The sequence below is a fragment of the Copidosoma floridanum genome, unplaced genomic scaffold (genome assembly GCF_036245765.1).
Source record: "Copidosoma floridanum isolate Cflo_tuat_1 unplaced genomic scaffold, Cflo_Japanese_pri ptg000008l, whole genome shotgun sequence".
Lineage (NCBI taxonomy): Eukaryota > Metazoa > Arthropoda > Insecta > Hymenoptera > Encyrtidae > Copidosoma > Copidosoma floridanum.
The window spans coordinates 14,952,454-15,024,542 of record NW_028321885.1 but is presented as its reverse complement, the minus strand read 5'-3'; the positions used below and the strand labels follow the sequence as shown (position 1 = coordinate 15,024,542).

Genomic DNA, 72,089 nt, shown 5'->3' with positions numbered 1-72,089 from the left:
AATAAAATTTTTTACTTGATAAAAATTGGAAAACGAATTTTCAAAATACTCAACACATCCATAAAATATTATCAATATATTGTTGCAATGAATTATCTTTTGCACGTAACGAATGGTAACTTACAGAGTGCAACTTTTTCAATGAACGTCTTACACAATTCTTGCACACGTGCCCCTCAGCACTTCTTGTGTACGTTTGATGCACTTGTGAGTGCGTTAAAGAAAAAAAATTATTATAAGTAACTTTCTGCAAGTTTTGTGCACTTCTTGTGCAAGCATCGTGCATGCATCGTGTGCATCGTACATGAATCTCTGTGTACTTCTTGTGAACGTTTGATGCACTTGCAAATGCATTAAAGTACAATAAATTAATACAAGCATCCAAACACATGTCTGACGTACTTCTTGCGCAAGCGTTGTGTCAACGTGCCTCTGTGCACTTCTTGTTCACGTCTGATGCTTTTGCGAGTGCACTAAAATTAAAAAATTAATTCAAGCAACTTTATGCAAGTCTTGTGCACTTCTTGTACAAGCATCTTGCACCCGAATCTTGCAGCAGATTAATGTAAATCTGTGGAAGCAGACCGAGCATCGTCTTATGCAATTTACTTATGCATGTTTGTGCTACCAGGGATAATCATAATCAATGAACATTAAGAAATTACATAATACTTCACGGTTTCTATTGTAATTTTTACTCGTAATACTGTGTGGGTTGTCCACAAAATTATTAATCACTTACTCTATTGATGCTGCTGATACTACAGCTCTAATCTATTACCGGTAATGTTCTGAAAATATTCCAACCTCGCAGCATATATGCTCGTCCATCGGTTTTCTTCAAAATACACAAATATTAAATGCGGATCACTCTGGCGTACTTCTACAGCATAATTGTACATGCACTAGGCTAGATTTTTGTATATTATTTCTTGCGGCCACATTGCTTGCAAATCGGGGAATGAAATGACGTTCTCCTGGTAATATCGGTATGGTTTTTTATACACTATGACTTCCATTCACACATTAATCACTGATGGTCGGGCAAACGGGTATTCCCGTGATCGCCGTTAATGCTGTTAGTGGAAAAACTCCCACACAGATGGTGGTATGTAGGCTTCTAGAATTACCGCCTGATCTTGACCATCACTCACAGTTGCACCTTCAAAGAGATCCGTTGAGTCAATTGGAAGCACTTTAGTAACTGACTTCTTTTTCTGTAAGTTCGTAAATCCATAAAATATTTTATACACAATGTTGCAGAATCTTCTTACCTTACACCCCCTCCACATGTGCAAAAACGCTAGGTATTGAAATAATCATACATACGTTTGAGATCAGAGGTAGGTTGCGCGAGTAATGAGATCGTTTTTTAACAAGCCACGCATCAACATAGATGTTTGCTACGCGTTGCACTCGTTCGTGAACCACACATTTGTACTATGTGTGGCAGCGCCTGGAGTAGTAATTTTCCGCCATTATCGATCAATATGTTTTTCAAAAAATTGTATTTTCTTGTCTTACATTGTCGAATAAAAACCGTGAAAGACATGTTTAAACGTGGTTTTTTTAATAATATAGTCGTTCGGTAAACTCTTGTAAAAGCTGTTCAAAAACTTTTCAATCGTAATCATCCATTGGCACAAAATATTGTGCGCTGTTACCGTAAGTATAACTTAAAATAATTAAAGTAAAACTTCTTATGGCACGTTGTGAACTTTTTCGAGCGACAAGAAATTTCTGAGCACCCCACCACTTCAGCCGCTCTCTCTCTCTCTCTCTCCACGTCCCCCTTCGCCACCATATGCTATACTTACAGGCATCCCTACTACTCCAACTCCAGCCACTCTCTTTCTCTCTCTCTCTCTCTGTCTCGTCCCCCTTGCCACCAGAGCAGTGCATATACGCGTAGAGTTGGACGCGGAACGGCTTTTCGCTCTCACTCGCTCCCCTTGCTACTACATGCTCGAGTTTTTACGTATACATATATATATAATTATATATATATATCTTGCTATATTATATAGTCGTAAGAGTTAGAGCGAGGTTTTGCTCCCCTCACCTCCCCCCGCTCCCCCCAGCTCCCTCCAAATAAGGTAGTTATTCTTTCATTTTCTTGCATTTCTCGAGTAATCCTACTTTTTTGATAGCTCCCCCCCACCTCCCTCTCCGCTCCCCCTCAGCTCCCTCCCAGCTCCCCCCATTTTCCCCACATATAATGTAAATATATTAGTAAAGCCTTGTATATTAACCGTTACAAGTGGTCTAATTTTCACATATAAGTTTATTTGACCATAACAACAAATTTTGTTACAATTATCTTACTTACGATGTTTATTTTGATTACATACTCTAGAATGTCTTTTTAGGTGCTCTGCTTTTAGGGATAAACGCACCATCTACCGTACACCCGTAAATTCACTTTATTTTGTCACCATGATTGTAAGACAGTTTGATACTAAATATTGACTCAGTAAATTTTAAATTGTTGTTTAGGATCTCAAGAGAGCACCGAAATTTTTTTGAGGTGTTAGAGCTTGTTAAAATAATTTTATAATAAAAATAAAAATTAAGTTAACCCTACACAACCTTTTCCACAATTTTGACAAACATTTTTTTGAACGTTTTTTTCATGACTTTTTAAATGTCTCTGTAAGTGATGATTTCTTTTTAAACTTTTTCTACATTTAATACTCTTAAAAATTTTTTCAATGTTTTGGCATTCCTTTGTGTGACGCAAATAGTTCTTCTTGTTTAATATTATAATGCTACACAGATCACATACAAAAAATTTTTTTTTGTGAATTTTTTCGTGCGATGATAGACACTCTTGATTTAAAAATTTTGAGTTACATTTATCACACTGATAAAATTTTGCATCCATGATGGTGTATCTGAAAACATGTAACAAAAAACGGATTGTTTATGATTACATAAATCTGGGTACTAGACGGTACTGAAATTTGCTTTTTTGATGAAAGATAAAATTTGCAAGAGAGTATAAAAATAGTAATGAACTAGAGAATAGTTTTTTTGTTACTCTAAAATTTCATTCCAAACAATATTCTTAATTTCAAATTTGTTTTCTGATTCAACTGGAATAAAAATTTTTTTTTGGTTTCAACATCTAGACAGTGCAACATATAATTGCCCATTAGAAAATAATGGTTTTCTAAAGTACAACCCTTAGGCATCAAAACTTTGACCTTAAGAATTATTGATAGCCATAGGAAGAGTTAAGATAAATGGCAATCGTTTTCTGTACAATATAAATGGTAGTGAAGAAGAATTGTTTATATTGAGTTTTATACTTAGACTAAAGACTTTATTTCCTTTTTTTTTACCTGAGATTATTCCAGCTTCGATGTTGTACGTAAATAATTTTGTAATTCATAATCTTGTACCATTGCCAAGTCCTTCAGATATGTTTAAGTTTCGTATTAACATAACAATGGCGTTGATTTTTAAATCTAATTCGTGTGAAAAAAGACTTTCTTTACTTGTATTTAAATATTCTGTAGATAAATTAGTATAAATATTATTGTCTAATTTATCTACTCTTTTCTGATTTGCTTTATCAATACTATAGTACGTTACTAATATTCCTACCATATTATTTTAAATTTTTTTTATTCAAAAATTTAGTGTATTTATTGTGAGATGTTAATATAGCTTTACTTATAAAAGAATCATTATTATTAAAAATTTAAGAACACATATTATTTGTTTTCAATGTCTGAGGAATTATAAAAGTTTTAATTTGCCTTCTCCTATATCCAGTAGCAAGGAAGATAATTTTTTATCAATTGAACGTATATTATTTTTTAAATAGAAAATATTAAATAAAGGCCAAAAATTGAAAAATTTTATGGTTTCTTGAACAATAGTAATTTTGCTTCCGTTTTTTACTACTGGGAGAATTTGACAAAAGTCTCCACCTAAAATTATTATTTGATTTCCAAAAGGTTTATTACCACTAGATAAATCTTTTTAAGTCCTATCAGCAATTTCTAACGCTTTTTTTGGTACCACAGAAGCTTTATCCAAAATAATTACTTTTACATCACGTCATTTTTGTTTATCTGGCTCAAACTGGAAGAATGCACTTTCTATAGTGCTTAATTCCAAAGGAAGTCTGAAAGTCCTGTAGGTGGTCACTTCCTTTGGAAGCATAATAGAAGCAATACCTGTCCAAGCCATTGTAAGAATTTTTTTTTAATTGATATGGAATAATAAATTATTGTTTTGTATAGAAAAGTTTTTCCAGATCCACCCGGACCATCGATGAAAAAAATTTTTTTTTTTAATTTTATTATTTCTTGAAAAATTCGACATTCATCATGATTGAGTTGTAAAAACATTTCATGGAATTTATGTTTACAAAATATTTTTTTATCATTGTCAGTATCAATTTTTTTTTTCATCGTTTTTGTTGGTTCTGGTAAACTGAAATCTTTACAAGAGATATTTTCAGAATAAAAAATTTCGTTTAAACGTGAAAGAGCTTTATTTTGATCATCTTTACAATTTTCAATGAAAAATTTTTTGTATTTGTTCTAAATAATATTACCCAAAAAATTTTCAGACATAATAAACCATGCGAAAAATTTTTGTAGTTGAAAAGGCAGCATAACGTTACATGCTTCTTCAAAAATTATATTGTTTTGAAAATTGTGTTCTACTAATCCCATAGTAATAGCTGATATTAGTGAGGAAAAATAAAAAGTGATGGTTAAAAATTCATGTTCATAATAATGATCAATATACATTTATTACATATATAAATTTTAAGTAACAATTTATATAATATGGGTATTTTTTCATACTTCGTAAATCTAATTTGCAATCACGGGGGTTGGTGCGCAGAGCGCGCAGGGGGCATATATAGTTATAAGAGCTTAGAAATATCTATTGACACATACAGGATAGACAGCTCATTTAAAGAAGGGAGCCACTAGAAGAAATAATAAAGCTCACCAACAAAAATTCAAGGGCTCATCTCTCTGTCTATATAAACTTTACCACTTTTATTTGAAATTAGCAGCTTGTTCTTTATATTTTTTTTAAAACAGACCAGTAATCATACTTCAGCGTAGAAAATTTATTTCCGAGTATTTTCGAAAAATGCCATAGTCTTCCGAATTCTGTAAAATATACTTCAACATATTTTTTTTATACTATCAATCAATTTTATCATTTTTGAAGGCCTTAAAATAGAATAATACAAACCTTATTTTGAAAAAATTACACTTATAACACAATAAAAGGGGGGGTTGGCGCGCGGAGCGTGCAGGGGGGCGGAGCTCCACTAGTAGATATATATATATATATATATATATATATGTGTGTGTGTGTGTGTGTGTGTGTGTGCGTGTGTGTGCGTGTGTGTGTGTGTATGTGTAATGAGGTATTATTCGTTATCAAATAACTTCGAATTCGTATTTTAGTTGTACTTTTCTGACATATGAGTCACAAATTGCGAAAAAATTATAGTATACCTTGAAAATTAATAGAGATGTCTACAAATTAATTTAAAGTGTTTTTATAATAATATAAACTCATAAAATAAAAAAAATCGTCATATCTCGATGGAGAAGCAAAATAGGCCAAAAATACCGATTTTTTACGGGTATCCTAAACGGAAAATAAAATATCGAGACGCACAAATAAAGGTGTCATTTGTTGGGATTACAAAACCTCCAACTTGTATTTTCGCTCTATCTTCATGAAATTAGAGTTATAAATTGTGAATAAATTACAGTATACTTTAAACATTATTAAAACAGATGTGCGCAAAGAAATTTAAAGTGTTCTTATGACAACATAATCTTATAAAATAAGGAAAATCGTTATACCTCGACGGAGAAGCAAAATGAGCCAAAAATACCAATTTCTTGTGGGTTTCCTAAAGGGGAAATAAAATATTGAGACGCGCAAATTAAGGTATCATTTGTTATGATAACATAACCTTAAATTCGTATTTATGGTCTATCTTTATAAATTGTAGGTCTATCTTAACTCGTCGCAATAACACAGATGATTGCTTTTCATATAATTTTCTGTATAAAATGAGTTCAATATTTGATACTTAATGTTTTACTTCTATTGTAGGTCCCACGACCCATTTTTTTTTGCTTTTGTTCACTTTTAGTCATTAAAAAATTAGTTTTACCTAGTAATAATGCAAATGCATGATGATACACTTGAGGACGAATAACTTTTCAATGTTGATACAATCACGAAATGTACACCGACCATTATGAGTGGTAAGCAGACTGTATTACTATGTTAATTGATCAGGTATAATTCTTACACTTTGACTTGCGGTGAAAAACTCACAACCATCGACTAGCGGTTTAAATCGACTGATACACGAACATATTAGTGTTAATGATGAAAAACATTCAGATACAGAAGAAGCAAGCGAAAAAGAAGATTGTAGTAGTATTAGTAGTAGTAATAGTAGTAGTAGTAGTTGTAGTAGTAGTAGTAGTAGTTGTAGTAGTAGTAGTAGTAGTAGTAGTAGTAGTAGTAGTTTTCTTTTTTTTTTGTGGAGGGAGGGCAAATACATTGAGGCACACCGCAGGAAAAGTGGTAGTGTAGAGCTTGGTGGATTTTTAATATTAGACCACTCATACCTACTAAAACCCCCCCCCCCATGCTGCGTGGTTTTTGATCCACCCCAGAACCGCGTTAGCATTACTTCAGGGTGGAGCCACCAGGGAGAGCATCGCGTCTCACAGCATTAACGAGCTAACTCGCCACCATTTGCTAGAGGTGCTGATGCTCTTGAGTCCTGAAAAAGACTCGGGGTCCCCTGTGCCGTCTTTAGGCAACTTTGGGCTCAGGGCCAGTGGCTTCTTTGGAGTCCTTTTCAAGAAATTATTTTTATCTATATATGATTAAATAATAAGTGAAAAAATATCAAGTAATTTTTCTTTAATGTTGCACTTTACGTAAACTAGAAATAATTAAATCATTCTAATGAATAAGAAAAATTTTAAAAGTATTAAAAGATTTGTCAGATACTCGTTGGCCTGCAAGAGCTGACGCTATCTCAGCTGTTTATACAGGATATAATAAAAATTTATTTAGCGTTAAGTACTATAGCATTAAATAAGTTACAAAGCAGTGATTTTATACACAATGCACTTTGCAAACATATGATGAAATTTAATAACATATTTTTAACCATCGTTTGGTACGATTTATTGAATCGAATAAATAGCACTAGTGTACACTTGCAAAAGAAGAGTATAAACTTGCATGTGACGCCTTCTCTATTAAAATTATCAGAATTATTTGTATTGACAGTGAGGGATAAGTTTGACAAATGAAGCGAAACGAGTTTCCAAAAGAAGTACTCGGATAACAAGATTTGAGGAACCAAGCAAAAAGCCACAGTTTAACGATGAAGAGAAAATCAGAATTAAAATATTTTTTCCAATAATACACTCGTTGTGCTCACATTTAAAAACGACATAAGCTGTACATGAGGAATTAAGTAAAACTTTTCAAATTTTTATTGATCTTGAGACATCAAATGACAGTCAAACAATAAATGCTTGTAAAACATTATGTGAAAAATACGATAAAGACTTAAACGAGCAAGACTTGACTTCTGAATGCATTCAGTTAAAACATTACCTTAGTGAAACGCAGAAAAATAAAAACTTATCTTTTTTGGACATGTACGTTATGTTATCTTTTTTTTTATTATTTAATATTGAGTGACACTGGTGGGGATTTTTGTCAGGATTAATTTATTAATGAATAAAGTTCAACTCCGTGTTTTTTTTATTTATTTAAATTTAGAATAAAATAAAATATAATTTATTATGAAAAAAAAAGAAGACACATAATTTAAAAACAAATATAAGTTGGAATTAAAGAAATACAATGAACTTAAATGCTGTAGGGCAAATCTCAACTCAACGAATAATAGCACGACTGTTCGACTTGTGACTTGCTCGCCACCGCGTTGCAGAGTGAAGCTATACTCTGTGTCGAGCGCTGCCGTTACGCTGAACCAATTTTGCGCTAGTGTGCAGGCGCTCTTGTACATACACATACATACACATAATAAACATACATACACGCATGTTATCTTTTTTTTTTTATATTCTTAACACTCGGCCACTCCGGATATTTTGTGTCCTCACAAACTTTTAATATTAATCAATACATAAATCAAAATTAACACATAAATCAAAATTAATACATAAATCAAAATCTTTGTTAACATTAAAATTATAATTTTTTCCTTAGAATCTAACGTAATCTTTTAAATAAGTTGGTTCTTCATAATTTCTTTTCGGTTGCTGTATTATCTCTTAAAGTTTCGCTGCTTGACGCATTGTTTTCACATTTGGCATTTTCGAATTGTACTTCAGTTAAAGTTTTATCATTTTCTGAATTGCTCTCTTCCGCACAAATAACAGTTTTATTTATCTTGTCATCGCTCACTTCATTATCGCTATCATCGAAATTTTCATCATTTTCGCGATTTACATCTAGATTTTTGTCGACGCTTTCGCTTACAGTGTTTAAATCTTGCCGCTCGCATTCAGACTCGTCAAATTCATCATCGGTATCGGAATTTACGCATTCAGAACCTGTCCAAATTTTTAATTGTGTTATATGAGCTGTTGTCTCGAAATTTTTATCGTTTGTCTCGTTAAGTTTTTTAACTCGGTAAGTATCGCTAGAACCTACTCCAATAATTACAAGCGGTCCACCGAATACAGATTGAAATTTTGTTGAATGCCCAGTAGCTACTGAATTTCGTTTTATGAACACAATGTCTCCTACTTTAAGTTTAATATCACGCCTACGATTTTTATCATACATTTCTTTGTACTGACTTTGCTCTTTTAAAATATTTTCGGTAATCTGTTTTTGAATTTCATTAGTTGATTCGTATGTTTCACACGTTTCTGTCAAACGTCTAACTTGGCCGTCCTTGAATTAAGGTAAGTACCCCAGTAAGGCTTCATAAGGCATTCTCCCGGTTGCCATACTAACAGTTGAATTTATATCACGCGCTATGTTTTTTATTTCTCGGTCCCACCTTTGCTCATCATCAAAAGCTATTATTTTCATCACCGGTATTAGAGTTTGATTGAGCCTTTCGATTAACCCGTTAGCTTGTGGATGTCTACTTGAGTTTAATGTTTGTAATATTCAGTGTTCTTCACAAAATTTTTGAAATTGTCGTGACGTATAACAAGTACCGCGGTCCGTGACTAGACGCCCGGGTGCGCCGTAAAAATTAACAAACTCTTTTATTTTCTTTACCGTTGTTTTCGCTGAGACATTTGTAACTGGAGTCAAATAAACAAATGTTGTAAGATTATCAATTAAGCCTAAAACATACTTGTTTCCACTGCGCGTTGTAGGGAACGGTCCTACAGGATCGACATGCACTAACGCGAATGGTCTTTTTCCCGGCGGAATCGGGTATAATTCGCCTTCACCAGGTCCAGCTTTGCGTTGAGCCAAAATACATTTTAAACAATTTCGTATGTGAACAGGCACATATCGCCTTAATCTCGGAAAATAATAATATTGCTCAATACTCTTGACGGTCTTTTCGACACCAAAATGACTTTTACAATCATGATACTTAATCACTAACGCATTACGCATCGCCTTTGGTACTACATAGAGTTCTCGTTCGTTTCCATTTACATATATCTTTTTATACAAAATTTCGTCTCGCAAAACAAAATTTTTTACTCTATTTTTCTCTTCACGTGTACGCTCTATTTCTTTTATTTGTAAAATTTTAACTTACACGGCAATTTTTTTATCTGATGTTTGGAAAATTAATACTTCGTCTTCTTTTGTTTTAATTTTTAAAATTTCGTTTTTATTTACGCTCACGGGAGCTCGTGAAAGTGCATCAGCATGCTGCATTAATACACCGTTTCTGTGTTTAATTTCAAGATCATACTCCGATATCTCACTCATCCATCGCGCAACTTGAAAATTTTTCGTTTTCCACGTATTTAAATGTACGAGACTTTAACAGTCAGTCTTAACAATAAAACGTAAACCGATTAAAAAGGGTCTTAAACGCCCAAGCGCCCATGCAATCGCTAATAGTTCGAGTCTGCTCGAATGATATTTACTTTCCGCTTCCGTATTACTTCTACTAATCGCATAAACAAGACTCAACGGCTCATCATCGTTCTCATCCTGCAGTAGCAAAGCACCTAAACCTACCAATGATGCATCAACATGTAATGTAGTTTTCGCCGCTCTTGCATTATACATTTTTAAAACAGGTTTCGATGTTAATTTCTCTTTTAATTTTCCAAACGCCTTTTCTTGCTCATTTTTCCATACAAATTCAACCTCTTTCTTTAACAAACTAGATATTGGACGAGCTATAATCGCAAAATTAGGTACAAATCTCCGAAAAAAGCTTGCTAAGCCTAAAAATTGACGTACACCTCGTTTATCTATTGGAGGAGGGTAATCCTAAATCGCACTGATTTTTTGCTCACCAGGTTGTACTTTACCGTCTCCAATAACAAACCCTAAATACTCAATTTCTTTCTTGCCAAATCGACACTTTTTTAAATTTAAGGTTAATCCCGCCTCACGTAATGATTCTAAAACAATTTCAATGTTTGATAATAATTCCTCCCAACCTTTAGCATAAATACAGATATCATCGAAAAAATTAAATGCAATACCTCTCTTACGAGCAACTCCCAAAACACGATCCATTAAACGCGCGAAATAACGCGGAGCATTTGCTAAGCCAAACATGGCTCTTTTGAACTGCCCAGTCCGTGTCTCTGTTATAAAAGCTGTTTTCTCTTTCGACTCTTCTGATAAGGGCATTTGCAAATAACCACACGCTAAATCAAGCTTCGCAAAAATTTTCGCATCATACAACTTTTCAATTAAATCATCGAAATTTGGTATTGGATAATGAACTACTTTTGTTGATTTATTTAATTTTCTGTAATCCACGACCATTCGGGGTGAATCATCGCTTTTTCGTACTATAAAAGCCGGACTCGCGTATGCAGACAGAGTATTAGTAATTATTCCAGCACTTTTGTATTCATCAATTTATTTTTCAAGATCCGCTCTGTCACTTGCATTTAAACGATATGGTTTACCACGAACTACAGCTTCTTTTTCTAAATCAATATCCATTACAACTTCTTTTGTTAATCCTACCTCGTATATATTTTTAGCTACGCATTCTCGATTTTTATTTAATAAACAAACAAGTTTTGCCTTTTCATTCGCGCTTACATTACTTTCAACAATTACCTTCTCTGCCAAAACTTCCTCATGACGTCACTCAATTTTATCTAACGGTTGTATTGACAACATAGACTCACCAAGTTGGTCTCCAATTTTAATTTTAGCACTTTTATCACCAATATTTTCAACAGGCATCTGTACGACTACAGAATCAATAGCTACATCAATAAGACTAACTTCACCTGGTTCTAGTTTTATTTTCTCAAGAGAACGCGCCTTTGTTGTTTTATTTACTTGTTTATCGTTTTGCTTTTCGTTCGCCTGTTTATTCTTTTGTTTATCGTTTGCCTGTTTATCATTTTGTTGTTCGTCTACATCAGCAAAAATTAATTCATTGCCACGACGCATGTAAGTTAAATCATCCGCCTCTGTAAAAGTACGACCTAAAATGACATCTGATTGCTGTACTGTGTCAGGTACAACTCGGAAAGTTTGTTTTCGTGGTTTCAAAGCATCATACAAAATAGTCTCACTAACTATACCACTCGACTGTATTTTTCCACCTCCGAACGCTTTAAGTGTAGACGGTGCATTAACAACCTTAAATCCTGCACGCTTTACAGCTGATTCTTTTATTGTACACACAGCTGAGCCCATGTCAATTTGTGCAACAAACGTATTTTTTCCGATTTTAATTTCATGAATAAATTTTTGTCGAGTCGTGCCCACTTTGTCGGAATCTACAATCGTCACCTCGGTAATAGTAACGCCCGACTTATCGACTGTGTCACTCGTTGTCTTTTTCGGACAGTTCATAGCTACGTGACCGGCTTGTTTACATATATAACAAATTATCTCGTTTTTCCTGAATCTACAATCTCGCGATAAATGACCGAAATTACCGCAATTAAAGCATTTTACAATGCCTTCCTTGTCTCCACGTACGAAATGCTTGCCTGTACTGTTGTTTCCAGGATCTCGCTGGCTTGTAGCTCCTCCGCCACTTGACTGCTTCGTAGAACTCGATGTTGTTGTTGTAACGTCGCTCTGACTCCCTTGCTTCCACGTAATGGCTGGTACGTTTCCCGCTCCAACGCCTGTTTTCGCCTGTTTTGCTGGATTACTTTAAAGTCATGAATCGTTGATTCTTTCTCGTCGTCCTTCCGATATTTGCTCTGCTCGGACTAAATCTTGCATCATTGTATCCGTAGATGTATATTCGCGGCTAACGACATATTGCGCCAAATTTTGTACCAAAGGCCGGCTGCAACCTCGTCACGTATCTCCGATATTTCAAAGTCTAGGCCTTGACATAACCACACTTTATCGAGTATATAATCTGGCAAGCTTTTATTTTTACCTTGCACACGTGCCATCATTATTTTTAACTTTTCACTGCGTGAACGTTTGCACATGAAAGCACCGGTAAATGCTTGTTTAAAAGCCTCAAAATTGTCAATTGTCTTTGTCATTAGCCACTCCATTGCACCTCCACGCAAACGTGACTTAGCAACTGTATACGCCATTTCATCATTCCAACCATATAGCTCCTTGGCACTTTTCATGTCTTTTAGCCATGCTCTGGTACGCTTTGGTCCCTCATTTCCAAAGAATTCTTTAATTACGTTCGGAACGCCTACGAGAGAGAGAAGCTGTCCCGAGTCGTTTTCTCCTCGACTGTTTGCAAATAAGCTGCGTCTGATTTTCAATCACCTTACAGAGTTTTACCATCGCCTCTGAAAAAACTTGAGCAGCATCTCCTTGTGAGCCTCCTCCAGCCTAATTAGGATCTTGTTGTTTTTGTTGCTGAGATAAAGACATTTTCAGTTTTTGTATCTCCATTTCATAAAGCTCCTTCTGTTTCTTCAGCTTCTCCTGTAACCTCTCCTCGTTTGACATCTTGAAAGCACCCTTTTTTTTTTTTTTAATTTCACAGTCACCTATAGCGTGTCACTACACTATTTATCCAACTTTTGAATTTTATGTTATTTTTTTTTTTTATTTAATATTGAGTGACACCGGTGGGGATTCTCGTCAGGATTAATTTATTAATGAATAAAGTTCAACACCGTGTTTCTTTTTTTATTTAAATTAAGAATAAAATAATAATATAATTTATTATAAAAAAAAGGAAAACATATAATTTAAAAACAAATATAAGTTGGAATTAAAGATATACAATGAACTTAAATGCTGTAGGGCAAATCTCAACTCAACGAATAATAGCACGACTGTTCGACTTGTGACTTGCTCGCCACCGCGTTGCAGAGTGAAGCTATACTCTGTGTCGAGCGCTGCCGTTACGCTGAACCAATTTGGCGCTAGTGTGCAGGCGCTCTTGTACATACACATACATACACATAATATTCATACTTACACGCATGTTATCTATTTTTTTTTTTTATATTCTTAACATGTATTTATTAATAAAAAAAAAAGTTTTAACTTCAGTGTTCCCTAACATAGAAATTCGTTTTAGAATTTTTTCAAGTTTGATGATAATGAATTGTATGAGCGAAAGATCTTTCTCTAAATTAAAATTTTTTTAAAATGACCATAGAAACTTGATGGCACAAGACAGACTAAATTATCTGACTATTACGAGTGTAGAGTCTGATTTACAAACAGACGTTGAATTAAACAAAATAATATCCGAATTTTAAGCAAAGAAATCTTGGAAAAAAGTTTTTTAAATCAATTGTATTATTTGGCAAATAATCAAAGTTCTTTTTTGAAAAAAAGTCCCCTTTTTTCCCTCTATATTACGTCCTTTTTTAAAGATTTTTCTTACTTACAAAGGGGTTAATTTTCTCATTTTAAAGCTTAAACAGTTGGTATTACTGTAATGGTAAACGTGATTAGCTCTATTATTGACTTAATTATAGTGCTAAATTAAAAACATCATTGTATCTTAATATTTTTCTACTTCTAAATATTTGACTGAGTTTTTTCTTAATTTAAAGAACAAAACACTATGAACTGATACAAATAAGGAACAATAAATAAAAATTAAAAAATCTCTTTTTTATAACAAATAATCCAAAGTCTTGAAGAAATCCTAGTTCCGAATAATCTCAGAACTTAATAATCTCAAATGTGCAACAAGTTGACAGTAGATATTTAATTTAAGCTATTATTTAACACCAACAAACACATTATTTCCACGTATACTGAGTTGGGATAAGAGATTTTTCTCACTTAAAAAAAATAATTGTTTTGTGTTGCTTGGGGGCCCTTGAACGTTAAGGGCCCTGGGGCCAGGGCCCCGTTGACCCCTGCCTAAAGACGGCACTGGGGGTCCCTGAGCACCAGAACCTTGTCTAGTGCTTCATATTAGGCCTTCTACTTGGCCAGCACCACTATAAGCTTAATGCTTTTCCTTGCTGATAGGTAAAAAGTACCCAGTGCAGCGTGGGACCACATTAGCCTGTCTTTCAACTCAAGGCCTTTCTGCCTTATTTTGATCCTGCTTGGGCCTCATCCCTGGCCTTTTTTAGGGCTCTTCTAAATAGAAGGCAGCTTCCGCTGCCTGTTTCGTGCTTGTTGTCCGTTGTTGGGCAAAGGAAGCACCGTGCTAGGCCTGGACACTCTTTCTTCCGGTGGTTTTAGCTTCCATACCGGAAGCAAAGCTTAGATCTGTTTTCTTCTCTACAGTTGCCTGAAACGTGTCCATATTCCAGGCATTTGTAACATCTTGTTACTTCAATTCTTCTTTGAATTCGGCAGCTTACAAAACCAACTCGTAACCTGCCTTTCTCTTCTACTTGTCTGGCAGTTGTTTTGTTCACCTTTATTAACGCCAGCTTCTGTCCCCTGTTATTTGGCTTTAAGAGAGCAACTTCTGGCTTCTGGCTCTGATGTTTAAAAGTTTTAGCAAAAGCCTCTTTGACCTCATCTTGCTCTACAATGGCATCCAGGTATCGGACCTCTAATGTCACTTTTCTGTTGCTAATTTTGACAGTACCCTGTCCGGCTACCGACTTTTCAATTTGCTGTGAGAATGCAGAAGCATTCTTCACACCTTTGGCCTTAATAAGTATATCTTCTTTTCTTATAGTGACAACACTTCAGACTGCCACATTAGCCTTATCAGGGTCAAAGTTCGCCTTTATCGTACTTAGCACCTTTGCAAGGGTCTGCCCTTTGGCCATCTTCACTACTACTACTGTTGTCGCATCCACTTTTTTCTTCTGGCTTGTTTATTCGTTTGGGAGAATTTTTACTTGTTTGCCACTGCCTGTTTTCTTTTTCTTTAAAAGCATGGTTTGCTGGCGTTTCTCAGGGCTGTCCGATGGGCTCCTGTTTCATTTACTTCGTTCTATTTGTTTTAGGGCAGTGTTCTAGGTTTTTTTCTGTACATGCCCTTGGAAATTATCTCGCCTTTGTTCCCTCCACTGCAGGGATCTAAATGACGACTTTCGAGCAATTGCATACCTTTCTTCTTTATACAGAAAGCCTTTTCTTAGCACCTCTGCCTCTTAAAGGTGTTCAAGCGCGGCTTTTAGCCTATTCTTAACAGCATTCGCTGTGTTGCCGTCCTTATCGTTAATTAATTGTAGCGTCTCTGTAATATCTGTCGTTGCTGATTCGACTTTATCAGCCAATTGCTTCCGCTTAACCCTGAGCTTAGCACCATCTTTTTCTAAAGAGGCAGGCTCCTCCCTTGTCTGGTTGCTAAATACTGACACGTTCCTGTCCTCAGTGTCGTTAGTGCCTATACTCGACAGGCTTCCTCTTTGTCCTTTGTCTGTTAGAAAGGGCCATGGAACATTTAGCAGTCCCTGTTGGCCATGAGACACGTCTTTGTGCCCCCCCCCCCAGAATCCGTGGGGCCTGCGTCAGTCACCCGGGCTTTCACCGGATCGGAACTGCCGGCAGATTCGCTCAGAGAGGTTACCGCCTGGGGTACTAGTTTTTCATCGACGTTTTTCATTTGGCGTCTTTTTAGTGTCGTACTGACCCGTGAAGGCCAGCACTACCTTTTTTTTTAGAAATAAGTATTTGGAAAGGGTTTAAACCAGGGCAGCAGCCCTCTCTGTTACTAGAGAAAACTGCTACTTGCTTGGGCCGGCTGGAAGTCGCCATTCTCCCTCAGTCCCACCCGTGGAGACTGCCTTGGCGTTGAGTAACAAGTGTAAGAATGGTGGTCGGGTGTAATGTATGTATGTATTTAATGTTACACAACGGTCAACCCAGCAAGACGAGGTGCAGGTGTACAGTCCCGAGACCGTGCAGACAACCCAACAAAACGGGCTGGCGTAAAGCACTAAAGTGTCGCTATATAGGCTCCTCAGTGGTAGTAAGCCTAAATTAGTCGGCCCACTACGTCTTTTTTGTTAATAAAGCATACAGCCATATCAGATGTGGTAACCCAGACTTACCTGGGCCTCATCATCTGGCTTTACCCACCGCCAGGCCTCCAATGCAAGCCCGGAAAAGGACCCACCACACGCAACCCAGAACAATCCGTAAATGTCCCTGTGTTTGTTTTTAGTGAGAGTGTGTGATGCATGTATCTGAGAAGAATGTTTTTAACCGCCACTTACTTCTATACATGATGGGTGCTAGTTTTTGTTGGCCCGCATCAAGCAATAGAGTGCCACTCACGGAAGCAGCAAAAAGCAAAGAACAAGGAGCACAAGCACAGCCGGCCAATGCATTCACACCGATTGAGACATGGGGCACTAGTCCCCCGTCCACACCGTCACAGATACACACGTGAACGCCACACACACCTTCCGATCCACGCCCCCAACCACTACCACGGAGAGCCACTCCAGCTGCCCATCGTCACCTCATATTTTAAGTGGATGCCCCTATTCGCCACCCGGGAAAGCGCCCGGTATGGAGAAACTAGCGAAAACCCCACCCATGAGTAGTAGTAGTAGTAGTAGTAGTAGTAGTAGTAGTAGTAGTAGTAGTAGTTGTAGTAGTAGTAGTAGTAGTAGTAGTAGTAGTAGTAGTAGTAGTAGTAGTAGTAGTAGTAGTTGTCGTAGTAGTAGTAGTAGTAGTAGTTGTAGTAGTAGTAGTAGAAGTAGTAGTAGTAGTAGTAGTAGTAGTAGTAGTAGTAGTAGTAGTAGTAGTAGTAGTAGTTTTTTTTTTTTTTTTTTTTTTTTGTGGAGGGAGGGGAAATGCATTGAGGCACACCGCAGGGACAGCGGTAGTGTGGGACTCGGTGGATTTTTTTTTATTAGACCACCCATACCCACTAAAACCCCCCCTCATGCCGCGTGGCTTTTGATCCACCCCGGAACCGCGTTGGCATTACTTCGGGGTGGAGCCACCAGGGAGACCATCGCGTCTCACAGCATTAACGAGCTAACTCGCCACCATTTGCTAGAGGTGCTGATGCTCTCGAGTCCTGAAAAGGACTCGGGGTCCCTGAGGACCAGCACCCTGTCTAGCGCTTCATAGTAGGCCGCCTACTCAGCCAGCACCACTATAAGCTTAATGCTTTCCCTTGCTGATAGGTAAAAAGTACCCAGCGCAGCGTGGGTCCACATAAGCCTGTCTTTCCACTGAAGGCCTTTCTGCCTTATTTTGACTCTGCTTGGGCCTTATCCGTGGCCTCTTTCAGGGCTCTTCTGAATAAAGGGCAGCTTCCGCTGCCTGCTTCGTGCTTGTAGTCCGTTGTTGGGCAAAGGAAGCACCGTGCTGGACCTAGGCACTCTTTCTTCCGGTGGTTTGAGCTTTCACACCGGAAGCAAAGCTTGGATCTGTTTTCTTCCCTACAGTTGCCCGAGACGTGTCCATATCTTAGGCATTTAAAACATCTTGTTACTTCGATTTTTCTTCGAATTCGGCAGCTTACAAAGCCAACTCGTAACCTGCCTTTCTCTTCTACTTGTCTGGCAGTTGCTTTGTCCACCTTCATTAACGCCAGCTTCTGTCCCCTGTTATTTGGCTTTAAGAGAGCAACTTCTGGCTTCTGGCTCTGATGTTTAAAAGTTTAAGCAAAAGCCTCTTTGACCTCATCTTGCTCTACAATGGCATCCAGGTCTCGGACCTCTAATGTCACTTTTCTGTTGCTCATTTTCACGGTACCCTGTCCGGCTACCGACTTTTCAATTTGCTGTGAGAATGCAGTAGCATTTTCTACACCTTTGGCTTTAATAAGTATGTCTCCTTTTTTTGTAGTGACAACACTTTGGACTGCCACTTTAGCCTTATCGGAGTCAAAGTTCGCCTTCATAGTCTTCAGCACCGTTGCAAAGGTCTGCCCTTCAGCCATTTTTACTACTATTGTTGTTGTGGGGTCCACTTTTTTCTTCTGGCTTGTTTTGTCATTCAGGGGAATTTCCTCTTGTTTGCCACTACCTGTCTTCTTTTTCTTTAAAGACATAGTATGCTGGTGTTTTTTAGGGCTGTCCGATGGGCTCCTGTTTCTCTTACTTCGTTCTATTTCCTTTAAGGCAGTGTTCAGGGTTCATTTCTGTACATGCCGACGGAAATTATCTCGCCTTTTTTCCCTCCACTGCAGGGATTCAAATGACGACTTCCAAGCGTTCATGTACAAATCTTCTTCAGTAAGACAGCGTTCTCTTAGCACCTCTGCCTCTTGAAGATGCTTAAGCGCCGCTTTGAGCCCATTTTTAACAGCGTTCGCTGTGTTGCCGTACTTATCATTAATCAGTTTTAGCGTCTCTGTAATGTCATTCGTTGCTGATTGGACTTTATCAGCAAATTGCTGTCGCTTTTTTCCGAGCCTAGTGGCACTTTCTTCTAAAGAGGCAAGCTCTTCCTGGGTCTGGTTGCTAAATACCGACACCTTGCTAACCTCGGTGTCGTTAGTGCCTATACTCGACAGGCTTCCTCGTCGTCCTTTGTCTGAAAAGAAAGGCCATGGAACATTTAGCAGTCCCTGTTGGCCATGAGACACGTCTTTGTGGCCCCCCCCAGAATCCGTGGGGCCTGCGTCAGTCACCCGGGCTTTCACCGGATCGGAACTGACGGCGGATTCCCTCAGAGAGGTTACCACCTGGGGTACATGTTTTACATCGACGTTTTTCATTTTGGCATCTTTTTAGTTTCGTACTGACCCGCGAAGGCCAGCACTACCCTTTTTTTCCTAGAAATAAGCATTTGGAAAGGGTTAAAACCAGGGCAGCAGCCCTCTTTGTTACCAGAGAGAGATGCTACTTGCTCGGGCCGGCCGGGAGTCGCCACTCTCCCTCAGTCCCACCCGCGGAGACTGCCCTGGCGTTGAGTAACAAGTGTAAGAAGGGTGTTCGTGTGTAATGTATGTATTTGTTGGTACACAACGGTCATCCCAGCGAGACGAGCGGCAGGCGTACAGTCCCGAGACCACGCAGACAACCCAACAAAACGGGCTGGCGTAAGGCACTAAGGTGCCGCCATATAGCCTCCTCAGTGGTAATAAGCCTAGATTAGTCGGCCCACCACGTCTTTTTTGTTCATGAGGCGTACAGCCATATCAGATGTGGTTACCCAGACTTACCCGGGCCTCATCATCCGGCTTCACCCGTGGCCGGGCCCCCAACGCAAGCCCGGAAAAGGACCCGCCACACGCAACCCAGAACAATCCGTAAGTGTCCCTGTGTTTGTTTAGTAAGAGTGTGTGATGCATGTATCTGAGAAGAATGTTTTAACCGCCGCTTACTTCTATACACGACGGGTGCTAGTTTTGTTGGCCCGCATCAAGCAATGGAGTGCCATTCACGGAAGCAGCAAAAAGCGAAGAACAAGGAGCACAAGCAGAGCCAGCCCATACATCCACACCGATGGAGGCATGGGGCACTAGTCCCCCGTCCACACCACCGCAGATACACATGCCAGCGCCACACACGCCCCCCGATCCACGCCCCCAACCACCACCATAGAGAGCCACCCCAGCTGCCCATCGTCACCTCTTATTTCAAGAGGATGCCCCTATCCACCACCCGGGGAAGCGCCCGGTATGGAGAAACTAGCGAAAACCCCACCCGGGAGTAGTAGTAGTAGTAGTAGTAGTAGTAGTAGTAGTAGTAGTAGTAGTAGTAGTAGTAGTAGTAGTAGTAGTAGTAGTAGTAGTAGTAGTAGTAGTAGTAGTGACAGTGGCAAGGATGATGGTAAATATTATGAGAAGCGTCTTTTTGTCTAGTTATTTTTAAATTTTCAAAATGTTTCTTAAGAATTACCGTTGCAGAATGCGAAGGGGATCGTCCATATTTTATCTTAAAAAACATTAAAACTAGACGATATCGACGATTTAATTATGAAGGACGAGAAACTCAAGGTAGATTGGTGAAACCACCCCCAAATGTTAATTATAAATCTACCCGTAAATCATAAATGTTACATTTAACCGTTAAAATAAAACAGCACAAAACCTAATTTTTAATATTATTCTACGATTTTTAAAGCCAACAGACGGCATCCATCGTGAGTGATGAGGAAAAAAAAAAAAAAAAAATCCACGAAGTAAAGCTGTGTATTGTTCAACAAGTGTGTAATGCTTGTAGCAACATACAAGATATTTCGATAAGCTGCGATCATTGCGGCATTTGAGAGTATATTTTTCAACTCAACCAATCAAACAGTTGGTAGATCTTGCTTTGGACCATCAAAAATATTTTGACAATCTTATTTGCATAGCTCACAATGCACAAGGATTTGATGCTCAATTTATATTTAAGTATATAGTGAAAAAACACGACGAACGCGTCGTACCATCCGTTATTATGAACGGATCAAAAATAATATTGATGGAATTTGTGAAAATAAAATTTACCGATAGTCTTAATTACTTTCATATGCTTTTAAGCGGCTCACCTAAGTCGTACGGTCTGTCGGAAAGTGAAAGAGGTATTTTTTCACATTTTCTTAACAATCGCAAAAATCAATCGTACATAGGTCCTGTACCGCCACTCGACGTATATTCACCTGATAGCATGCATACGGAAGATCAAGATTAGTTTTTAAAATAGTACAGTGAACAAGTAGAAAATAATTACACATTGGACTTTAAAAATAAAATTATAAAATACTGTGGGGAAGACGTGAAAATTTAAAGATTAGCTTGCTCAGCTTTTCGAAAAACCTTTGAAAAATTCGAGGTGGTTCCTTTTGGGGAATGCACAACGATCGCTTCGACCAGCATGCGTATGTACGGAAAAAAATTTTTAAAAAAAATCAAATTGGTGTTATACCACAAAAAAGTTACAAAATGGCTAACACTCAATCTAAAATAGCTTTAAAATGACTGTATAAGATGGAAAAACACGTTCTCCAGCGATTTATCGACACTGCCAAGAGAGACGCTTACCAGAAGGTATCCTTGTCGATGGATACTGTACTCCTCTAGATGGTATGCATGATTATCGTGGAATCATTTTACAATTCCAAGGTTGCTTTTGGCATGACTGCCCACGGTGTTACCGTATTAACTGAGATACCATTTTGATGATCGGAAATACAATGGATTATAGATATGAGAAAACTTGCACGATTAACGAAAAGATAAGAATGTCGAATTACGAGTTGATAGAAAAATGGTAATGCGACTTTAACCTAGGAATTTGTAAAAACGAAGATTTTCCAAATTTTATTCAAGAAAATAAAAATTATTGGAGTAGAAAACCATTGAATCTACGTGATGCATTTTTTGGTGGTCGAACAGGAAACACTGTAAAAATGCACGATTGTCAGAATGGAGAAAATATTAAATACGCTGACGTATGCTCTTTGTATCTACATATTCGCAAACGAGATATATTCCCCGTTGGTCATCCAACGTTATTCTCTAATGAACGGGAGTGTAAAAAATAGTAGGTGACAATAATGATATTTCCGAAGTAAATGGATTAATTATGTGTGATGTTGTACCACCTGTAAGCTCATATCATCCTGTATTACTGGTGAAAATGCACGATAAGCTTATTTTTTCTTTGTGCAGTACATGTGGTGATAATATGCTTTAAGAGCACTGTACCCACAACGATGAAAGAGACCAAATTCTAAGAGGTACGTGGACAACTGAAGAAGTGAAGGTGGCTGTTCGCGTGGGTTATATCTTAAAAAATGTTTATAAATAATAATAATTAAAGTGACTAGTAAGTGCCACGGATTGTGTGGGAACTGTCATTCGTCTTATTATTATATTTATCCTAAGTAGTTAAAGTGACCAGTACGCGGGACGGGTAGTGTAAAGATCAGCGCTCACCTTATCATTTTATTTATAATAAATTAAATCAGCCACTAGGAAGCGCCCTAAGTTGTTTGTAGATTGGCGTTCATGTCATTATTTTATTGAGTATAAATAACTAATGCAACGTATAAGTGCCTTTTAATGACTTGTAATTGTTGCTTGCCTTATTATTTCATTGATTGTAAAATATGTAAGTGACTAGTAAGCGCCAAGGGTTGTCTGAGGATTAGCAGTTTTTTTATATTTATAACAAATAATAAGAGTGACAAGTAAGCACTGTGCTTTGTGTGGGGATTGAAGCTTGTCCTAATTTTATATTTATCATAAAAAATAAAAATAAAAAGTAAGCACCCTGGTCATCAGAAAAAATGAAAGAACTACAATTTGAGTGGATGTAAGTGCTTGCCTTATAATATTGTTGATTGTACATTAGGTTAGCGATAAGCAAGCGCCCTGGGTTGTTTAAGAATTATTGCTTATGTAATTATTTTATTTATTATAAATATCTTAAGTGCCCAAAAAGCACCCTGGGTTGAGTGAAAATTGGCAAAACGCCTAGTAATAGTCACTTGCATTATAAGTTTATTTATTTTAAATTAAATAATATATCAGTAAGCGTCTGGATTGCGTGGAAATAGGACTTTGTCTTATTGTTATACTTATTATGATTAATGAAGTGACTAGTGAGCGCTAAGAATTGTGTGGGAATTGGCGATTGCCTTTACACTGTATTCATTGTTCATCAAGTAAAACACCAGTGAGTGCCTTGGGTTGTTTAGAGATAGGCGATCATGTTATAATTTTATTTATTCTAAATAATTAAAGTGAGTAAACATCATCTTAAGTTGCCTGGTGATTGTTGCATACCTTAATATTTTTTTTTTTTTGTAAAATAAGTAAGTGACCAGTATGAACCTCAAGTTTTGTTGGGATTAGGGCTGGTCTTATTATTATTTTCATCATGAATAGTTCAAGCGAACATGGGTGGTGTATGGATTGGTGCTTGTCTTATTATAATATTTAGTAAAAATAATTTAAGAGCCTAGTAAGCAACAGGGGGTGTGTGATAATTGGTGATAGCCTTATCACTTTATTAATTGTAAAATAAGTAAGACACCAATAAGCTTCCTGGGTTGTGTGCAGATTAGCACTTATGTTATTATAATATTTGACATAAGTTATCAAAGCAACTAGTAAGTGCCCCGGAATGTTCGGAGATTGGAGCTTGTCTAATTATTATATTTATCATAAATGATTAAAGCGATCAATAAGCTGTTTGATATGCCTGGTGATTCTTGCTTGCCTTATTATTTTGTTTATTTAAAAATGAGAAAGCGATAAGTAAGCGCTCTGGATTGTGTGGAGATTGCTGCTTGTCTTATCAGCATATTTATTATAAATAAATATCGCAAACAGTAAGTGAAACGGGTTGTGAAGACCCGGAAGCATTTATGCTTGTGTGGGTATTGGCTCTGGCCTGATTTTATTTATTTATTATATATAAAGAAAGCAACTTATAAGCATCATGGGTTGTGTGGTGATTGGTGCTTGCCAGATTATTATACTTATTATAAATTAAGTAAGTGACAATTAAGCATCCAGGATTGTGTGAAGTTTGTCGCTTGTCCTATTATCATATTCACTATTAATTAATAAAGTAATCAGTAAGTCTCATAGGTTGTTAGGAAATTGTGCTTGGCGTTTCCTGGTGAAGTCACTTGCCTAAGTATCTTACTTACTGTGAATTAAGTATCTGATTAGTTACCACCTTGGTTTGTGTGGGGATTGGCGCTTGTCTTATTATAATATTCAGCATAATTAATCAAAGCGACAAGTAAGTGCTACAAGTTGTTAAGTAATTAGCGCTTGCCTTATCATTTCATTTATTATCAATTAAATAAGCCACTAGTAATAGCCCTGGGTGGTTCAAAGATTGGCACCGATATTATCATTTTATTTATTAATAATAATTAAGTTGACCCTTAAGAGCTCCAAGTTGCTTGGTGATTAATGCTTACCTTATGTTTTTATTTATTGTGAATCAAGTAAGTGTCAAGTAAGCGCCCAGGATGGTTTAAGAATTGGCGCTCATGCTATTAATATATTCATTATAAATAATTAAAGCTGCCAGTAAGCAACATGGATTGTTCGGGGATTGTCACTTGCTCTATTATTTTAATTATTGTGAATTAAGTTAGTATGCGCCCCAGGTTGTTTAGGGATTGGCGCTCATGTTATTATTTTATTCATTTAAAATAATTAGAGTGACAAGTATATGCTCCAAGTATCCTAGTGTTTGTCGCTTGCCTTATTATTTTATTATTTTTAAATAAGTGAGCGACCTATAAGCATCCGAGTTGTGTGGGAATGAGCTTTTCTTTTATTGTTATGTTAATCATAAATGTTTTAAGTGACCAGTAAGCGCGACGGTTGGTGTGGAAATTAACGCTTATCTTGTCACTTTCTTTATAAATAATCATTTAAGCAAAACATAAGTGAGATGGGTTGTGTGAAAATTAGCGCTCACTTTATTGTTATATCTAGTATAAGTAGTTAGAGTGACGGCAAGCGCCATGGGTTAAAATAACCCATATCGCTTACTGGCCGCTTTAATTATTAATGATAAACATAATAATAAGACAAGTTTGAATTACCACACAATACGTGGTACTTACTGGTCGTCTATTAATCACAATGTTTAAAAAAAAAGACAGTTACTTATTTCCACACAATGCAGGGCGCATACTTGTCACTTTTTTAATTTACAATGAATAAAATAACAAAGCAAGCAATAATCACCAGGCAAGTAAAAGCGCTTACTGATCATTCACTTAATTGATGATCAATAAAATGATTCAGCAAGCAACAATTCCTACAAAACCGTGTCAATTATTCGACGTTTTGATTATTTATGATAAATATTTTACCAAGACTAGGGCCAACATCTACTTAACTCAGGGCCCTTACTTGTCAGTAACTTTTTTCACAAAAAATAAAATGATAAGGCAAGCGACAATATTATCAGGCAACTCGGAGCCAATACTGGTCTCTTACTTCTTTTACGATGAATAAAATAATAAGGCAAGTGACAATTACGAGATAATTTAAACCACTGAGTGTTCGCTCACTTAGTTTACAATGCATAGAATAATAAGGTTAATAACAATTACGAATAATAAAAAAAGTATTTAACCAAGCAAGAATCACCAGGCAACTTAGAGCGCTTACTATTCGCTTACTTAGTTTAAGATAAATTAAACACAAAGGCAAGTGACAATGACCAGGCAACTTATGACACTTACTTGTCGCTTACTTATTTTACAGCAGATGAAATACCAAGACAAGTGACAACTACAATGCAACTTGGGGTGCTTACTAGTTGCTTACTCAATCTTCAATAAATACAGTATAAATACAAGCGACAATCTGAATGCAACTCAGGGCACTTACTGGTCGCTTTTTTTGTTTCACAATAAATAAAATAATAAGGCAAGCAACAATCACCAGGAAACTTGGAGCGCTCAATAGTTGTTTATTTCATTTACGATGAAAAAAATAATAAGGCAAGTGCATTCACCAGGCAACTTCAGCGCTTACTGGATGCTTTAATTTTTTCTAATAGTTATAATAACAAGACGAGCGCTAATCGCTACACAACCCAGGGCACTTGCTGGTCGCTTACTTATTTAACAATAAATAAAATAACAAGGCAAGTACCAATCACCAGAAAACTCAGGACACCAACTGGTCACTTTGATTATTGATAATGAATATAATTATGAGGCAAGCGCCAATCTTTACACGACCCGGGTAACCTACCTATCGCTTTTTTTATTTACAGAAAATAAAATAATGAGGAAAGTGACAATTACCAGGTAACTTTGACGCTTGCTGGTTGCTTATTTAATTGACAATAGGAAATATAATAAGGCAAGTAACTATCACTAAGCAACGCGAGGCGCTTACTAGTTGTTAACCTAATTTACAATAAATCAAATGATAAGTCAACAGCAAATCCTTACACAACCTGTGCTGCTTACTGGTCGCTTGAATTATTAATAATAAATATAATAATAATAGTAAGACAACCATCGACCTTTACTTATTTTAAGGGGCTCACACTTTGCTTACTTAATTTACAAAAAATAAAATAACAAGGCAAGCTACATCTACTAGGCATTTTATGGTGCTTTCTGGTCGCTTCTCTTATTTGCAGTAACCACAATAATAAGGCCAGCACTAATAATCGCTCAACTCGTTTTACTTACTCGTCGCTTCCAATAATTATAATAAATAAGATAAAAACACAAACGCCAATCCTCTTACCACCCAGGGCGCTAACATGTCGTGTTTTTAATCTTCAATAAATAAGATAATAAGGATAGCAACAATCACCTGGCAACTCGAGGGGCGTACTGGTTGCTTACTTATTTTACAATAAAAAAAAAATTAAGCAAGTGACAATTACCAGGTAACTAGTAGCGCCAATCCCCACAACACCTGCGTAGCTTACTAAACGCTTACTTAATTTGTAATTTATACAATAATTGGGCAAACAACAATTACAAGGCAGCTCAGAGCGCTTACTTTAATAATAATGAATAGAATAATAAAACAAGCGCCAAATTGCAAACAACCCTTACCACTTAGTGGCCGCTTTATTTATTAATGATGAACATAATAATAAGACGAGTGCCAATCCCTACACAACTTATAGCAGTTACTGTTTACCTTAAGTGATTATAATGTATATAAAAATAAGACAATAACTGATGCCCACTAAACCCAGGGGGCATACTTTTTACTTATTTAATTTTTAACAAATAAAATAATAAGGCAAGCAATAATCACTAGGCAAGTTAAAGCAATATCTGATCATTTACCAAATTTATAAAAAATAAAATATGACGGCAAGTAACAATGCCTATACAACCCATGCCGTTTATTTGACGCCATTACTATTTATGATAACTATAATACTAGGATTAGGGCCAGAATACACTTAACCCAGGGCCCTTACTTGTCAGTTTCATAATTCACAATTAATAAAACGATAAGGCACGTGACAATCGCCAGGCAACTCGAAGCCCTTACTGGTCGCTTACTTCTTTTATGATGAATAAAATAATAAGGCAAGTGTTCATCACAAGGTTATTTTAAGCGCTTACTGGTCACTCATCTAATTTACAATATGTAACATAATAATTGTTCGGGTTTTCTTACCAACCGAGCGGGGACCCGCGCCCTGCCATGCAACGTCGGTCGCTGCGCTCTCTCCCGGCTTTCCACCTCGTGCGTCACCGCGCTCGGCCGGTGGCACTCACTCGTGTATGAGGGCTCAGCGAGAAGAGTCATACGCCACGCCAGAGAGAAAGAAGAAGAAGACGACGACTACCCGCCAAAGGGACTATCCTTTGTGCCTTATCTTTTATTTAAAGTGTTGAAAAGCTTTTGTAATCCCCTGCGACTAAATAAAGCAGTCAAAACAAACATTTTGGTCCTTCGAGCTGGATCCCGAGTAGAAGAGCAGCCAACGCCGCAGCTAGGGTGGTCACAGTCTGCGATTCGACTAACACAGCGTCATGTAAGTACAGTTTTAAAAAAAGTTGTGCAATGGAGGTCGTCGTGGTCGACACAGTTCCCACGATTTGACACAGGTGTTGGCCGCGACGAAGTCGTGCCGCCATTAACGCTTGCCTTGCTGGCACTCGCGTTATCAACAGCGTGCACACGGTGGCTGCCACGGTCGCCACAGAGCCCGCGGTTCAGCAGCTGTGCTCAGCCACGGCAGAGATAAGACCGTACGGCTGTCGATGCGACGCTTTGTTCGACGCCATTCGAACGTCAGAAAGCGAGGCTTTCGCGGCCGCCATTAATAGTCGCGATTAAGCGCTCGCGGTGTCCTCATCGGCCGCGGCCGCCATGTTGACCTCGTGTTGCGCGCGTCCACCTCGCGCGGCGGAGCTGTTGCGCTTCGCTGGCTTGGGGGGTCGACGCCGAGGGACAGGCTTCGAAGCTTGTGTAGCTTGCGTGCGCGTTGGCACGCGCGTGGTCTACACACGTCCCTTCTGGCATCCTCGCCCTTTCGTGTTCTCTCTCACACTCTTTGTCTGTTTTTTCTTTCTGGGCGTTCGAAGGCGGTTAAGATGTGGGGCGGTTTGACCTCTGGTTGGCTTGCTCGTTTTTCGGGTGTTCCTCAGGGTACTCTATGTGGACCGCTATTATTTTCTTTATATATCAATGATTTGCCCTCAGCTTATACATCTTGCTCGTGCCACCTCTATGCTGACGACTTTGTACTAAAATTCTCCGGCCCAGTTAGCCAGATCCGTCGTATTGTTGTGGTCTGGAACGATGATCTGGATCATGTTTTGGGTTGGGGTCATGACAATTGTCTTTCTCCTAACTGGCGCAAATCTTTTGCCACATGGTTTGCCTCTAGAAGAAATTTGTCCACCATTCTCAGTGAGGCTGACCATGCCCCTACCCTTGATGGCCAGCTGCTCCAGATCAGCGATACAATTAAGCTGCTTGGTGTCACTCTTGACTCTACCCTTTCTTGGGGCCCTTTTGCAACTAAAACCTCTCGAAAGAGTTATGCTGCCCTCGCTCGTCTTCGGAGATGCCGCGACGCCTTGCCCCGTTCAATTCGCCTGAATATAGTGAATGCCCTCGTGTTCCCCTATTTTGATTTCTGTTCTGGCATTGCATTGGACCTATCAGGTGTTTTGGTTACTAAGTTGTTTCGTTGCAGAAATGCTGCTTCAAGATTTGTCACCGATGTTGGTCGTTCCGAACACATCACCCCTGTATACAGAGCACTTCGTATACTGCCTTTTACTGAGCAACGAGTATACCTCTCGTTGTGCCTCTTGGTCTCGATCTTGCGGAATGGTCTACCTGAGTACCTTGCTAATCAACTCCAGTTTAGGCCTCTTGGAGATTGTGGCTCCCTTCGTCACTTCCAATTTGATTTGGTGATCCCATATGCTAGCACCTCTTACTATCAAAATTCGTTCCGCGTAGCTGGTCCGCGACTATAGAATACTCTTCCGCATGATCTACGCCGATGCTATGATCGGCCCTGTTTCAGGGTGCTCCTTTACAGTTACTTTTTTGATAAGACGTTTGGTCACCTTTAGTTTGCAAGTGTTCTGCTCATAGCTCATTACTATTTACTAAATTGTTATGTTTTTATATTTGATTTTTTAATTTTTTTTTTGTTTTTGTTTCCTTCTCTCATATATATATATATATATATATATATATATATATTTATATTTTCTTTTCTTAAAGTTTATTTCTTTATTTTTGTTATACCTTTTTTTTTATGATTTATTAATGCGAATTTTGTTAGGCTAATGCCATTGTATTAGCTCAGTCATTTTGTTTCTTTTATTATATATACATTATGCCTCGGCGTTGTAGGACCTTGAGTCCATTGTCGATGAAATAAATTCAACTCAACTCAACTCTTTCCCTTTTACTCTCCTTCTATCTGTTTTGTCTGCCGTCGATGCGCCGCGCGTCGACAGCTGTGTCGCGTCTGGCGATGACATGGCCCCGCCGCTCGTGGCCCGGAGGCAAGACATGCTTCGTGCAAACGTCAAGCTGGTGATCGTTTTTTCAGGTCGAACGACGACTGGACGAGCCTGCTCGGCTCCCAGAGCGCCCTCGCCGGCGTCATCAGCCGGTTTGCATAAGACGTCGAGAAGATCAACCCCCCGAACTGGAGCCTAGGTCTCGTGGAAGTAAGGCTCGAGCTGCTGGACGGCTACTAAAACACTCTCCAGGCCAATCACGTTAGTCTCCTGAAGTCACCGCCGCCCGAGAAGCTGAAGTTGATTGACCAGATGTACTCGACGGCAGAGTCGGACTATATCGCCTCTCGATCACGCCTCTACAACGCAAGAAACACCCTCACATCTCTCCCTGGCCCGGGCGGCGCCGACCTGGACCGTCATAACTTGAGACATGAAGCCCGCTTGCCCAAGATCAGCATCCCTTTCTTCTCGGGGAAGTAAGAGGATTGGAAAAGTTTTCGGGACCTCTTCCGCGCGCTCGTCTACGATGATAAACAGCTCACCGATGTGGAGAGGCTGTTTTATTTGAAATCCTTGGTGGACGGAGACGCCAAGGCCGCTCTCGACACCGTTCAGACCATCAGTGCCAATTACCCAACGGCTTGGGCCTTACTCGAAGCGCGTTTCAAGCACCGCCGTCTTCTTATCCATGATCATATCACGGTGCACCGTTACATTAAGTCTCTGAAGGAAAAGTCAGCTCGAGGGCTTCAGGGTCTCCTCGAAACCCTGGGAAAACATCAAGATCAGCTGGAAGCTCTGGGTCGCCCTGTGTCTCAGTGGGACGACTGGATTTTCTCCTGCGCGATGACTTGCATGGATCCGACGACCCAAAGCGCGTGGGAGGACGAGATCGAGTGACTGGAGAGCGCTGGCACGGACACCACGGCGGAAGTTGCCACTTTTGCTGCCTTGACGACTTTCCTTCGCCGACAGTGCCGCGCGCTCAGCTCCGTCGAGGCCTCTCGTCCTGCTCGTTCAGCCAACACGGCCAGCATGCGCTCTCCGGCCGCCCTGTTTCCTGGATAAAACTTTAGAGCCCTTGCCACCAGTGGCTCGCTGCCGCTATGCCCGTCATGCAGAGAGTCGCACTACCTGGGTCACTGCGCGCAATTTCAAGGCCTTGACGCGCAGGCCCGGCGATGCATGGTCTATCAAGGGCAGTTATGTTTTAACTGCCTGAGATCAGGTCACGCAGTAAAGTTCTGCCCTTCACGGTCCGTCTGCCAGCAGTGCAGGGAGCCCCACCACAGTCTGCTGCACAAGAGCAACCATCGGCGCAAGCCTGAATCGGATCAGCGTCCCTCTTCGCCCAAGAAGCCGAAAGTCGACCCCGCGGGCCTGTCCGCCACCGACTCACAGCGTCAGGGGCCTCCATCGTCCTGACTGGCCGTACTTCCGACCGCTCTTGTCCAGCGAACCGGTCCTACCGGCCGACGAGTCGCTGGTCTAGCTCTCCTTGATGCGTGCTCTGAGGTTACACTTATCTTCATCCGGTTGGCCCAGCAGCTCGGCGCAGCGCTAGAAGTCAACAAGGCGAGCATTCATGGGGTTGAGGAAGGGTTAACCATCCCTTCGTGAACCCGAGCGCATCTACGCCTTGAAACTAGAGAGCATGCACCGCCAATCCACCTGACAGCGCTCTGCTTGCCGCGGCTTAAGCTCACCAATCCGTCTGCCCCCTTGCACCCAGCCGTGATGAGACAGTGGCTTGATCTTGAGCCTCTGGCCGATCTAGCGTTTGGCACACCTTGCCGTGTAGACATTCTGCTCGGAGTCGACGTTTACCACCGCCTCATTGAACCAGGTTACGTTCAGCGTGACGAGCTCGTCGGACAGCGCACGGCTCTTGGCTGGACTCTCGTCGGCCGTGCCCCTGGCCTGGGCTCGAACGCCCTCATCGCAGGCACAACTCTGCACACGAACACTCAGTCACCCTGGGATCAAGAGCTGGCTGCGCAGTTCCAGCGATTCTGGGAGATCGAGGAGGTGCCACATGTCAGCCACCGAGCGCCTGAGGATGTGGAATGCGAGCGAATCTTCGCTGATTATCATCGCGCTGACGACGGGCGTTACATTGTGCAACTTCCGATAAAACATGACGCTGTGCGCCTCCTTGGTGACAGTCTGCAGGGCGCCACCGCGGGCTTGCGCTCGTTGCATCGTCGGCTGCAGCGGACTTTCGAGATGGCTTCTGAGTACGCCCGGTTCATGGCAGAGTACATTGCCCTCGGTCATATGAACCCCCTAACTGATGACCAACTCACTGCATCGCACCGTCAAGTGCACTAAATCCAACATCACGGCATTTGGCAGCACGGTGACCAAGGTCGCAAACTGCGCGTTGTTTTCAACGCGTCGAGCCCGACTTTCAGTGGCTATAGCATAAACGACGTGCTCTATGCTGGTCCTCGGCTCCAGACGGCTGTCTGCAGTGTGCTTCTGCGTTGGCGTCGTCACCGGATTGCGTTCTGTACTGACGTTCGCATGATGTTCCGCCAGATCCTGATTGACGAACGCGATGATGACCTGCAGCGCATTCTGTGGAGCTCCGACCCCAAGCAGCCACCTACGCACTACCAACTGCTCACTGTTACCTGCGGTGCCTCGTGCTCCCCGTATCTGTCACTACGGGTCGTACAGCAGCTGTGCGAGGATGACGGCCGCCGCTGGCCCGAGGCCGTCCCAGTGGTGATGAACGATCGCTACGTTGATGGCATCCTTTCCGGCGCTGATGACATCGGCTCGGCCAAGCGTCTGCGCGACCAGCTGATCGAACTTCTTCAAGCGGGCGGTTTCCCTCTGCGAAAGTGGGTTGCCAGCACGCCCAAGCTTCTCAAAGACCTTCTTGAAGACGTCCGCCTCCGTCCTACTTGGGATCAGCTCAGTGTTGAAGGCCTTGTCAGCGAACTGGGCGTAGGCTGGGACCCGCCCTCGGATTTCTTCCATTTGACGCCGCCCGTTGTCGAATCTCAAACGACAAAGAGATTCATGCTCGCCGCGCTCGCAGGCTTGTTTGATCCGTGTGGCTGGCTTGCCCCGATCGTGTTGAACGCCAAGCTTTTACTGCAAGACCTGTGGCGCGCGCGCTTGGACTGGGACGAGAACGTACCGTCCTCCATGATTCGCCGCTCGACCGCTTTCACCGCCGAGCTGCAGGCCATTCCCGGGTTTTCTCTGCCTCGTTGGATTGGTATGTCTCCGTTGTCGAATGTCCAGCTGCATGTGTTTTCTGACGCCAGTCGCCGTGCTATGGCTGCTGCTGTATATTCGCGGCTGCGGTCTTCAGATGGGCCCGCTCTCTGCCACATACTTCTCGCTCGTACTAAGCTTGCACCCATCCGCGCGCTCAAGCCGATGACCGAGCTCACCGCTCGCATGACCATCCCACGTCTAGAATTGCGAGCGGCCCTCATCGCCGCCAAGCTTCTTCGCTCAGCAGCCAGCGAGTTGGGAGTCGCGATCGAGCACTGCCACGCTTGGTGCGACTCTCAAATTGTGCTCCACTGGATACGCTCCGATCAGCTGGCCAACAACGTGCTCGTCGACAACTATGTCGCTCAGATCCAGGAGGTCCTGCCACCCAGTGCCTGGCGATACGTGCCGTCGCAATCGAATCTGGCCGACTTAGCCACCAGAAGTGCCGACATGAGTGGTCTCCGACAGCAGCCCCTGTGGTAGAGAGGCCCCACGTGGCTGGCTCAGGACGACAAGTCTTGGCCCCAGGAGACACTGCCTCCGCCCACGCCCACGCTCTCACTCTGCTGCGCCTTTCGCGCGCCTGAATCGGACCTGCTGCAGCTCTTCTCGAGCTTGCGTGCTGTACTGGGCCTCCTCGTGCGCGTTCGTCGATGGGTGCGACACCGCTTGCAGCGCATGCCCACCCGTTCTGTGCTTTCGCCGTTGACGCCGTCTGAGATTCAGGACGCTTTTCTGGCCTCGGTTTAGTCAATCGATGACGTTTGAGGATGAGTTGGCACTCCTGTGGAAGCGTAAACGTCTTCCGAAACGGAGCCCTTTGACCTCTCTTGCTGCCTTTCTCGATGTCGACGGTGTTGTGCGTGTTGGCGGGCGGCTCGATTACTCATTGGTGTCTTACGAAGAGAAGCACCCTCTTCTCCTTAGCGGAACATCGCCGCTCGCTCGACTCGTGGTCTCTTGGGCTCACGCACGCGCCCTCCATGGTGGATATCGCGTTACCAGCGCATACCTCTCCAGGCGTGCCTGGATTCTCGGCGGGCCACGCAGAATCAAGGCTCACATTAGAGGATGCGTCATCCTTGCCCGGTTACAGGCCCGCTATTCAAGCCAGTTGATGGCTCCGCTGCCCGCGTCTCGCGTCACGCTGTCTCGCGCTTTTGGTCACACTGGAGTCGATTACGCCGGGCCCTTCTCCGTGCTTTCATCGAAGGGATGGGGGATCTGGACCACAAAGGGCTACATTGCTGTCTTCGTGTGCATGACCACCAAAGCCGTGCATCTGGAGCTTGTCGGCAACCTTTCTGCGGCCACCTTCTTGGGTGCTCTCACCTGTTTCTCCGGTCGTCGAGGCCGACCATCCGAGCTTTGGAGCGACAACGCCACCTGCTTCCGTCGAGCTGATTTGGAGCTCTGCGAGGCGTTGCAGGGCGCAGAATTTAACTGGGATCTATTCGCCGGGACACTTGCCTCTTAGGGGGTTTCCTGGCAGTTCATTCTTCTTGGTGCGCCACATTTTGGAGGACTCTGGGAGGCCGCAGTCAAGTCGACCAAGAGTCATCTACGCCGTGTGCTCGGCTCTCGTCATCTAACATATGATGAGTTCTCTACGGTTCTCGTTGGAATTGAGGCCGTGTTGAATAGCCGCTTGTTGACGTCCTTCTCTGGCGATCCCTCTGACCTCAAAGTGCTCACGCCTGGACATTTCCTCATCAGGGCTCCCGTCAATTCCATCATAGCTAACCCCGCTGCAGAGAATTCGGACCTGCTCACGCACTGGGAGCTCGTCAAGGCCGTTTGCTTCCATTTCTGGACGCGCTGGGGCCGTGAGTATCTAAATACTCTCCATCAGAGGCCGAAATGGAGCGCTGTTCGTCGGAACTTCTCGGTGGGGGACCTGGTGGTTCTTCTTGACCCTACGCTGCTACAGTCCAGCGGACGCTGGCCTCTGGGCCGTATCACCCGCATACACCCTGGATCCGATGGACTCCTCCGTGCTGCTGCCGTCATTACGGCCACCGGCGAATACGTGCGGCTCATTGTCAAGCTTGCGCAGCTCCCTGTGGCACCTGCGGACTCTAGCCTCCCTGCGACGGACTATCAAGGGACTCCCCCCGCTTCGGCGGGCGGTGACTAGGGTTTCGCTCTTGGATCGAGGCGGGCGGGATGTTCGGGTTTTCTTACCAACCGAGCGGGGACCCGTGCCCTGCCATGCAACGTCGGTCGCTGCGCTCTCTCCCGGCTTCCCACCTCATGCGTCACCGCGCTCGGCCGGTGGAACTCACTCGTGTACGAGGGCTCAGCGAGAAGAGTCGCATGCCACGCCAGAGGGAAAGAAGAAGAAGACGACGACTACACACCGAAGGGACTATCCCTTGTGCCTTATTTTTTATTTAAAGTGTTGAAAAGCTTTTGTTATCCCCTGCGAATAAATGAAGCAGTAAAAACAAACAATAATGCAAGTAAAAATCATGAGGTAACTTAGGGCGCTAACTTGTCGCTTACCTAATTAACAATAGAAAAAATGTCAAGGCAAGTGGCAATTACCAGGTAGCTCGGGGCACTTACTATTTGCGTACTTATTTTACAGAGAATTTAATACTAATGCAAGTGACAATTACCATGCAACTCATAAGACTTACTAGTCGCTCACTCATTTTACAATAAATAAAATACCAAGGCAAGCGAAAATCACTAGGAAACTTGGGGCGTTTACTAGGCGTTTACTTATTTTACAGTGAATGAAATACCAAGGCCAGCAAAAATCGCTTGGCAACTTAGAGTACTTAGTGGTCACTAACTTAATTTAAAGTAAATGAAATAATAAGCATGCGTTCATAACTAGGTACCAGTAACACAGAACAGTTACTGGTAACTTACCTAGTATACATTAAATAAAATAAAATAACAAGCACTAATCTGTTAATATACCACAGCTCTGAACTGTCACTTACCTGATTTATAATAAATAAAATACTAAGACAAGAGAAGATCACCCTGCAACTAAGGGCGCTCTTAGCACACTTACATATTTTACAATAAATAAAATAATAGGGCAAGCGAATATTAACAGGCAACTTAGAGTGCTTCCTAATAATTTATTTATTTTAGAATAAATAGAATTAAAAGGCGATTACAAATCCCCCTCACAATCCGTGTAGCTTACTGGTTGCTTTTATTATCTATGATAAATATAATTAGAGGACAAGTGCCAGTTTTCACGCAATCCAAACATGTTGCTTGTTTGATTAACAATAAATAAAATACTAAAGCAAGCGAAAAATACTAAGCAACTAGGGGCCGTTACTAGTCACTTAAAAAATTTACAAACAATATAATAAATAGGCAAGCCCTAATTTTCTAACAATCCATATTTTTTAATGGTCGCATTTATTGTTTTACATAAATCATATAATAAGACAAGCGCCAATCTCCACACAACCCGTGACGCTTACTGGTCGCCTTAATTGTTTATGATAAATATACTAAGAAGACATGCGCTACTCCCAACACAACTCCGAGCGTCAAAATGTTGCTTACGTAACTTACAATAGAAAAAATCGTACGACAAGCGACAATTACTAAGTAACTCAGATGCATACCGGTTGCTTACTTATTTTACTATGAATAAAATAATAAGGCAAGCGACAATCACAAGGCAATTTGGGGTGCTTACTGGTCGCTTGCTTCATTGACAATAAATAAAATAATAAGACAAGCCCAAATACCTTTAGAACCCGTTTTGCTTACTGGTCACTTTAATTATTTATAATAAGTATAGTAATACGATAAGCGTAGATCACTACACAACCCAGTGTGTTTACATGTTGGTTGATTAAATAACAATACATAAAATGAAAGAGCAAACGACCATCACTTAGCAACTAGGGGCGTTAACCAGTCGCGTTAATTATTTATGATGAATATAATAGTAATAAAACGAGCTTAAATCCCCTTGCAACACAGGGTGCTTAGTTATTGCTTTTTTAATTTACAATAAATAAAATAATCAAGCAAGTCCACATCCCCTTACAATACGTATTGCTCACTGCTTGTTTTAATTATTAATGACAAATATACTAATAAGCCAAGCGCCAATTACTACACGACCCTGGGTGATCACGTATTGCTTACTTAACTTACAATAAATAAAATGAAAAGGCAAGCAACAATCACAAGGTTACTTGGGGCCCTAACTTGTAACTTACTTTATTTCCAATAAGTAGAATAATAAAGCAAGCACAAATTAAAAGACAACCCGTGTCACTTACTGGTGGCCTTAATCATTTATTATTAATATAGCAATAAAAATAAGACAAGTGACAATCTCTACGTTACCTGGGGAGCTTACTTATCGTTTACTTAATTTACAATAAATAAAATATTGAGGCAAGTAAAAAACACCAGGCAACTTGGGGCGCCTAATGATCGGTTTATTAATTTACACTAAGTAAAATGATGAGGCAAGTGTCACTTTTCTCTTAACCTGTGTTACAATAAGACAATCACCAACTCCTACACAACACAGGTCACTTACTATTTGGTTACTTAATCTAATAATTAGAATCATAAGGCATATGGCAATTAACAAGCAACTTAAAAAGCTCACTGGTCACCTTAATTATTTATAATGAATATTATGGCTAGACAAATGCCATACCCCATACAACAGAGAGTGTTTACTTGTCGCTTACTTAATTTACAACCAATAAATAATATAATAAGGCAAACGTGAATCACCAGGCTACCCAGAGCTTCTACTAGTTACTCACTTAATTTCCAATAAATAAAATTATAATGCAAGCGCCAATCTCTACACATGCCATGTCGCTTATAAGTGACTTTGATTATTTATACGAACTATAATAGTAGGATTTGTGCTTATTTTCACAAAACACAGGGCGTTTACTTGTAACTTTCTTTACTAACAATGAATTAAATAAAAAGGCAAGTGAAAATCACCAGGCAACTCAGAGCACTTACTCGTCGCTTTTTTATTTTACAATGAATAAAATAATAAGGCAAGCAAAAATCACCAGGCAATTTAGAGCGCTTACTGATCACTTACTTTTCTTACGTAAAATTAAGTCATAACGCGAGTGACACTCACGAGGCAACTTTGGGCACTTAATGGTTAGTTACTTGATTTAAATACTTTTGTAGTGTAATTTAAAATAATGCAAGCAACAATCACCCAGCAGTTAGAAGTGCTTATTGGTCACTTACGTCATTTTCAATAGATTAAATAATACAGCATGTGCCAATCTTCACACGACCTTTGTCGCTTATTAGTCACTTCATAAATTTATAATGAATATGATAGTAAAACTATCGCGAAATTTCATTCTACCCATGGCCCTTACTTGTCAGTTACTCGATTGGCAATAAATAAAATAGTCAGGCACGCGACTGTCACTGGAAAACTCGAAGTCCTTGCTGGTCGCTTACTTATTTTACGAGAAATAGAATAACAAGGCAGATGATAATCCCGAGGTAACTTAAAGCGCTTATTGGTCACTTACTTCTTTTACAGTAAATAAAATAATGAGTAAAACAACAATTACAAGGCAACTTGAGGCGCTTACTGGTCACTTACCTAATTTACAATAAATTGAACAATAAGACAAGCGCAAATCTTCACACAAACTGAGACACTTACTTGTCGCTTACTTAATTTACAATGAATAGAATAATAAGGCGATCAACAATTACTAGGCATTTCAGGGTGCTTTTTAATCGCTTTCTTTATTTGCAATAGCTAAAATAATAAGGCAAGCCCTTATCTCTAGTTAATCCACGTCACTTACTCGTCAATTTAAATATTTATGATGATTAAAATAATAAGACCAGCGCCCATCTCCACACAACCCAATGCGCTTACATGTTGCTTTCTTAATTTACAATAATCAAAATAATCAGACTTGCAATTGTTATCAGGAAACTTGGAGAATTACTAATAACTTTGATATTTTACAATGAAAAATTTAATAAAGCAAGCAACAATCAAGAGGCAACTTAGAGCGCTAACTTGTCGCTTACTTGAATAACAAAAAAAGGCAAGCAAGAATTATTAGGCAACTCAAAGCGCTTACTATTCGCTTACATATTTTACAATAAATATAACAATCAAGCAAGCAATGATTACCAGGCAACTTGTAGCACTAATTAGTCGCTTACTTATTTAACAATATAAGAAATACTAAGGCAAACGACAATTACTAGGCAACTCGAAGTGCTGACTAGTCATTTACTTAATTTACAATCAATACATACAAAGACAAGCGCTCATACCCTCACATTTGAGGGTACTTACCAGTCGCTTAATTCATTTACAATAAACAAAATAATAGGGCAAGCGTCAATACCATCACAACTCGTATTGCTGACTGGCCACTTACTGTATTAATGAATAATAGAATAATCAGGCAAGCAACAATCTCAAGGCAACTCGGGGTGCTTACTGTTTGCTTACTCTCAATTAGTAAGAAAATCACTTATTTTCACATTACCTAGGGTGCAAACTTGTCTTATATAATAAACGATAAGTAGAATAATAAGGCAAGCAATCAATACTAGGCAACTGAAAGCCCTTACTGATCATTTTCCTAATTGATGATGAATAAAATAATACGGCAAGTAACAATTACTACAAAAACCATGTCGATTATTTAACGTTTCGATTGTTTATTATAATTGTATTACTAAGAATAAGGCTGGAATCTACTTAACCTAGGGCCCTTACATGTCACTTACTTAATTTACCGAAAATAAAATAATAAGGCTCACAATAATTACCAGACTATTCGGGGCGAGTACTGGTTGCTTACTTCTTTTACATTGAAAAATATGATAAAGCAGGTGACAATCAAGAAGCAACTCGAAGCGCTTACATGTCACTAAAAAAAATAATAAGGCAAGTGACAATTATTTGGTAAAGTTGGGCACCTAATGGTTTTTTTTTTATTTGCTACAATTAAAATAATAACGAATGCGCCAGTACCCACACAACATGTGTCGCTTACTGGATACTCAATTCATAATTCATACAATAATCACGCAAGCAACAATTACAAGGCAACTCAGCGCGCATACTACTCACTTACTCTAATAATAATAAACAAAATTATAAGATAAGCACCAATTGTCAGCTTTACATCCAGTGGCTACTTGCTACTTGCTTTCGTCATTAATGATAAATACAATAATAAGACAAGCGCTGATCTCCACACAATTTGTAACGCTTATCAGTTGCTTTAATTATTTACTATGAATAAGATAGTAAAAAAGCGCCAATTTTCTTGCAAATAGTGGTAATTACTGGTCACTTTTACTATTTATAGTAAGTATAATAATTAGGCAAGTGCCAATCTCTACAAAACCTGGGGCTCTTTCTTATCTCTCACTTAATTTACAATAAATAAAATAAAAAGGCAAGTGACAATCACCACACAACCCAGGGCATTTACTGATCGCTTTAAATATTTAAACTTATTATTATAATCAGGAAAAAGCCATTTTGCAATACATAAAGAAAAAAGACCTGAGCCAATTCCCACACAACCTGTAGCACTTACTGGTCACTTGAATTATTTTTGATAAATAAAATAATATGACAAGCACTCATCCCCAGACGACTTGTGGCGCTCACGGGTTGCTGTCATTATTTATGATAAATAATATATTAAGGCAAGCACCAATTCAAACACAACCCGTATTTCTCACAGGTTGCTTTAATTATTTATGATAATTGTAATAATAAAAAAAGCGCTCATCTCTACACAACCCAAGGCTCTTATTTGTAGCTTCCTAACTCTACAACTTATAAAATAATAAGGCAAGAAACAGTCACTAGGCAATTCGAAGCGCTCACTCGTCACTCACCTGATTTTTCGTAAATGGAAGAAAAAAAAAGAGCCTATTTCTGCACAACCAGTGTAACTTACTGGTCACTTTTAATATTTATGACACATATAATTCTGAGACAAGCACCAATTTCTACACAACCTGGGGCCCGGACTTGTTGTTAACGTAATTTACTTAAAAAAAAAAAAAAAATAAGGAAAGTGACAATCACCAGGCAACTTGGGGTGGTTACTATTTGCTTACTTAATCAACAATACAAAAAAATAAGGCAAGCGACAGTCACCAGGCAAGTCGAAGCGCTTACTGGCCTTTTCCTAAGCTCACAATAAATAAAATTATAAGGCGAGCGACAATAACTAGGCAACTAAGGGCACTTTCTAATCGCATACTTTATCAACAACAAATAAAATAATAAGGCAAGCACCAATCACAACAAAACTTATGTTACTTATTGGTCGCTTTAATTATCCATGGTAAATACAATGCTAAGACAAGTGCCACTTCCTACACAACCTAAGGCATATACTTGTCACTTACTTAAGTAATAATTTATAAAATAATAATGCAAGCGACAGTAACCAGGCAACTCGAGGCGCTAACTTGACGCTTTAATTATTTATTACTAATGCAATAATAAGGCAAGCACCCATTTCCACACAACTCGTGTGGCTTACTGATTGTTAAAGCTATTTATGATGAATGTAATTATTTCCACACACACCAAATATCACTTACTGATCAGGGCCGGATTATGCCTTTTGCCGCCCTACGCCAATATCATTGTGCCACCCTCTCGAGGAGAGCGTTTTTCTATATATATATATATATATATATAATCAAATAATTTGTGACTCCCTTTAATCTCTGAAAAAATTAAATTAACAATTATCTGTCGTTCTGCACAGCGTGGTTAAGGCATGTTTTTTAAAGAATTGAACAGAAAAAGTTTATTTAATTTTAATATTTGTAAACGAACGCAAGTAAACACACTTTTGTAGCAGCGGCCTAAGTTTTGGGTAAGTTCAGACCACCGTGGAACGGACACATTTGCTAAATCTTCGACCCTGAACAAACTTTATGAGTCGGAAATCTGTGCATTCGCTTGTCAGCTGAATTAGGTACGTACGAACAAGAAAACAACAAAACAAAAAACAGCTTTACATTCCAAGTTTGGTTATTGTATGTACTTATAGTGATTTTGCATTGATCTGCGTCATGCAATAGAAGAATAACCTGATATTTTTTTGAGTAAGTATTTTTCCATACCCCCATTAGTAATATTTCAGCGAGATCATCGTGTTTTTGTCTGGTTTGGCTAAATATAAAATATGAGCTCTAAATATTACTGAGTTGTAATTTGTACTTTAGGTTAAAATGAGTTCTCGTGAAAGATTAAGTGGAGCTAAGTATAAACAAATTGCTAAAGAGAAGTCGAAACGTTTTGAAGAAGAAGTTTTAGCTAAAATCCCAAAGCTCGATAGTTTCTTTTTAACAAACGAGTCTACATCAGAGACTGAACCTACAAGTGAACGTAAGTATTTTCGAGTGTTTTCAGAACTTGAATAAGAATAAACGTGATTAAATCAAATCTTGATCCATTCTCTTCTTTTTTCGAAAGAATAACATACGAATGTGTACATAACCTATATCTCAAATTATAATGAAAGCGTGTAAGTACATCAAACCATACACCGGGCACCGGTGCATCAAGCCAATCATAATACCTATCCTAAATAGTCTATTATACTCTAAAAAGTAAGATGCACTTTGTATCTGACATATGATCGTCCATGTAATACAATGTGAATAAGCAAAAAGCTTGCATTTATATTTATCTACACATGTATAATGAGCTGATAGTACTTCATTTTTGTTCAAATAGTCGCTTTTCATATTTGCTAAATTTACTTTGCTGTTTATCCATTGATTATATCTTATTATTATATCGGGGAATAATACCTTAAGAGAATTTTTATCGTTTTAATTACAGAAGAAAGTAACTTGACTCTGCAGGCGGAGAATCTCCAAGTTACTTCTGCAATCAACGATTCTACAAAAATTGATGAAGAACTGTCTTCTTTGCGTGATCAGCCATCCGTCACTTCAGAAGTGAATGAAAACAATGAAAGTCAGATTTTGACAGCCAGTGCGAATGATGAAGTGATGCCGAAAAATTTAAAGTCCGTTAATCACGTAAGTGATGATCCTGCGGAGTGGATCATTAATGAAGTAACAATTAATACTTTTTTACAAAGAGGATTTAAACAAAACGTTGATTGTTTTGATTCGTCTGCAACAAAACGTGTTATTTATGGTCGATCGCGATACTTTTCTAAATCTATTTTCACGCGTACTTTTGCAAATGGACAAACTCAGCCTCACCAGTGGCTCATTTATTCAAAAAGTGAAAATGCAATTTTCTGTGGCCCCTGCAAACTCTTCGGCGAATCACAAAATTTGACTGTTGGTTACACAGATTGGAGTAACGTCTATCAGCGAGTTAAGGAGCAATTTTGGTTCGATTAGAAATGGAAATTATATGATGATGTTAGAAGTCATTGCCGAGTTTGATCCTTTTCTTTCTAATCATATGAAAACTTATGGCAATGCAGGAAAAGGTTCAATATCATATTTGTCATCAACAATATGCGATGAATTCATACAACTGATGCCTGAGAATCTTTTGAAAAAAATCATTTGTGAGGTTAAAGTCGCAAAATATTTTTCTATCAGTGTTGATTCCACATCTGATATCTCACACGTCGACCAACTTTGTTTAATTTTGCGATATGTTGACACTGCAGGCGTCCCGAGAGAGAGATTTCTCAAATTTATCCCAAATTGTGGACATAAATCTGAGAACTTGACTACTACCGTACTCTCTACATTAGAAGAACTTGGCTTAAATATTCAAAATTGTAGAGGCCAGTCTTATGACAATGCAAGCAACATGTCTGGAGTCTATTCAGGGTTGCAAGCACGTATTAAGCAAGTAAATCCGCTTGTTGAGTTTATTCCCTGTTCAGCTCATTCTCTTAATCTTGTAGGGACTAATGCCGTAGAATCATGCCAATTAGCTGTAAATTTCTTTAATAGTTTACAGAGTTTGTATAACTTTTTTTCTGCTTCGACTCATAGATGGCAGATTTTAATGAATAGTTTACAATCAAATTGTACCGTAAAAAATCTTGCGAAAACTCGATGGTCAGTACGTTTCAATGCTTGTTATAGTCTTTGTGAGTCTTGGCCCGAAATTTTATCTGAATTAAATAAATTCACTAAAAACACAAAAGAAAAACCAAAAGCAAGGGCAGAAGCCTTAGGAGTACATAATGCTTTAAACTCTTTAGAAAGTTGTTTCTTCACCTTATTATGGATGGATATTTTGAATCGGTTCAACTCAGTCAACAAAACACTGCAGTCTTCTCAAGCGGAATTAACAACAGTTGTAAACTTGTATTAGTCACTTATCGAATTTATCACGAATATGCGGTCTTCTGAAGTTTTTGAGCGTTATGAAATTGCAGCTATTGAAAAATGTAAAATCGAAAAATACAAGTACGAAGGTACTACAAAACGTCCTCGTAAAAGTCATTTCGATGAACAAAATACGGAGGATTATGTTTTTTCTGCAAGTGAATATATGCGCGTAAATATATTTTATGTCATTTTAGATAGCTTGGTAACAAATTTAAAGAAAAGAAAAGAATCTTACGATTGTTTAAACAACAGATTTTGATTTCTAATGAATTTACACAATTTAACAGAAGCTGAAATATCGCAAAAAACCAGAGAATTAGTTAGCTTTTATCCTGATAACTTAGACCATAGTTTGAATATTGAGTGCCAGAATTTTGGAGCGTATTTAAAATCAATCAAAATTATTAAACCATGCGCATTAGATTTAAGTAAATTAATTTACGACAGTAAGTTTCTAGAAATATATCCTCACGTTTATATTGCACTGTCCATATTTTTGTGTTTAATGGTTACGAACTGTAGCGGTGAAAGATCATTTTCAGTCTTGCCTAAAATTAAAAACTACTTACGTTCTACTCAAAGTGAAGAAAGACTTAGCGCATTAGCAATACTTTGCATCGAAGCAGATTTTCAGAAGGGGTTAGATATAGAATCGTTGATTGATGATTTTGCACAAAAAAAAGCACGGAAAGTTCTCCTATAAAAATGTTTTTGATAAAAATAATAAAAAAAAGAACTGTACCTATGTTATTTTTTAAGTACAAATAAAAAGTTGAATACGTACTTTAATGAATCGTTACTATTTTGACGAATAATTTATTAGAAGTTTTAATTTTTCTAGGAACATTTTTTTCAAATTTTTAGAAGAAAAAAATATGCTTTAAAACCTTTTTTTTTAAATCGTGCCGCCCCTGCCACAGTGCCGCCCCTATGCCATGGCGTTGCTGGCGTAGGCGGTAATACGCCCCTGTTACTGGTCACTTCAACTTATCACACAAAATATAATAATGAGCCTAGTGCCAAACCCACACAACTCAGGGTGCTTACCTGTCACTTATTAAGTCTACAATAAGTAAAATAATAAGACAAGCGACAATCATCAGGCAACTTGGGGCGCTTATGGGTGGCTTACTTAATTCACAATAAATAATAAAATAAGGCTGGAACCGATCTCCATACAACCCAGGTCACTTACTTGTCACTTCCTTAATTTAAAACAAAGCAAATAAAAAGGCAATCAACAATCTTCAGGCAACTCGAGAAGCTTACCAGTCGCTTTCATTAATTATCATAAATATAATAATAAGACAAGTGCCAACTCTCACACAATTCAGGGCACTTACTGGTCACTCACTTAACTGATGATAAATTAAATAATCAGGCATTTAACAGTTACCAGGAAATTAAAGGCCCTAACTTACAGCGCTTACTAAGATTACAAATAATAAAATAACAAGGCAAGCGACACTTACAAAACAACTTAGAACGCTTACTCGTCGCTTTCTTAGCTTACAATAACTAAAATAATAAGGCAATCACTGTTAGGTGACGACTTTCGTAAATTAACAAATTTTTATTTTTATTATATTTTATCCTGTTATATTTCATTCCCAATGACAAAATTTTAAGACTCTTTACAGAGTCATACTCAACGAGAGTCGTCGCCTAACAAAGCTGACTGTGAACTTCGTGGCTCTTGGAAGTGTCAAGTGACAACCAAAGCGAGCCATAAAGCCTAAACACATGAAATTAGCAAGTACCAGCCCCATAGCAAGTAAGACAAAGAAGTTTAACTAAAACTTCGTGCAAGGTGCATTTCTTTGCGCGGCGTTTTAGTTAGTAGCCCGCTGCTGCTCATCAAGTGCAGACGTAATAATTAATTTTATAAGATTAACCAGACGTTCCGTCTATTTTTTTCTTTTCTGTTTTATTTTATATTTATTCTAGTAATATAAAATAAAGTGATATGAAACTTATTGGAAAAGGAATTTAAATTATTATAAAATAATAAATAACAAATAAATAAATATAAAAATAAATAATTATAAATCGACGAAAAGAGGAAGTGCAGGCCATCAGAATCAATAATTAGCGGATAGAAAGGTAAGTTAATCTGGATATTATATTCAACACTCTACTTCTTTCTTCCTTTTAATTTTTCTTAAACAAACAAATAGTTGGACTATCTGCTGTCCCGCAGCCTGTGAAGGAGCGTGAGACTGTAGTCCACAGTTTTCAGTTTATGATTTGAAGCTGAAAACAAACTTAAATGACATTAAATGTTATTTAACAATCACTAATCTCCACACAACCTGTGTAGCTTACTGGTTGCTTCATTTATACAAAATAAACATAATGATAAGACAAGCGTCACTCCCTACACAACCCAGGGCATTAACTTGTCGGTTACTTGATTCTCAATTAATAAGCAAATAAGGCATGCGACAGTAACTAGGCAACTCGGGGCACTTGCTTGCGCTTTAATTATTTATTATACATATAATAATAAGGCAAGCACTGACTTTCACACCACTCGTGTCACTTACTGGTCGATTTAGTTATTTGTAATAATTATGACAATAAGCCAAATGCCAATCCAGACACAACATGTGTCGCTTGTTTGTCACTTACTTATTTTATAATAAATTAAATCATTAGGCGAGCGACAGTCATCAGGCAATTTAAGGTGCTTAGTGGTTGCTTGATTTATATATGATATATCCAACAATAAGATAAGTGCAATTATCTATACCACGCAGGGCGTTAACTTGTCGCCTACTTAATGTACAATAAATAAATGTATAAGGAATGCGACAGTAACAAGGCAATTTAGGGCTGTAACTTGTCGTTTTAATTATTCACTATAAATATATAAGTAAGGCTAGCACAAATTTTAACACAACTGGTGTCACCCACTTGTCGCTTTAATTATTTATGATAAATATAACAATATTACAAGCACAAATTTCCACAGAGCTCGTAGTTTACTAGTTGTTTAAGCTATCTATGATAAATAGAGAAAATACAATAAGCGCCAATTTCCGCCAAACCCATGTTGCTTACTGATTGCTTTAACTATTCATAAACAATAAAATAATAAGCCAAGCACGAATTTTTACACAACCCAGGGCACGCACTTGTCAATTACTTAATTTACAATAAATGAAACAATAAGGCAAGTGACAATTACCAGGCAACTGTGAGCGCTTATTAGTCACTTTAATTATTTATGTTAAAAACAATAAGACAAGCGTTAATCCCTACATAACCAAGGAAGCTCACTGGTCGCTTAAACAAATTATTAAGGCAATCAACAACTAGCTGGCAACTCAGGGTGCTTACTAGTCTCTTATTTAATTAACAATAAATAAAATAAAAAGACTATCGCCAGTCACCACACAACTTAGGGAACTTACTGGTTGCTACAATTGTTTAAAATTATTCTTATAATTAGAAGAGCGTAATTTCCTACATGACCCAGGGCGCTTACTGGTCACTGACTTATGTTGCAATTAATAAAAAAATAGTCCATGAGGCAATCTCCACACAACCCGTAGCGCTTACTGTTTGCTACAATTATCTATGATAAATAGAATAATACCACAAGCGCTTATGCCCAGACAACTCATGGGGCTTACAGGTTGCTTTATTTATTTATAATGAATATTATACAAGGATATTTGCCAATTCTGACACAACTGTGTCGCTTTCTAGTCGCTTTAATTATTTATGATTAATAGAACAAAACGACAAGCGCTAATACCCAGACACTTCGTGACGCTTACGCATGGTTTTAACTATTTATGATAAATATAATAATAAGATAAGTGCAAAATTTCACACAACCCGTATTTCTTACAAGTCGCTTTGATTATTGATGACAAACAAAATAATAAGAAACGCGCTTATCTCTACACAACCCAAGGCACTTTCTTGTCGCATTTTAAATTTATAATAAATAAAATAGTAAGGCAAGAGACAATCACCAGGAAATTCGAAGCGTTTACTTGTCACTTACTGAATTAACAATAAATTAAATAATCAGAAAAGAGCTCATTCCCACGCAATCCATTAGGCTTGCTGGTCATTTACTTAATTTACGATACATTTAATTAAAAGGTTATTGCCAATCCTCACACAACCTAGGGCAGTTACTGGTTGCTTTATTTATCTATAATAAATATAATATTATGACAAGCGCTAGTCCCAAGACAACTGAAGTTGCTTAGAGGTTGCTTCAATTATTTATAATAAATATAATGATAATACAAGCACTTATTTACACTGCCCAGGGTGCTTACTTGTCACTCGCTTAATCTACATTAAATAAAATAATTAAAATAACGTCCAATGGTGGGACTGTCAAATTTTGTATTTATTAAAAAATAAAACGACGTTTCAGCCGTTTTGATAATGTCACGGCCCCCATCAGGTACAAAACTCTATAAGTAATAATATGATTCTTTACAATACAAATTTTGGTAAATACAATAGACGCAAATTAAGTAAAGTGTATAATTGACCTCTGACTCTTACCAAGGGGATGTAAAATCGTGACGTAGTCAGAGTATCGTTACTTTTATACCCTGCACATACACAAATGACATAGTATACGCATATAATACAATCTAATGGAAATCGCAATCAGTTCCTTGTGAGACGCACGTAAAGAGATTATGTTTTTCTAATACCATAAATGTGAGGGGCCCTCAAATCATGTACATCAAGTAAGCCCCCTGTCTTAATTGATTTAGCAAGAGACTTGTAACAATTTTTTTATTTTTTTATTTTTTGTTGTTTATTATTTTTGCTATTATCATAATATATATTTAACATTTTGGAAAACAGGCACTTTTAATAATTTTGTTTTGTGTCCAAAATTTTCATTTTATCAAAATTGAAGTTGTGTGTAAATTCAATGCTTTGTTGTCATAGTACAGATGTATCCTTTTTTTTTCTATGTCTCTTTAATGTTCTGCAACTCTTAATTTTACAGCTCTCGATGTTCGACCAACATAACAGCAGTTGCAATTTGCACATGGTATGTGGTAAACAACATTATTTTTATCGAAAGGCTCGGTTACATTTTTTCTAAGCGAAAAGATCGAATATAATTTATTGTTTAAACTGTATACAAGACCAATGTACAGCTTCTTACAAAAATATTTAATAAGACCGTGCAAGCTTGGAATACACGGTGATCATAAGATTAGTCTATAATTATTATTGTTTTTATTGCAAAAGTCAATTATGTTCATGTTTTTTAAGGTATTTAATATTTTGTTTAAAAGTTTATCAATAAATCTCTGACGATAGTTGTTAGCTAGTAAAAATTTATTGATTAATTTTAAATTGTTGTTCTAAAATTGAGTGTCTGCTAATTTAATAGAAAAGTCTACTAATGTGTAAAGGCTACCCCATAGACACATATAAATAGACTGCGCATTCAAACAGGTACTCTGAAGTCATCATCACAGTAGTGGGGGAGAGTGGCTCAGAGATTCTGTCTCTTTTCATCGAGGAGAAGTGGGAATGTAAGTGGGGAGCAGGGGAGTGAGCTCGTGAGCTGTATGTATGAATCATATATGTATATTCATATATGTATACGCAATAGTAGTATAGTACTGTATATTAAGTAAATACTCCTGATCAAATCATTTATCGTTAAATGAATTAATAAAAACTCTTCAAGTCGAACATGGTTGGGTATTGCTGTGTATGCAAGTTATCCAAAGGAGACATACAAAATGTATCATTTCACAGGTAATGAACTCTTGATGATTATTTTTTTGCACTGGAGTGATAGAGGTTACGTCAAATGTAAACAGAAATATGTATGAATATTGTTTCTGTCAAAAGCATCCCGAAATCAGAAGCAGTTAGAGAAAAATGGTTGGGCAATTAATAAGGATATAACAAAGTCAAGCACTGTATGCAGTAGGCATTTTAAAATAAATGATTACGATTATGAAATAAAAAACGATACAGTAAGAAAAACGTTGTCACGGGGGGTAATACCCTCATTACTCCTGAATTCTGAAACATCTATGAGATAAAATAATAACAATTAATTAATTACTCAGTGATAATGTTTATTTGAAATACGACTTTTTTTTCTCGTAGTAACGGAAGCACCGACAATCCTATGAAAGTTATGAATTCTGACTGCCATGAAAATGCTATTGAAAATCCTGTTAGCGATCGTATCGTCCAGCGAGAAAATGAGACGTCAAGTGTAGTGTAATGCAAAATTAGATTTATGTTCAAGTATTTATCATCACATGATTATTACTTTGTTTACTAACACATATTGTTTTTAATTTCAGTGGTAAGGATTTGCTAAGAAATTCAGGTGGTGGAGAAGAACTGCAGTTGTCTTATCTTGCAATAGATAATTCTAATAATATAGATACTAATTTTTCAGTTTCTGATACAAATCTTGAACGTTCTAACGATAAAGACCTTAAAAAACCATCGAGGAAGCGTAGTTTTAAAGGGTACAATCTGTTTCTATAGGATGATTATAATCTTTTACTCTGTAATACTTATTTATTAACTTATTGCAGGTCAAGTATAGAATCCCAAGATAGCAATGGTCCAAAAAAATTGCGATACATAGGTGATTTATTCCGGGACGATTTCACATCTGATCGTGCACATGAAATTGTAAAAAAGTATTATAATGACACAAAAACAAAATTAAAGTCAAAAACACAGAGCGTTGTTCGGCTAAATAAAAAATTGAGTGGTTTTAAGAGTATGTTACAACACTTAAAAGAGGCTGGTTTGATAACCGAAGAAGGTTTTAGTGCTCTGATAGTAAGGCTGTGATACATATATTTTTTTTTTTCGACGCTTTTAATGATTTTACATGCAAAAATGAATTTTTTTTTTGTTTGATTTATACTCAACCGTTTTAAAATTATACTTTAATTAACTAATGGAGTTAAAATAAATCTATTTTTTATACACAATTTTTACTAACATGCAATAATAGTACTACAATAATGATAAATTAATTATTATTCATTAATTTATTGAACTTTGTAATGCATGCATACCACATCAATAAGAAAATTCTATTTGTATGTTTATTATGGTATTCATACTTTCATCCTTATTTGTGTAACATTTTATTTAACCTTTTTGTTCAATGTTTTTCTCTGTGCAGACGCATTCATAACAAATTTTGAATGATATTTTCAAGAATGTTGTGTCTTCCGAGAAAATTCAGAAATATTCACCAGCTTTGAAAGAATTTGCATGCTCCTTGTTATTTTTTTTAACGCTAGCATATAAGTATGTAAGAACAATTTTTAAACTCATTGCCAAGCCCACAAACAATTAGAAGGTGGTTTTCCAAGCTTGATCTGAGTCCTGGGGTGAATCAACCTGTGTTGACATCTGTCAAATCGATGATAGAGAAAGAGAGAATCGCTGGGATAGAATTACAATTTGGTCTACAGTTGGATGAGATGTCTATAAAAAAGCAAGTCGAACTCCGCAATAATGAATGGTATGGAGTCGTAGACTATGGTATATCGGAAAAGAAATCTTCAGTAGAAAAGGCATCTTATGCTTTAGTGGCAATGCTCGTTACTTTAAATGGGCATTTTAAAACACCAGTGGCCTACTATTTCGTAAATGGTTTGTCTGGCTCAGCCAGGGCCAACATGTTACAAGAGCTGTTATTAACTTTGCATGAAAGTGGTATCAGTGACGTTCGTTCATTGACTTTTGATGGAGCATCGACAAATTTATCTATGATGTCACATCTTGGTGCCAATTGTATAAGCCTTGACGAAACATTCTTTTTTTTTTTCACCCTGCCACTAATGAGCCAATTGTTGTGATTCCAGATGCATGCCATATGCTTAAACTAGTGAGAAATACAATGTCTGACTATCACTTAGTAGATAGTAGTAATCGTTACATAAAGTGGCAGTTTTTGAGCGACTTGGTTGGTGTACAAGAACGTGAAGGGACGCATCTTGGAACTAAAATTAGAAGAAGACATGTACAGTTTAGTAATGAGAAAATGAAAGTCCAGTTTGCAGCTCAAACTTTAAGTACGCGGGTGGCAGATGCTTTGACTTATATGGAAAACAAATTTCCAGAAACATATTCTGGTGCGCAAGCGACGGCGATGTACTGTCAAAATATGAATGATGCTTTCGATATTTTGAATTCTAGACGAAAATTTGGCAAAAATAGTAACCAACATGCTATTTCAGAATCGACGATTAAGGCTGTGGAGGAAAGAGTTAATGTATTTATTACTTACATCAAGTCCCTCAAAATTTTGTACAAAAAAAAATTGATCCCAATTTTTAAAAGTAAGAGAAAAAAAGGGTTTTGGGGTCTCATTGTTGCTTTGAGAGGCACTATTTCCCTTTCTAAATATTATTTTAGCAATGATCTGTTATCGTACTTATTAATGTACAAACTATCACAGGACCATTTAGAAACATTTTTCTCCTGTATTAGAAAAATGGGTGGATTTAATAACAATTCAACGTGCTTTCAGTTCCAGTGCGCTTATAAAAAAATTATCAGTCACGTTAACTGCATTAAAATTGAGGGCAATTGCATTATTCAGGATGAAACAAAAGTTCTTCAAGTAAAGAGTGATAAGGAAAAAAATAAGAACTCTGCTATCATGACAATTTCTTTTAATCACGACGACATAGGCAGTAATGGTTGGTGTTGGAATAAATACCAAAATGATGTTGTAACGTACATTGCTGGCTGTGTCGTGAAAAGTATTAAAAAATATGTTGACTGTAATATGTGCAAGGAAAGTTTAGAAAAGACGAAAAATGATTGTTATTTAATTCAAGTTAAAAATAAGTCGTCTTCTCTTTCATCAGATAAAACGGCCAAGTCAGGATAAATATTTCCCAGTGAATATGTAGTATGCGTGTGTAAGACTGCTGAAAAAATTATTAGGAGCCAACCGAATATATTTTCAGAGAAAAAAATTATTGATTTTCTAATGCTAAAAGCAAGACAAGTACAACTACCGTTAAACCTTTTTAAACATTTAGATGGTTTCGTTCAGAAAAACATACTGGATAATCATACTACAAAATTGATCAATCAAATTCCAAAGCACTACTTTAAGATCTGGCTACATCACGAAGCGCAAAATCTGCAAAATAATGTTGAAAGAATTAGACACTATCACAACAAATTAATTCTATTTAAAAATCAGTAAACTATCATTTATTATACGTTAACATACGGATAACTTGTGTTTTGAATAAAATTTATTGCGTTGTTTTATTAGGTAAGATATAATTTTATTGCATATAAGTATTCAATATTAAAAATATACGTATAAAATTCACTTGAACATATTCTACCATAATATTGTATAGATTGATTGAGAAGGCGCCTACTTGTACGCTACACGATACACATTACATGTATATATGTATATGATTTACAGGTATCAATGTGTACATCCCCACTCCTATTCCGATTTATCCTAGTCAGAGAGAAATGGTATAATGTTAGAGAGAGACAGAATCTCCGAGCCACTCTCCCCCACCACTGTGATGATGACTTCAGAGTACCTGCTTGAATGCGCAGTTTATTTATATATGTCTATGGGCTACCCATCTTATGGTGTATTGGATGGTAGGAAAGGTAATTTTAGTATTGGCCTGAATGTGTAGGTTTTTGGTACCAATTAGTTAGCACTGTGTTATTTTGTTGAATGATAATTTTTAAATCTAAGAAATTAATGCTGTTGTTGTTGTATTTCTCAACAGTAAATTGTCATTTTGGACAATAGCTATTAAAAATATTTTTAGTAAAGTTAATATATTTAGTAGGTACACATACGAAAATATTATCCACATACTGCACATACAGTGGAATATTAAAACATAACTTCTCTAAGCATGAAATTTCAAGAAACGCATTACAAGATCACACAGTACTGCACTACAGAGACTGCCCATTAGAGAGCCAAAAACTTATTTACAAAATTTGGTGTTGAAAGAGAAAAAAGTTAAATTCAAAATTAAATAAATATCTGTGTGAAATTCATTGAGAAAAACATTGATTTTACCATTCAAGAATTCTCGAAAATGTTTTATTGCATTGATAATTAAGGCTCTACTAGTGTAAGTAAATAAACTAACTACATTTTGACTAATAAGAGTGTAACGAGGTGAAATGATAATATCTTTTAATGTATGTTTTAACTTATAACTATTTTTTACGTGTGATTTTGCAGGCAGAATATTCCTAATCAAGAAATTAAAAAAGAATGTTGAAAAAATATAAATAGGTAGTGTAGTAAACACAATTCAGTGTCAAGACAATGATATAAATAGGAAAGTCTTTTTTGTGTATTTTTATTAGTCCGTAGGATTTCGATAAGTTTTTTTCATAAATATCTTTATCAAAATTATTTCATTCTTAAAAAATATATGATGTATATAGTATACTGTTGTATACAGTTTAAACAATAAATTGAATTTAATCTTTTCGCTTGGAAATGATGTAACCGAGCTACTCGATAGAAATAATGTCGTTTACCACACAGGATGTGCGAATTGCAACTGCTGTTATGTCGGTCGAACATCGAGAGCTGTAAAATTAAAAATGGCCGAACAGAAAAGAGACATAAAGAAAAAAAAAATGTACATCTATACTATGACAACATAGCATTAAATTCACACACAACTTCAATTTTGATAAAATTAAAATTTTGGACACAAAACAAAACTATTAAAAGTGCCTGTTTTCTGAAACGTTAAATAAATATAATAATTTAATATAACAATACGATAATTATCATAATACTAAAAATAACAATATTAATAATAATAAACAACTAGACACATAAAGATTAAAAAGTTGTTACAAGTCTCTCGTTGAGTTAATTAAGGAAGAAGGCTAACACGATGTACATAATTTAAGGGCCGCTTTTATTTATGGTAATAGGTAAACATAATCTGTTTATGTATGTCTCGCAAGGAACTGCTCACGATTCTTATTTGATTGTATTATGTGCGTATACTGTGTCATTTGTGTATGTTTGTCTTACTTAATTTACGATGTATGAAAAAATCAGGCAAGCGCCAATTTCCAAACAACCCGGGGCGCTTACTTGTGGTTTACTCTATTTACAATAAATAAAATAATAAGGCAAGTGCTGATTTCTACAAAACCCGTGTCGCTTACTACTTGTTTTAATTATTTATTATAAATATAAAAACAAAACAAGTGCTAAGCCTTACATAACTTAGGGTGCTTACTGGTCGGTTACTCATTTTGCTATTAGTTGAATGTAAAGGAAAGTGTCAACCACCTGTCAACTCGGAGCGCTTGTTGGTGGCTAACGTAATTAGAAATTATTAAAATAATATGGCAATCAAGAATCACCAAGCGACTTATAGTGCTTACTTGTCGCTTACTTTATTTTGAATAAATGACGTAATAAGTCAAGTACCCATTCCCGCACAACCTGTGGCGCTTACAAGTCACTTTTAACACTCATGATAATAATAATAGCAAGACAAGTACTAATTTTTACATAACCCATGGTACTCACTAGTCACTTCAATTATTAATAATAAAGATGATTTTAAGACAAGCGCCAATCCTCACACACCCTCAGGCAGTTACACGTCGCTAATTAAATTTTTAATGAATAAAATAATCAGGCAAGCGCATATGCCCACACAACTCGTGTCACTTACTGGTCGCATTAATTTTTTACAGTATATATAATAATCATAACATAAGCACAAATTCCTAAACAACCCGGGACCCTTACTCTTTGCTTACGCAATTTATAGTAGATAGGATAATGAGGCGAGTGCTTATCATCACGTAACCCATGGTGCTTACTAATCGCTTTAACTAATTATGATAAATATAATAATAAGCTAAGCGACAATCGCTACGCAGTACGAGGGTATTACTGATTACATTTATTAATTATGAAAAATAAAATAAAAGCATAATTACCAATCTCCTAACAAGCTGGGACGCCTACTACTGACGTTTATAGTTAACAATACTTTTAATGATAATGAAAATACCAACCTCCACACAACCCAGGGTGCTCACTGGTCGCTTACTTGCTTAACAATAAATAAAATAATGAGGCAAGTGATAATTACCAGGCACCTCGGGTCACTTACTAGTTGCTTTTATTATTTATAATAAATAAAGTTATATCATTAGCGCTGACACTTGAACAACATGGGACACTTTCTGGTATCATACTTTATTTACAATCAATAAAATGATAAGGCAAGGTCCAATCTTTACAAAACCAAGTAATGTGATAATGGGCCATTTTGGCAGATTTACATCCAGTGAATAAAAATGCGAAACGAGTGTCAAATTATAATTAATACGAAAACAGTTATAGTTTCGAGGGGATCACCTTTCCAGTGCAGCCTAAGCAAGTTACAAAATTTGAAAAACAGAATAATGTGTCTATTAACGTTTATTTTTTGGAGAAAAGTAAAAATTGTTATAAAACTTTACCCCTTCACTTGACAGCAGAAAAAAAGGATAAACATATTAATTTGCTGCTTGTACGAAATTATTATATTGACACGTATAGTGACGGAAAATCAAAGAAACAAAAAAACATTGACGGAGAACGTGATAATTTTGTTAATGCTAAGGCAATAGATGAAGATGAAGTAGAAGAAGACAGAGAAGGTTTTTATAATGCTAAGGCAATGGACGAAGAGAAGGTGGAAAAAGATAGAAAAGAATATTTAGAAGGAATCCAAGATGGTGATAATAGTGCTGATAATGATATAAAATACCACTACGTATATTTTAAAGACTAATCTCGGTTGGTGAGAAGTTCTTTAACAAAACATCAACATAAAATATACATTTGCAACCGCTGTCTTCATTACTTTACAACAGAAGAAATGTTAAAAACACATACGGTGGAGTGCGTTAAAGTAAATAAGTGTAAAATAAGCTTGCTGAGGTCTGATAATAAAATTTGAAAATTTGAAAATCACACAAATATAAATCGTGTACCATTTATAGTATACGCAGACTTTGAGTGTTTATTAAAACCTGTGCATAATAGTGAGCGAGCAATACAACACCATGAAACATTAAGTGTTAGATATTATGTATTTAAAGTGCAGTTTTGATAACGCGGAATCATGATACATTTTCTACAGAAAAAAAACTGAAAGCAGTGAGAATTCAGCTACCTGGTTTGTGAAAGAAATGCAATATCTTGCCTTGGATTTACATATAATGTACAACAATTAAGTGCCAATAAAATCATTAACTAAAGAAGAGGACTTTGATTTTTTCAATGCTGATATATGTCACATATGTGAGAAGTCTATTAAAAATGATGAAAAAGTTTACGATTATTGCCATTTTACTGGAAAGTAAGTATTATATTTATGAGTTTGTAATTGAGAAAATTTTTTCCTTTAAACTAAAATTCGCTTTTTTTTACTCAGATATCGAGGCCCAGCTCACAATGTATGTAATCTCAAGTATCAGGACTTGCAAGCAGTACCAATAGTTTTCCGTAATCTCAGCAATTATGATGCCCACTTATTTATACAAGAACTTGTAACTTGCTTTCCTGGAAGAGTACAAGTTATCCCTCAAACTAAAGAAAAATACATTTCTTTTACGAAGTACGTTAAAGGGACACGCATAAGCTTACGCTTCATTGACTCGTATAGATTTTTGCCGTCGTCGCTTGATAAGTTGGGATCTTACTTAGAGCAGTATGATACTCTAGAAAAGGTTTTCAGTCAAGATGATCAATACTCTTTCGAGCAAATCAATATGCTGAAGAGGAAGGGTGTATTTCCATACGATTATGTAGCATCATTCGAAAAACTTGAAGAAATCGGGCTCCCATCTAAAGATGATTTTTATAGTATATTATACAATGCACATATAAGTAGTGAAGATTATATACATGCTGAAACAGTGTGAAAAACTTTTGATATTATAACTATTGGACAGTATTCAGATCTTTACCTTAAAACTGATGTTCTTCTGTAAACAGAAGTATTTGAAAACTTTAGAAATATTTGCCTCAAGGTTTATAAATTAGATCCTGCTCACTGTTTCACTACTCCAGGCTTAACTTGGAATGCCATATTGAAAAAAACGAAAGTAAGTATTATGTATGAGAATATAATGTCAATTGTGCTTTAGTTATTAATTGAGAATTTTTTCCAGATTTCACTAGAACTCATTACTAATATAGATATGTTTATGTTCATTGAAAAAGGCATACGAGGTGGAATAAGCCAGTGCTGTAACAGATATGCAGAAGCTTATAATCACTATATGGAAAATTATAAAAAAGATGAATTTGAAAGATGTATAGCATATTTTGACGTAAATAATTTGTATGGTTGGGCAATGCCTAAAAAACTTCCTTATGGTGGATTTCAGTGGATCAAAAATGTTAAGCAACAGCCTCATGATTCTTATAATATTGGAAATGAAAGTGCTTACGGGTACATTTTAGAAGTGAATTTGGAGTATCCAGAGGAGCTCCATGATTCTCATAAAGATTTGCCATTTTGTTCCGAACATACTTCAGCACCAGGTTCGAAGCAGCCTAAATTAATGACAACATTAAGTAACAAGCATAAATATGTACTTCATTATGAAGCCCTCAAGCAAGCCACAAATCATGGATTACGACTGACAAAAATATATCGAGCCTTGAAATTCGGGCAAAGTGCATGGCTTAAAGAATACATTGATTTCATTAGCATTGAGAGAAAGAAGGCTAAGAATGGGTTTGAAAAAATGCTTTTCAAACTATTCAATAATGCTATTTTTGGAAAATCAATGGAAAATGAGATAAAGCGCATCAATGTCAAACTTCTCAACCATTGGGATGGACGCTATGGTGCGGCATCGTACATTGCAAAGCCAAATGTTCACAGCTGTGATATTTTTGATGAGAATTTTGTAGCCATACAGCTACAACGTGCAGAAGTGATGATGAAAAAGCCAATATTCATTGGGCTTAGTGTCTTACATTTATCGAAGACACTTGTGTATCGTTTTCACTACGATTATATGCTCTCCAAACTCAAAAATGATTGTAAACTCTTATACACTGAGACAGACAATCTGATATATGAGGTAACAAACCATGATACTTATAAAATTATGAAATTGGATATTAATGAATTTGACACATTAGATTATCCCGAAAATAATAAATTTACGATGCCGTTAAAAAATAAAAAAATTGTTGGGCTCATGAAAGATGAGTGCAACGGAAATATTATATTGAAATTTGTTGGGCTTAGAAGTAAGATGTATAGTACTCTTCTTGAAAATGAAAATGTGATTAAAAAAGCAAAGGGTGTTAAGAGTAACGTCGTAAAAGAAGCTATCGATTTTAACGACTATACTAAGTGCCTACGTGACCAAATTATAAACATTAATCGAGAGCAAATTAATATAAGATCACGTCATCATAAGCTATACACTGAGAAGCAAAATAAAATTGCTCTTAGTTCCCGAGATAATAAACGATACATTTTATCAAACACTACAGATACGCTGCCTTGGGGCCATTATAGGATTGAAACAATAGAAGAACAAAGAGCTGGAGAGTGTGTGGAAAATCATAGCATACCAGCAGCCAATGAAAAAGCAGCCAATGTAGAGAAGAAGATTTCTCCAGTAGTGGAAGAGTCCCTACATCATCGGCAGCATCAACCAGCAGAGCTCAGACAGAGCTGTAGTGAGCAGATAAAAGTATCGACCACTTCATCATCCAACGCAAGCAGCTCAGGACAACAACAACAAGCTCTCAAAAGAACAGGTTTGGAGTTGAAAAATTTCTATAGAGATAAGCAGATCTGTTTGCAACAGCAAAGCTCAGAAATAAAGGTTTGTAACGTGTTTTCTTATTCATATATATTTTTTTTACTATCTATAAAACTTATATAATTTTCTTATGTTTCAGATGGCTGATTTAGCAGCACTTAATCGGCTGGCCTGTGGAAGATTCCTTTCAACAAAGAAGATCAACGAAATGGTCAAGGGGTAAAGTCATGTAGTGTTGAAGCTGAGAAAAGCTAACACTAAATTCGGCACGAAAGCTATCGCTGAACTAGACGATCACTTCCAAATATTTTTACCTAATCAAGTATCTGAGTATTTTGTGAGTAACAAACTATCATTCAATAGTTTGTGGGAATCTATTGATAGAAAAAAGCTGTCAGTTTGCTACAATGGTGATAGTGTTTAATTTTTTAACCAACAAATGTTTAATTACACAAGTACAAGAAAAAGAAAGTTATTATTGTGAAACTAGTTAAACGTAAGAAAAAATAAATGATACAATTCATAACATGTTTAGAGTTTTTTTTTTATCTCAATGAATCTTATGGAAGATATATTATTACCATGTATTGTAAAAAAATTTCATTTGCACACATAATTGATAACATTAAAAGACCACAACAAGTTTTATACAAATTTGCTTACAACTTCTGAATTTTAAATATTTTTTAAAGTACATATCACTTTTATTCTTTGTTATTATCAATCCAACTGTTATGGGTATTGTCAAAGCCCAACCGCTTGACCAATATTTGATTTTCTCGTCGACGAAGAGATTTTTCAACAAGATAAGTATCAAGATACTTGGTTTTCTTCAGTTCCTGCTCGTAGAAGCCTCCAGAAATTGGCTGATTTTGGTAATCTTTCAAATGGTAAGTTGGTGGATTGGTAAGAGCTACTCGTTTTATAGTGAATACCTCAGTCGACCAGTTAGGTGTGTATCCTTTTTCAAATACTTGCTTAGCATCACTTATTCGCCCTTTATCTCCCACTTTAAATTTCGGTTGTTTTCTCATCCCAATTGTTCTTGATGAAACTTTTTTCAAAATTTTATTATTAGTAGCAGCTGACAGGTCCTTTGGTTTCATAGCTATTGTCCGATGTTTCCGATTATTATAGGCCGTCAGTAACTTAGGTAAGATGGCAATTCACTTATATCTGCCACGCAAGCTGAAATTTTTCCACATATCATGCTTTAGTGTACGATTGAATCGCTCACATATAGATACTTTAAGGTTACTATAAGTCGAGTACAAGTTAATTTTGTTCTTTTGCATGAGACTTTGAAAATTCACATTGTTAAACTCTTTGCCATGATCTGTTGGCAAATTAGTTGGAACTCTTTCCTCTGTTAATATCGACTTCATAGCTACAGTCACATCTTTACCGGTATTATTCTTTACGGGCACAGCTCATGCATACTTGGAGAATACATCTATAAGTGTAAGCAAATACCTATAACCTTTATTTTCATGAGCATAAGATCAGCTTGCCATGTTTCATCCAAGCCTCGAATATCAAACTTTCGGCGAAGGTAGTTGCGTCTCGCAGGTTTATGAAGCTCTTCCACTACTGCTTTCATCTCTCTTAACTGTCTTCTGGAGTTATAATAGATATATGTGCTACAATCTCCTTAAGTGTATTTATTTCGCGCTGCAAATTCAGTATTGTTTCTGAGAATACATTACTTAAATTACTTAATAGTAGTAGATTTATTTTCTCTTGTTCATCCAAAATAAAACTTTTTTCTTTCTGTAAAGTAGTGAGATTTACAGCATCGTGAGGTTGAAAAGCTGGTGCAACATTGCACAACCTCTTATTTTCCAAGTCAAATTGACCATCTGTGGTTCGATTATATCTAATTCCTCGAGGACCTCAACTACCACCTTTCGACTTAGCTGATCCACGTCTGAACACGTCGATGCTCATTTTTATAGTGAAGTAGAATTGATAACGATTCTCAATATATGATATTAGCTTAACGAAGCTCCACAACGATTGAATTTATTTCATTAGTGTGACTAGGATTGCAGGCTGATTTTTCTGCCACTAGTAATCTTAGCCGATTGACCAGCTCGTTAGGATCCTCCCAGTAAACGTAGTCCATTTGCATGTTCAGCCTAGCAATTTTAAATGAAGGTATGGACCCACCTTTCTTCTTAATTTAAGTAATATGAAATAATGGGGCAATAACAATATTGAATTCATTATTATTGTATAGACGAATCGTCTCATTTTTGTCAAATTTTCTTTTATGCGCACTTGATGCTTCCAAGATTTGTTTGTATTTAACTAAATTATCTGGTGTCATGTCCTTTTTATCAGGATACTTTTTTAAAAGTAACTTCATTAATCCATCAGTCATTGGATATCTTAGATCCTTTATTTGAATTTTATTATCTTTGAAATATATAGCCAAATCACCAAGTATATGTTGTCCGTTTTTTTCCTTTCTTATCCCATAAATTCGATCCATGTCTGACTCTTTTCTATCAAATATTTGTAAGTATGGATTCATAGGTTTATTTTTATCGATTTCATGCGCTGAATCATCACCGTCACTTTTTTCAACAACGGTATCATAGTCTTTGATAATATCATTCGACGAAAAGTATCTTCTTCATCATCACTGTTACTATTAGCTGATTGGAACCTTGATGCGTCGGTATTATTAATTTTTGACTAAAAAGGCTTCAATCGTTTTTTAAGTAAAAATTCAGAGCTACGTGGCACGTTTCTGACTTCCTTTGTGTCATCGATAATTTTAAGAAGTGGATCAGTAATAGGCTTGAAAGTCTCTCCAATCTGCTTTTCAATATTTTCTCTTCCTGACTTTACAATCGATGCTTACGTCGAACAGCTTCTCTAGCTTTTTCAACTTGCCAAAGAACGACTTTTTGCTCACGAAAAGTGTCCATGTTGATCGCTTGATGGTTAACAAGAGACTAATACGCACTTAATAAGCATGAGTAATATTTATAGCAAAAGAATCTAATCCTCTCTCATATCTACCATTATTAACATCTCTTTCCTTGTCTATTACGACAAATCCATGTTTTCCAACTCTCCAACAGTTTACACATAATTTTTTGAATTCATTGTACGTTATATCAGTATGAACATGATCATTACAGATGTGCTTCAAATTTATGTCATCTTGTTAAAATATTACTGAAAGGTTTAAATTATCTCTGACTAAGTGCTTTGGAACTTGAGCATAGGATTGGCATAGTTAGAAGCAGTCAACGCTTTTGTGACGTCCCATGCACAAAAAGGCTTTCACATTTTCTTTTTTTTCACAGGCAATGTCGTCAAATATCATTATGGAGTTGGGTAGTGCCTTATCCGGAGGTATGACTGATTCATGATCGCTATATGAAAAATACTTTACACCATCTATGGGCTCCAACAGTTGTTCTAGAAACGTAAACTTTGGCTTATGCAGCGATTTTAAGTATAGAGAAACATTCTTAACTCTCAATCCGTTGGAATGAGTAATTAAAGAACGTAAACTGTATGTCTTACCACAGTTTGATGGACCACAAAGAACAGCTTTTATAGTATCGGGTAGCAGATCAGCATGGCGTTTTATTTTCTTATCTTCCTTAACGATTCCATCGAAATTCACGACAGAAAGCTTAATATTTTGATCTAAAAAGCTCATGTTTACTGTATGCTGACTCAACTGAGACTGAAACATGATACTGTAAATGGTTTGCTTATATATTTTGAAACTCATCTGTCATCGAATTTCCTAATCTTGCTTATCAGTTTGTTAAAATTTACGACAGGAAGTTAAATATTCTGTTCCTCGGAGCTCGTGGTTACTGCATGCTAAAATATGAAATTATAAATAGTGGTCTACATATATTTTCGAGCTCATTCATCGTTAAGCACTTGGAAAATATTGATCATTCATCATCGCAAAGGCTGTGGAATTATAAACACACTTATCAATAAACTGCCTATAGAGCTGCACGTACCAGGATTTCAATATTGTGGACTGGGCACTAAACTAGCTAAGAGATTAGCTCGCGGAGATCCGGTATCAATCCATTGAATCAGGCGTGCAAGCAACACGATATAGCCTATTCGCAGGATCAAAAAAATATTACAGCAAGAAACACCGCTGACAAAATTCTCGCTGAAAAGGCGTGGCAAAGATTCAAAGCCACAGACGCTAGTTTAGGGGAAAAAGCTGCTGCTTTTACTATTACCAGTGCCATGAAATTAAAATCCAAACTCGGCATGGGAGCATTCCCTAGTACGAATTCTAGTAAAGTGAGTAAGAACAAAATAAAGCCGAAGAAAACTACTTTAAAAGCTTAATTCTAAGTGCTTTAAAGTCCATGATTCCTAATCGTAGTGCTCGAAAAGCTACAAGTTCGGCGTTTCATGGAGCTCAGGATGCTCTGAAAAAAGCTGGTGGTAGGAAAAATATTGTTATACCTCGAGTATTGCCTATCCCGCAGAAAACTGGAGGATTCCTATTATACCTTATTTCTGCATTTGCTGGCCTAAGTGCTATAGGCACTATCACTAATGGTGTAACTGGAGTTGTCAAGGCTATTCATGATGCTAAAGTTGCTCGAAAACAGCTGTAGGAGAGTGTGAGGCATAATAAAGAAATGTAAGCACTCTCACTTGGTAAGAGGCTGTTTTTAAAACCACATATAAACGGCTTAGGTCTACATTTGAGGCTTGGAAAAGGCTTAAAAGATGGAAAAAAAAAAATTTTACGTAAAACTGCCTTACCAAGCTCTCACAGACTATGACCTCTTCAAGTATGCAAAAATTTTGAAACCACCGCATTTTCGTGGTGTTTTCATGGGAAATGTTTTGCCAGCCGATGGCCCACGTTTTTTCGAATCAGCAATAGTCAATCTCGATGATAAGGATGATCTTCGTACTCACTGGGTTGCCTATAGAAAGCGAGGCAATAACGTGACGTATTTCGACAGTTTTGGTGACCTACAGCCACCGATTGATCTACTGCTATATCTTGGTGTTAAATGTGTCAAATATAATTATAAAAGGTTCCAAGATTTTGGTACATACAACTGCGGCCATCTTTGCTTATGCTTTCTTTGTAAAAAACTTAATTATCAGCCAATATAAATGTATCCCAACACGCAAGTTACATTAGTCATTGACAAACCGTCATGGAAGAATCATTGACATTAAGTTTATCAGGAACATCATCTATTCTTAAAGCACAATATTTTTCACCTATCGAGTTGTCACCAGCACATAACTACGTTATTGGTCTAGTAGAACTTCTAACTTTCAATTCAATTTTAAATATTGACGAAGGTAATAATAAATTTTACGTAGGCGATCAAGTGGTTGATTTTCCAACTGGCAGCTATGAAATTCAAGATATTGAGTTATTTCTGATCGACGTGTTACAACCCAACGATATAGCTATTAGCATCAAACCAAATAATAATACTTTTCGCAGTGTGATAACGTGTAGTCACAATATTGACTTCAGGCCAAAAGATTCTATAGGCTGTCTTTTAGGCTTTACTGAACGAATTCTTAGAGATACCAGTACTCACATCTCAGATTTACCTGTAGCTATTTTCAAGGTTAACACATTGAGAGTTGAGTGTAATATCACTAGTGGAGCCTATATAAACGGAGAAAAAGTTTATACCATCCACGAGTTTTTCCCTGCTGTACCCCCGGGATACAAGATTGTCAAAGTTCCATCGCAAATCATTTATTTACCCGTTGCTGTTAAAATTATAGATCATGTTCAAGTATGCATTGTTGATCAGGAAGGTAACTTGATTCATTTTTGTGGAGAAGTTATAAATACAAGACTACACTTGAAACAACTTAACTAAAATGGGCATAGTGTACAACAATAGTAAAGTTGGACGAGGCTATGTATACAAATTAACGAGGATAAGGATGAATAGTTATCCACGAGACAACAAAATTGGACGAAGCTATAAGAATAAACCAAAATGGATGAGACGGATCAGTCATCGACGAACGCTCAAAGTGTTAACACGTCACAACGTGCAGTTCTTAAAAAACCTAGGCATTGAAGTAAGAGCTCTTAGTGGCAAATAACTTGTGCTTTTTTTTTGGCTTCCTGCAAACGAGAAAAAGTTGTGATGAAAGAGATTCTTGGGATTCAGTCAGGTGTCGTGTTTGATGAGTCGGTTGCACACTACGAAATTCATGCACATCGACCCCACATAGCATCAGCATTTAATAGCAGTGATGAAATTCGCATCTTAATTCAACATCAAGATTTATGTCTTTTACCCTCTCAAAGTTCCCTACTTATTTCTGAACGTATAACAACTGGAGATGATAAGTCTCTTGAAAAACAAAACTAGTTAATAACGTCATCTGCTATCTGTTTGAAGAAATACGATATGAACTAAATGGTATGGAAATTGATAGGTGTAAGAATGTTAGATTGACAACTTTAATGAAAGGATGGATTTCTTTCTCTCCCAGTTAGAGTTCAATTCTTGAAAGTGCTGGTTGGATAGACATTGAAGAGAAAAAATCTATTATCAATAATCATTCTTATTTTGAAGTGTCAATACCTTTGAGTATGATATTTGGTTTCGCTGAAGGCTATCGCAAAGTTGTAGTTAATGCAAAACATGAATCAATTCTCACAAGATGAAAAGATGATGTTAGTGCCGTTATACAAGTACCTGAAAATCAAATTTTCGAAAAGTATAAGCTTGAATTAACTCAGATTGAGTCGCTTCTGCCTCACGTAACTGCATTAGACAGACGAAAAATTCGTTTGCTTGATATTATTGCAAAAGACAAGCCTATTTCTGTGAGATTCCGCAGTTGGGAATTGCATGAGTATCCTTTTTTGCCAAAAACTTCTAGGCATGTGTGGACTGTCAAAACTTCCAATCAGTTGGAAAAGCCTTGTTTTGTTACTTTGGGTTTTCAGAATAAGCGAAAAAATGATTCTGCTTTTTAAGCCAGTCTCTTTGATCACTGTTAAATCAGCAATGTAAAGCTTTTCTTTAACTTACAGTACTATCCTTATGGAAATCCTAATCTTGATAATAATAAAAATCAGTTTTCAACATTATATGATATGTATAAAAATTTTCAAGCCGCCTATTACGAGAAAAAACCAGAACCTATGCTGAATAAAAAAGATTTTATCACACACATGCCTTTTATTGTAATTGACTGCTCTTAGCAGAATGAAGCTTTGAAAAGCGCGCCAGTGAACGTGCACTTTGAGTTTGAAGCATGAGAGAATTTCCCGGAAAATGTATCTGCTTACTGTCTCATTCTACACGATCGCATGGTAGAGTATAATCCCTTTAGTAGTGACGTGAGAAAACTTGTTTAAGCACGTATATAAAAAAAAAAAAAATAGAAATACTAGCAGTGAAGTCAGTCTTTATCATGATGGAGTACATGGTGGACATGCAGGGCTTTAAGAAGCCTGGCGACGATTATGTGCTTCAAGAGTTGGCGATTCTTCCACTCCATGGAGATGATGAGCCTCAAGTATTTCTCTTCAAGCCGCCATTTCCTTGGCGCAAACTAAATGATAAATACAAACGTGAAAATTTATGGCTTAAGCTATCCTATCATGGATTAGATTGGCAATCGGGTGTTATCGACTACACAGAAATTGGTAATGTTCTTCGGGAGAATCTCAAATATGCTAAGAAGATTTTTGTGATTTGAGAAGTGAAGAAAAGGTGGCTCGAAAGGTTTAACTTTTAAGTTAATGATATGGTTAATTATCCAGAGTTTGAACTCTCAACATTAGCTACTGCATGTCCTCACCATAATGGTGTGTACAGATCTATGTGTGCCACCCGCAATGTCAAACGAATGAAAAAATTCTACTTTCATATGTAATGGGAAGATGTTACTGATTCTGAAGAAAATGTATAATAAAAAAACTCAATGAAACTGTACTTTTTTTGAAATTATGTCATAAATAAATGTATTGAATTATATTGTTGTTATTATTTATGAAGCCTTTCCCTCAAAACTAGTTTAAGATTAAAATATTAAGAACCGATGATTCATTCTGATAAAACACACCCTTGCGCAGTGCCTACACTAACGTGTATATAAGCTAATTTCGGTGCAGAGTGCTGCTCAGTTCATCACACAGCATCAAACCCGACGAATACGCATTTATATCGCAGTTAGTACGACGATTTTGAGCTACAAAATAAAAATGGCGTTTTACGAGGATTATGTTATTGAGATAAGTGGTTTTCTGAACGCTTCTCGACAGTTTTTACCAAAAGAAGTGGCTGTGGTGTCGCTTATGAGACCAGCGATCAGTCATTGGATTGTGCGGCTTCCGTGCAATTTTTTCACCTTACCTATGGATGTGCGCCAAAAAAACGTTTTTCAGTCGAAGCGAGTGCATGGACTTCGCTGGTTCGAGGGTGATTGTTCCATTAGAAAGTTACAGCAACATTTGTACACTGTAGCAAAAAATGCACATTGAATTTACTTTTATGAAGATAATACAGCCACCCATTTGGAATCGACCATAGGGTGTTCTGTGATTAACATTCAGCAGTATATGGTGCCATCGCGACACATTCTTAATATGGGATATTCAACAAAGGCGTTAATGTGTGGTACTTATGATGTACAAAAAAGTCTACATAGAAAGCAATATTGCGCACTTAGTAAGGCTCATCAAATAAAATTGTGGCTTTGCTCTTTGGTGAAAAGTAGCATTGAACCAGACTCAGAATGTTTTTCAGATGCGCTTAATAGTTATAAGAAGAAATTTTCTAAAACGCTTCCCAGTTGAAATACTGTTGATGGAATTAATGCTAATGATACTGATACTGATACTGATAGTGACTCTAAAACTGATACCAATGTTGGTGTCAAAAACGATGACTGTGTGTAGGCAAAAAAAAAAAAGAGTAAAGTAAGCATAAAATTTAAGATCAAAAAATTAAAGTACATCTTGCCATGTGGTAGTACAAAGAAATTATCGCCGTCTTATAAGCTGATGAGAATTTGCGTATTGCTTCAGTTATCCTGTGACGATAGATCAGGCAACATCAACAACATGGGTCCGATCTTAAGCAAACCAAAATATGAGAGCCTTAGTAAAAAGGAGGAGGAGGAAGATAAAAATAGCCGAAAACCTCTTTTAGAAAAGCACGTTGAGGCATCTCAACCAAAAGTGAAGGGAAATTATTATTCCGAAAATATTCGCTCTTATCCAAATAAAGATGGATATGATATATTGAAAAAAAAATCAGTAACCTTGAAATTCTTGTGTACTTTTTTTTTTTTTTGAAGCTAGCAAAAATATATGTGTATTAAATTTAAAGTTTTGTTATTATCAAAACCCATTTACATACTATCCTAAGAATCTTAGACTTAAATTCATAAGCTGGCTGAATTCCTTGGCAAGATACTGCGTCGAGTAAGCCAACGTTGGTCGCAGCTAAACGGGATACGCGATTAGCTACATCCACATATGATGCTGGTACATTATACGCCTAAATAAGAAGTGAAGAGTTATCGGCCACGGCTTACACATACGTGTATCCTAGCATGACTCGTTGCACCCGCTCTTGCTAAGAAAAAAATATTACACTGGTACATTATACGCCTATAAATAAGAAGCGAAAAGTCATCGACCGCGGCTAACACATCCGTATGGATAAGAAATAATAGCTTCATTACTTGGCAAGGTACTGCGTTGAGTAAGCCAACGTTGGTCGTAGCTGAACGGGATACGCGATCCGCTACATCTACTGATAAGAAATACACGTTCATGCTTGATCATCTTCCTCTCGCGCTGTACGTTTGGCTTGTCACACCTACACCTTTCGGACCCATCCTGATGACGTCAGAGCTTGATTCGCGGTTGGAAAGGAAGGGAGCTGTCGGTACCATCCGACGTCACAGCATCCGGAAGAGGCCCCCTTACCCTGACGTTACCATCCGAGTAGTCTGCACCACCCACCGCCCCTACCGTCCGTGCCCCTGCTCCCACCGCCCGATCAGCCTCTCCCCCACCACCGTCTCTCCTCTACCGCCCGATCAGCCTCTCCCCCACCACTGCCTCTCTTTCACTGCCTCTTCTCCACCCACAGCTATAGCTAGAGCCTCTCCTCCCACCACTACCTCAGGGGGGGAGCTGGGGAGGGGTGCCAACAAAATTTTGCCGTTTAATTATTTACTTTAGCATTTTTGCGTCTTTTTTTCACACTTACGAGATATTTTAATTTAAGACTGACAACTTTTAAAGTTTAGCAATAAGTGATTTAAACAGGCTCATATAGTCTTATAGATTTAAATTTTCAGTTTATCAGGCTGTTGATAACATTTTAGTTTTAACCCCACCTGAAATTTAGTTGTTGCGGCCCTATAAATCCTTTTTTAAATTGACTAGCTAACATACAAATATACTAACTTTTTTTATTATTTTATATAGTAATATTAAAGTTCTATTCTAGTGACTTTTCTCATAGAAAGATAAAACTAGCTCACTACGTATTATGGGTCGTCGTAATATATCGTGATAATTATATATGGTAAATTTAAGCAAATATAAATAATTACTCAACGTCGTGACCTGTACACAATTCTGTGATTTTAAAAATTCATACGCTCTGACTTTATTCTTGTTGAACAGTGCCCTTTGAGACTTTTAAACTTTTTCAATAGCATACAAGTTATTATTTTTAAGATTTAGTTGTCTTCCATGCCATGTATTAAACACTGTTATTTCTGTAATATTTAAGAGCAAATATTATTTATTACTTAATTTCTCCTATTTGGTGTATTATTTAACTGTTATTTGTATGTTAAATATGTATTTACTTTATTTAGTGTTTTATTACACTAATAACTATTAATTTTTATGTATATCAATTTAAATTAACGATCGTGATGCTGAAAAAATTTTGATATAATAGTGAAAACTGGCTCACTAGATATTATAGATTTTACTACAAATTAGGCAAGACGCCATTTATAACACTTCGTTAAGACTATTATTAGGTATAGACTGTCCGTAATTGGTAAACTTACTTTTTTGGCAATTTTCACCCTTACGCAAAACTTTCTTATTATTTTTACAAGAAACTTAACCCTCGTCGCACGCTCATTGCCAATTTTCAGATAAGTTCATTGTCGACTAAGCTCAAAACACTTTCTACTTTCAATAAAAAAAACTTTTCAAGTCGTCAAGCAAGCCACTGTTAATGTCATGTTTCAAACAATATTTTTACACAAATAAATTTTTTACATAAAGAAAACAGGTCTTGGTTTAACTTAACGCTTAAACGCATTTTAACATATGTTAGGTTTGACAAAATATCTTTGCTGTAGAATACAGATTTTTATTTTGTGTAAAAATAAATAGACCTATTGTTTTTTAACATAAATTAATTTTTTTCATGCATAATGGAACATTGTCTTTACATTTGTTTTTGTATCGTTATAACGTTACACTGTCTTTTGTAAAAAATTATCTTACTGTGGATCAAAAACGTCGGTATTTTAAGAAAAAATGGTCTAAATTAACTTACTCTAATCTAAGGATTTCATGATAAGATAAACAAGGCTGCTATCGACTCATCTTCATAAGCGTATGTTTGTATATACCATCTAAAATTGTAAGGAATATATAATACTACCAGGAGACCAAGGTAAATAACGACATTTCGTTAAAACTATCGTTAGGTATAGACTACCCGTAATAGTTAAAAATAACTTTTTGTGCA

General features: G+C 37.2%; 3 protein-coding genes across 3 annotated transcripts; all 3 read left to right on the top strand.

Annotated features, from left to right (window-relative positions):
• Positions 1-31,656: 31,656 nt before the first annotated feature.
• LOC149375318 (uncharacterized) lies at positions 31,657-32,250 on the top strand. Its single transcript, XM_089589237.1, has one exon. The coding sequence runs from the start codon at positions 31,657-31,659 to the stop codon at positions 32,248-32,250; it is 594 nt and encodes a 197-aa protein (XP_089445363.1).
• A 198-nt stretch (positions 32,251-32,448) lies between these two features.
• LOC149375317 (uncharacterized) lies at positions 32,449-33,639 on the top strand. The gene has a single exon (XM_089589235.1). It carries the CDS (start codon positions 32,449-32,451, stop codon positions 33,637-33,639), a length of 1,191 nt encoding a protein of 396 aa, XP_089445361.1.
• Positions 33,640-33,913: 274 nt separating this feature from the next.
• On the top strand, positions 33,914-35,293 carry LOC149375316 (uncharacterized). The gene is made up of 2 exons (XM_089589234.1): positions 33,914-34,588; positions 34,634-35,293. Exons 1-2 carry the CDS (start codon positions 33,914-33,916, stop codon positions 35,291-35,293), a joined length of 1,335 nt encoding a protein of 444 aa, XP_089445360.1.
• The last annotated feature ends 36,796 nt before the right edge of the window (positions 35,294-72,089 follow it).

Excerpts from the sequence above, each read along its gene's own strand:
- LOC149375318 (XM_089589237.1), top strand. The coding sequence starts at position 31,657 with ATGAGACAGTGGCTTGATCTTGAGCCTCTGGCCGATCTAGCGTTTGGC.
- LOC149375317 (XM_089589235.1), top strand. The coding sequence starts at position 32,449 with ATGTTCCGCCAGATCCTGATTGACGAACGCGATGATGACCTGCAGCGC.
- LOC149375316 (XM_089589234.1), top strand. The coding sequence starts at position 33,914 with ATGACGTTTGAGGATGAGTTGGCACTCCTGTGGAAGCGTAAACGTCTT. Across the intron at positions 34,589-34,633 it reads TCTGCGAGGCGTTGCAGGGC|GGGGTTTCCTGGCAGTTCAT; the intron begins GCAGAATTTAAC and ends CTTGCCTCTTAG.